Source organism: Caloenas nicobarica, chromosome 2 (genome assembly GCF_036013445.1).
Source record: "Caloenas nicobarica isolate bCalNic1 chromosome 2, bCalNic1.hap1, whole genome shotgun sequence".
Classification (NCBI taxonomy): Eukaryota; Metazoa; Chordata; class Aves; order Columbiformes; family Columbidae; genus Caloenas; species Caloenas nicobarica.
In genome coordinates this window covers 33,292,592-33,364,680 of record NC_088246.1, presented here as the reverse complement: position 1 = coordinate 33,364,680, position 72,089 = coordinate 33,292,592, and the positions used below count along the sequence as shown (strand labels likewise).

Genomic DNA, 72,089 nt, shown 5'->3' with positions numbered 1-72,089 from the left:
GGGGTGACCCTGCTCCAGCACGGAGAATCTCTTGCTCCTCTGGCCTTGTTCCTTTTATCTAATTTCTGAAATGTGTTTTCACTGAGTCACCACAAACTCCTCTGACAGATTCAGAGGCAGCACCAACTCCACTGTTGGGCTCAGCTGTGTCCTGCAGTGGGTCCATTGTGGAGGGGACTGGAACTGGCAGTGTCTGGCACAGGGTAGTCCCTGACCTTCCCACACAGAGACTGGTCATTAGCACCCCTCCCCTCAACCTTGCCATTTATTCCCACACATTAGCAACATCATTGCAGAACATGAATTCAGTTGCTATGAAGTCGTGCTTTTCTAAACCAATTTACCTCTTGTAAGAAGTGTCTGGCAGCAGTTGCCTGACTGATGTTCTCCTCATGAACAAAGTTCTACTTGCCAGAATGTGAGTTCTGCTGATTTGGTATCTAACAAAGCTTTATGCAGCATATGAATCTTCAGTATTGGCCCTGTAGTCCATGAGAGCCTGAACATAAGCAGAGGAGTTGGGTCTTAATGAAACTGGAAACACAAGATGCTATGCAGAGCTCAAGAGCTGGCTTGACTGCAAGACAGACGTGGTTAGCCTGACTGGCACCAGCAGTAGAGGGCATTTGTGGCCCTCTAGTACTAAGACAATGTACAGCAACGTTAAATCTGCCATTGATCTGAAGTTGCAAAATTCAGTGCCTAAGCTGTTGACGGAGCTTGAAGAGTGTTACTGACAGGAGAAACTGGTGTAACCAGTCCCATTAGAGTGTGAATATGCATATTTATACAAATGAAATACATTTTTATAGGTTATACTATTAAAACCACTCTGATACCAACTCACAAGCAGGTACTTATCAATGCTTGGCAGACACGACACCTCCCATTGAGAAAAATATGTCACAGTGCAAAAACTGCATACAAGACTAGTTTTTCCAAGAAGCTAAGAGACCAAGTCTCCGGAAGAGCAATTAGCAGCTGAAATAATTAGCAGTGTTAGCTCTTTTAGACCACAGTCAAATATTCATTCAAGCCTCAAGGATCCACTGAGTCAGGCAGAGCAGACTGTGTAATGAGCAGCTCATGGGGAGTTGAATCAGCTGCCTCTTACTCCTGTGCTCAAAAGGTTCAGGTGGAGAAATGGTGGGGAGCCTCTTGGTATGGATTCAGACCAGTGCGTGTGCCACCAAGAGACACCTTTGCAGCTCTATCTCACAAGTTGTTGCTGAAAAAGCGAAAAGGAAACTTCTTGGAAAATTAGCTTGGGAGCAGCTAAATTTAGGGAAATTAATTTCATGGAAGGAAGGAAACAGCTTGCTTTTTTTTTTTTTTTTTTTTTTATGAGTTGAGTTTCTTTCTCAAGTCCCAGCCACCCAATTTGTTGGAGGAGATGAGGTCTCCCCCTAACAGACGGTGTGTGGAACAGCAAAGTGCTGCTCAGTTCAGAGACTTCCACAAGCTGAAGGAGACTGGAATGACCTGTCTGCATCGCTGTGATGGAGAGTAGAATTGGCCTCTGCATATCCTTTCCTTTTCTGAAAGATGCTTATATTCTAAGAGATATCCTGATATCGAGCAATTTTGTGGTTGCACCAGAAAAAAAAAAAAAAAAAGGATGCGGAGTTAAGGGAATAGTGTCTGTGAAAGATTTTTCCTTCCAAACACTTCTTGAAAATAAGGAGTGAAAAGATGAATTCCATCAAAACACATTTTTTTAAGTAGCTGTTACTGGATCTATGTTTAGGAACTTAATTACTCTTCTGTGAAGCTTGAGGTCAAGGGGTTCTTCTGTACATTGCAGAATCAATATATAACATTTAAAAAAAGGAAGTGGCATGTTGATAAATGTATGTGAGTCAAATTCTGCACATACTTAACTTTTCTTAATAAACACTTTTCTACATAATGGAAATCTTTAGACAAAGATCAACCAGAAAGACCATGGAATAAAAATTAAGGATATTAGTCTAAAACATTTATTACAGTGAGGGAAAACATGGCTTAATATTTATAGGATCTAATACACTTTTATCTTGCCATTGAAAAGAATGAATTAAAAAAAATAATAATACTACTACATATGAGAAAGCAGAACTTGGTCCAGTTCTCCCCTGCCTGTTAGCTTGTTTTGTCCATGACACATATTCTTGAGGTGAGATGACTTCATTCCAATTTTGTGACATTTTAGAATCACTTCCTACTTTCTCTGAGCATGAGCTTGGTGGGTGCAAAGCAGAAAAGAATGAGCTCAAAGTTCTCTGCTGCCAGGCATGAGACTTTACAAGAGACACCAGACTTCGAAATGTCAGATGCCTGTCTAAATAATTGACAACTACAATGAAGTCAGGGCAAAAGTCATTCTCAACCAGGCTATATTTAAAACTGCTAACCTGAGCAGGCTTCATATTCTAGGAAATGTGTATGAGGATCATCTTAAAAACCTTGCTGTGTGTTTCCAAGTTCAGTCATCAGCTCCAGTACATTTTTAAATGAGAGATTTACTGAGCCAGTTACTGAACAAAACTAGCTATAGGAAAAGTTACATAGTACTGATGAAAACAAAATATCCTATGTTACATTACAGCAAAGCTAACTTACAAACCATCTGCTGTCACAAAATTTCTAGCTGGGCATATGCATTTAAAAGAATTAGTTTTATTTACGATCTGAGGTTGTGCTTTGCTCTCAGACCTACCAAGAGCTATATTAGCTGTGGATATGATGTTAAATTCCAGTCAATGCATAGGCTGAAGGGACAAGACCACTATCCAAAGGGTCTGGTGGTTGTGTGCCAAACCACTGAGTGGGCACAAAGCTCAGGGGCCAAATTCTTCACCACACGAGTATGCCCTGCTCCTGCCAAAGCAGCGTGCCTACATTGCAAGGCAGAGAGTTTGACAAAGAAACAAAGATATGTTTCTGCAGACAGATCTTTCTTGTGTTCTTATGAGGTTGGAGGTTTTTTTGGTGGTTTGTGGGGTTTTTTGTGTTTGTTTGGTTAGTTTGTTTTTTGGGGGGTTTTGGTTTTGTTTTCTGGTTAGTTGGTTGGTTTTTTTACAAGCCTGCAAAGCTATGGGATATTGAGAAAATAGATATTGGATGAAATCCCATTTCCACTAAAGTCATTGGGAAAATTCCTATTGACTTCCCCAGGGTCAGCTTCTATCTACAGTATGGTCCCTTGTGTATTCTTTCTTGGTGACATCCAAATAAAATGTGCTTTGCTTGCAAATCAAAACATGGGGATTTTTTTTAAGCTGCTAGCTCTTTCAGCTCAGCATGGTAGCTGAAATACAAGCTGTGCTCTTCTCTGCATCTCCTATTATTACCTGTCATAAAGAATCCACAATTAGGGTTTAGCTGGCAATTTTGTTGCTGATACATGAGGCAGATGAAAATCCAGATTGTTCTTCCAAAGCTGTTTTAGCCGTATGTTGCCAACATAATAGCTTTTTGTGGCAGTGCTGGAATAGTAAGCAGGTATGTACCTCCATCCACACTGCCAGATCAGAAGCCAAATGAAACCAGTGGGATGGACTCCCACCTAGTAGAAAATTAATATATTCCATAATGTTGCTATCATTTATTTTCTATGATCCTGTAGTTGGGTTTACCGCAGCAGCTATTCCAAAGTACCTGATCTCTGTAGGAGTTTTTTGATTGACTTCAGTGACAGCAGGATGAAGTCTGTGATACTTGACAGCAGTACCTGCAGACACATACAGGAAGAAGCTGATTAAAATATATTTTTTTTTAAATGTGACTTTAAATAACCCAAAGTAGGAAAGAAATATTAATAGATATGAGTATTTCTACAATACCACAGTAATCTGTTGAGAGACTTCTGTTTTACCTACTGAGGAGTGAGAAATGGAAGATGAGAGAGGATGAGTAGGGAACAACATAAGGTGTTCGGAATATGTAGAGGGACTATTTTTCTTTTGCAGGTTGACCAGTGGAGCAGGAAATGCCTTGTACCTGACTTAGGAGTTTAAGTCAGGTGATTTCTTTATACATGGAAAACATCAGTTGCATGCAGGGCAGACAAACTAGTTGGCCTGCATCTTAATCTCTGTAACTGTTGAGGACAACTCATACAATAACTTGTGCAGGGTGTTAGAAATCTTACATTCCTTTCTGTGATAAATATTCCTGACTTGATTTCTGTCCTATTGGAACAAAGTTAAGTTAAAATGTTTCCTTTTGCCACAGAATGTCAACATCAAGTTAATAGTTATTATTATATAGAGAATAATTTCACATCAATCCACAAAAAAATGGAAAACAAAATGACTAAGGGGAAATAAAGCAAATCTTTCACATTTTTTTCAATTAAAAATGTTATTGAAATCAAGTCATTCCCATGTAATTTAGATTTTCTCAAAAGAACTATTCTCTTCAAATTGTTTGACCCTATCTATTTATAGAAATTCTTTATACTGCTCTTCTTATTTATTTCTTTTTGCATTACTGCTTAAAAAATTTCAAATTGTGATTTATGCTTATATGGCAACACAAAGGACTGAATTCAGTGACATCTATTAAAATAGCCTGTGTCAGAGATTATGTTGTATTTACCTCATCCTGAGGCATTTTCCTGTGATCTCTTTGAATTAATTTATTTTGAAAAATGTTGTTCTGAAGCTAAAATACACTGAATAATATTTGGTTGTTTTGGAAACTGAATAACAAGAAATAACTTCAGCTCTTTTTGTCAAGCTACTAATAGTTTTGTTCATTTAAATTAAGAAAACTGTATGCCTATGGACGTGTTATGAATTCTCAAGATTATATAGCATTCTCTCTGCCCAGCAGCAAAGACTAAAAAAAAATCCCTGTAATGAATGCTTCTCCTCACATACTTTTGTAAATGGAGAACAAAAATATTTAAACCAAAAAGCACTCCTTTATTTCCAAATAAGGAAAGGCTGGTTTAGTGGCTCTTCAGTTAACTGGAAGCCTTTATCCCTCTTTAAATAAGAGTGGAAGTCAGGGACACAGCCTGTCCTCAAAAGCCAGAGTGGTTATCATGAACCATCTCACAAGAAAACCTTGCTTAGATCCAATAAACAGCTGGGGACCTTTGTTTTAATGAGGATGCTCTCTTGCTGACAGGGTCTGGGCTGAAGCACCATCATGGCTGTCCAAAACCACAGAACATTGTGCCTTGAGCTGGCATCTCAGCAAAACCCTACTGATTCAGACGTGGAGTGACAACACTTACTGCTTTCTTCTGCGTAAACAAACAGCATTGGAGTAGGCACAGTGCTGACGTGTAACAAGAACCAGCCTCTGAGAAGAGCATGCTCTAAATTGAATCAGACAAAAGGAAAGGGCAAGGATTATTTCTATTTTACAAATGGGAAATGCAGAAAGAAAAGAAGAGCCTTGTGAGAGGGCTCACATGGTCTCAGTGTGCAAAAATACCTGAAGAGAGGGTGCAAACAGGACAGAGTCATGCTCTTTTCAGTGGTGCCCAGTGGCAAGACAAGAGGCTGTGGACACAAACTGAAATATAGGAGGCTTTGCCTGAACATCAGGAAACACTTTTGCATGTTGAGGGTGACTGAGCACTGGCACAGGTTGCCCAGGGAAGTTGTAGACTCTCCATCCTTGGAGATATTCAAAAGCTGTTTGGACATGGTTCTGGGCAACACGCTCTAGATTTCCCTGCTAGAGCAAAGGGGTTGGACCAGTTGACCTCCAGAGGTCCCATCCAACCTCAGTCATCCTGTCATTTTGTGATTCTCTCTCTTCAGAAAATCCGGCAACTGACCCTGCCACTGCTCACCCTCAATCCAAGGGTGCAGGAACCCACTTACTATGTGCCTCTGAACTTACGCTATTTGTGGAAGTTTATTCACTCATTTTTATGTTATTTTGAGTGAACAATAGGTTCTTATTTAATAGAATATATGACTTAATGATAAGCAAATATCTTTATTCTTATATTTACTTGGATGTCTTTATGATGCTATGGAAATGCAGTAGTTATACAAGAGCATGTGGTATAGAAATGACTTACATTGTCACAGAAGTGTTTCTTCTCATTTTTACATCTGATGATGGCACACTAGTCTCAGTCACATGTTCCTGATTTATAGTGAGATAAGGGAATACAAAGTATATATGTATGTGGCTTTTTTATTTTTTTATTTAACTTTAAATGTGACACTGAATTTGGCTGAGTAAATTTGCAGTATATTTCACTAGCCTTGTAGATTCTATTCTGGTGAATGTTTTCTCTATTTTAAAATTTTTTTTAATTCAAGTTGTGATGCCCTGTTTTCTTCTTTATCAATATCATATAGAGAGGTCCATATACAAATAGCTTATCTGGCTTTGCATGCTAGGGAGATTTCAGAAAAGGCTTTGTTTAGATCCTAAACAAGTAAGAAAATATTTTGGTTGACATAGTTAAATTATTTGAACACTTAATCAGGGCAATAACATTCTTCTCTGAAAGTACAAATATTCCTTCTAAATCAGTAACCAGAAGAAGGAACATTAAATAATTTGAAGCAATGCTAAAACACATATAATATAAAAAGACAGTCTCCTGTAAATAACATGGGTTTTTTTTCTATATTCTTCAAATTCCATATCTTGGTTTGTAATCTATATCTACAGTGAGGGGGACCATAAATGAATTATGAATGACAAGACAGTCTTCCAGGTGTGATGGTTTTCCTGAAGTGCTACTGTTCTGAGAAATAGATGACAAATAAAAAGGTGTATGTGGTATGGTAGGAGGAGGCAAAGTTAAAACTCATAATTTTTCTGTAGTTAAATATGGGTGCAGCGTGCTTTTATTCATATTCATTCCCACAGGGTAGATTTTTATCAGGGTGATAATTCATTGGTTCATCTCCACCAGATTTAAAATATATTAATGCACTCAATGCTTAATTTTTAAGTGTAGTTCAGTCTGTAAATTACAGAAATTTATTTGTTTGATCTATGTTGAGTTGCATTTGACTACATTAGCTAGGAATCAATTAAAATATGCTTATTTCAATGATATTTTATCTTTTCCGTCCAATCCCCAAATATCACAGAAGAGTAAGCAGAAATCTATGCTGTTATTTCTACAGTGCTATTGAAGGGAGATGAGGTATCATGGTCAGAGGGAAAACGTGTTTTCTTTTTATTACGTTTAAGTGACTTTCTTTTTTTCTTCGAAATATTTTTTTCATAAAAGCATCTATTTCTGAACTGTCACCATTTTCATGTAGGCATCTTGCAGGCATGATGCAATTTACATCATATTTTAATTTCATTTTACAAATAAGTTTAATTTTTTTTTTTTAAATTGTATGTACATTTAGCATTTTATTTTCAAAAGGAAAACACTGGTTTGGGGGAATTTAATTTATAATAAAAGTTATTTTTTGAGAAAAATATATAAACTGCATTAAAAAAACATTCTTAATACACTTGGGAGAAAAGGCTCATATCAAATGTGCTAAAAGGGAAACATCCTGAAATGGCCGGTAGGTCATAAAAATAGATTCCACTTTTTTTTTTTCATGGCAGTGTTAAAGTAGTCAGAAGATGCAAAGCGTAATCAGTGACCTCTGTGAGTAAGGTTTAAACTGAGACAGTTTGGAAAAACAGTGAGGGGAAATCACACTTTCACAAGAGACAGTCTGTTCAGGCCCAGCGAAACAAAAAATGTAAAAAGCAGATGGGAATGAAGCCTCCTAGAGATGGCTGGGATGGCCTAAGGCAATGCTCTTCCTCCCCTTCCAAAGGTCTGATGGAAGTTCTCCCGCTTTCTCTCAGAGCAGCACAGTCTCAGTTCTGAAAGAAAACGTCAGTCCCATGAATAAAACCTGCTCTGTGCCATCACAGACTGTGGTGCTCACAGACACGTTTTAAGGAAGGCCTGAGAGAGTCTGTGAAGGTTTTTAAAATGCAGATTCCTTAGACTACTATTGTTTTATTTTAAGATGCTTTGATTTTTCTCTCTACGCATACACACAAAAAACAACCCTCAAAACTAATCGTGCAGTAATAAGCACTTTTTAAAGTAGTTTGGTGTAATTATCATACAGAGATATAACACAAAATGTCAAAAAATATATCAGGAACACATGTTGGGGAATGAGCTTTGAATCAGAAACCAGCTCTGTGATCACCTGTTCAAGATGGAAAACACTAAGCAGAAGTGAAAATACTATTGCAATGTGACTGTTAGAAATTATTACAAAATCAGTCTTTACTATCAGCTAGTACTCACTGTTCTGCTAGTTGGGAAGGTATGGGGTTTTTTTTGATTGCTCAAGTACAGTAATTGCTGCCAGATGGATGCAATTTTAAGATCATTATTTGTAATCCTTCCTGTGCCCTCAGTATTTTAACTTGAAACAATTGCAATTAAGATGTTTCTCAACAGTTTTTGCTGAGGTACATTATTTTCTTGCTCACCCAGGTTAAAACACTAGTAAATTAATCATTGTACAATTTAGCTACAGAATATAGCTTTGTTGATGCGCCGTTATTTTTAGCATTTAATTAGAAGGAGGACTGATTAGCAGTGCAGTATGATGGCACAGATCATTAAGACTTTGACACAAACCTCAGGGCACTATCTTATCTCACCACATGCAGGTGGCAATTACCCGAGTAAGCAGAGCTCTGCTGGCACAAAGCATGGTAGTACCTACGTGAGGGGAGATTTTGACGATGGGACCTGGTTTCTTTGTCAGATATGTGTGAACTTCTCTGACTGAAACCTATGGGAACCAAATGCACCAAGGGCAACCAGCAGTCCAGAGGACTCAAGGCGTGTCTCTAGGGATGTTTCTTTCAGATACACTTGCTTTTTAGCATCTCTAACTTATATTCATATAAAACCTAGATGGGTGCCTTTGGCCTCCTCCCGCTGTTAACACTGGCCATTTCTGCATGACATCCCTGATCTCATGACAGTGATGTGATTGGACAACCTTCCCAGACAGACAGCAGGTCTAGCTGCTGCTGCTAAACTGTCATCAATATACAGAAACTATTGAGCAAAAGTGGTCTGAGTTTTATAGATGAATGTAGTATGATCTTAGTCTAGAAATATATGCTGTGTTGTTTCAGCTGTAAAAACTATTTTTAAATGTTGACCAATGAATAGGTGTTATATATTGGCACCAAATTCAACTTACATTTCAACCAGTAGTAAGATTTTTCCCAACTAGACAAGGAATTGTATCAAACTACAGATCTTTTAAAAAATCACGTGTTACAGAAACTCACAATTTGCTGGGTATATTCCAAGAAAAACTATGATTTCTAGGCATGTTGAAAAATTACTCTTTCAACTCCGTACCCTGTGATCTTACCATTTTGGTCTCTTTTCTCACTTTCTCCAGACACTGTGTTTCTTATAAAATTATTATTACAGTTTGGCGGAGAAAAGCCGTTGATGGAGGCATGTACAGCTGAAGGAAACCTTATTTTTAACCATTAATTCTTATTTTTGCGTAACATTGAAAGAATGGGAATAATTAAACTTTAATCCCTAAATTATTTCATTTTTATTTTGGATTTTTATGATTTTTTTTTTCTGTACTTTACCTTGTGCACAAAAATTTAACCATTGTTTCACAAAAGTATAATGCAAAAAAAAATAAAACCTAGTTCCAAATTTTCTCAAATAACAGCCTAGATGCCCCATGCTGAAGGACTTTGCTCAGCACAATGCATCTCATCACTGGAAAAAATCACTCAGTGGGAGATAGATTCTGATCTAATTAAAAGAGCTGGCAAACGAGAAATAACCATATTCCTTATTCATCTGCAAAACTGTCCTAACAGGCTTCAGGTTAGGGCTCTTAACAGGGTTCGTCCCAGCTGTTATCTCTTTCATGACTCATCCAAAGAATATGAGCAGCAACAGCTGGAGCCTGGACCCTGCCTGTGTATTGGATGCCAAAACTGGGAGCAGACACTGGTCCTGAGGTTCTCCAGTGCTGCTTTCTGGGTTGGCACTGTTCCTAGTTACTACAGCAGCACCAGTCCCTGTCATGAGTGAGTTATATGGTCTGTCAGGCTGCTTACCATGTACAGGTTTGTTCTAGCCCTTGTTCAGGCCATGCTCCCATTTAGGCAAATGTGAGCTTTGTGAATGTACATGACGGAGGCTGTAATGACTCTGATTCAGCAAAGTCCTTTAGTGCATATTTAACTGTACAATTGTTAGGTTCATCATCATTCAAGAGAGTGTTATTCATAAGGTGAGTTTTGAACACTAACTTGAATGCTGTACTGTATCAGGGCTGATATTACTAAGACATCTTCTAACCTTTATTATTTGGATGTACTTCAGGATTCTAAAAAATGATGGCAGATCTATAATGTAATGAGGTTCTAGTTAGACACTCATTTCATAGCATTTAGGTTTGAGAATGCTTTATTACAGCCTGCATTGTAAGAAAATATTTTGTCTGCAATCAGATTGGATGGTTTAATTAAATCTCAATTTAATGGACTTTCTGTGCAATATGAAACTTACCGCACAAAGTGAAGGCCAGAGTCTGAGAGATGGCAGAATGTCAGACAGGTTATGTAAGTCATGCAATTCAAAGAGCACATTAATTTACTATCCTGCAGAGACTGTTTATACATTCTGTTTATATAGCAAGACAGTAATGATGTTATCTCACTTTTGCTTTGTTTTGAACATCCAAGGTTAATGTATTAAAACAAAAAAAAAGGTGATCAAGTCAGGATTTTTCCTGGGCATTGCATGGAATGAATTATTTGGAAAAAAATATGTTCTCTTTTTATTTCAGGTCAGTATGCTTGGTGTTCATCCCATCACCAGAGTAAATTGGCAAAGACTTCTTGCAGGCAGTGAAAACATGAATGTCATTTGAAAAGTACTCAGTTTATTGCAGAGGACAAAATGAAAATGAGATGTATTCAGAAGATGTCGGTGAGATCCTTGTGGCATAGCTGGTGCTAGTAACTGTATCTGGTAACTTGTGTATGCTTACACCTACTATGGCAGTGCATTACTTAAAATTGCAATAGCTTCAAGGTTGTCATCGGGTTTCAGAAATGGTCTGAACAAAATGCTCACTATCTCTGTAGATTTGATGATTACTGAGTAGAGTATAAGAAGGAAGTCCATGGCAATGGCTTTTTTTATTTGTGAAGTTGCTATACGCACGCTATATACCTCTATAACACCTCTCCAGAGCTTCACACCTTCTGAAGCGGAGCTGTGAGATGTACTATGGAGCTATGGAATAACTTCTCTAGCAGTTCAAAATAAAAACGAGAAATTCAAAGTGCCTCTAGCTACTCTCTTGCTTCAAATCATCTTCTAGGCAATCATCTAGGTTAAGGTTAACTTTCCCTCCAACTTAGATCCAGAGGTGGTATAAAAATCCTCCTCTTCCGTCACAATTTTTTTCAGAGCATTCTCTCCTACTAAGAAATCTTAAGAGACAATAAGATGTAAAGTGTAATACACACATCAGACAGAGAGAAGCTGGGGCATTTAACAAGGACTCACTCCTTCAGTTTAAGACCCTGTTCCTGCCTCAGTTTCTCATAAAAAACATCCTTAATAGCTTTAGTCATCAGGTTGCTGGAGGGAGCAGAGTATTCAATCAGATATACATCTGATGAAACAGGGACTTAATGAATCAACATGGATCTCTGTTCCTGCTAATGCTCAGGTTTAGAGTGTGCAAGGAAGTCTTTGCCCTAATACTTTTTATCTCACAACCCCTTGGCATCAAAATAAAAAGTCCTCAGCAAGGTTTTTCTGAGTTTTCTATTCCATGCTATTTCTTCTTTTCCCTTCTTATTGAAAGAATGGCATTATGGGGCCCTTCTCCTCCCCTTGCATATTCAAAATATTTATGCATAAGGGCTTGAGTTCATTGCAAGTCCATAAATACTTGTAAGGATAAGCAAGAGACAAGGAGACCCTGCATTACTTTCCAAACACTCTTACTTCCCATTTTCTTCTTGCCCCTACTGAACCGTCCTATCTTGTCTCTCATAGCCCCAGCCTATCAAAATAACCACCAATTGCTTGCCTACATTGTTAAGAAGACTGGTACTGGCTTTGCTTGCCTTCCCCATGGAAACAAACACAACAGGTTCCATTAAAATTTTCGCCCCTTCTGGCATAAAAGAGCGCCTCAGATCAGAATGTTAAGTTGCTGACCTCCAGTTTTCTCAGTCCCCAGCCCTCTTTGCTCCTGTCCCCCAAAAGCAGACAGCTCCAAGCCTTTCTTCTCCATGGTATGGAGAACTTCTTCTTCATTCTCCTTTAATCCTGAATCCCATGGAAATATCAAGTCATTTTTCCTTACATCTAGGCCTTACTCAGCAGAGTACAATCCTAGACAGACACTACCTCCAGCTACAGACTTTATGTACAATGTTAGGCAAGTCACTTTAAAGATTCTGTTACTCATATCTTAGTATGTAGCCTGGAGGTAAGCAATTTCACATGCACTCTTAATTAATGTTTTGATGAGTAGCAGAAGACTCCAAATTTGTGCACAGATTTCTGATTTCTTCTACTGAAGGAGAATCCTTCTTACATCTAATCAAGCTAGTAAAAGGTGTCTTGAGGGGAACACACTTTCTTTGAGTTGTAGACAGAGAGGTTAGTTAAGAATAAATCCGAGGAAAAGTAATTTATACTCACTTTTAACTTAGGCTACATAGAGTCCATCCAATTTTCACTACTCAACCAAAACCTGAAAACTTGTGAAATTTTCCACCCAACATCAATGACTGTCATAAGTCCTCTAACTTCTCTTGAATTAAAACATGTGCCAAGTTTTAGAATATGTCATCAGATTTTTTGTGTGTTATGAACCAATACCTTAATGACTTGACCAAGAAAAACAATTGTGACCTAACAACCTTAACAGCCACAGAAGTGCCACAGATCCTAGCTTTGCCGGGGCTGAGATACCCATTCAGCAGAAAGTTTGTCTGAGTATTGAATTTTAAACAGACAAAATCAATGACAGTCCCTTATCTTCTCCTGTAAAAGATTCTGATGGGTTTTGCTTCCTATTTTAGAACATCAGTTCATGCTGCTTTAGAGCATGAACAAACTAAGGAGTAAAATCTACTAAGAGGTGATTTTGCACAAAAAAGAGGGATTGTTCTAAGGGTTGTTTTGTACACATTTCTATGCAGTTGACACAATTGGTTTTAGAATGAAATCAATGGGCATCTCTTTGTAGAAGCTAAGGCACCATATCACTGCAAACACTTAAAAGCCATTTGTTAGAGTGCTGTTGTCCATTGCTTTTGCTCCAGTCAAACTTAATTGAAGGGATCCAGGTGACAAAACAGTGTAAAGAGATGGAATCTGCAAAGTAAAGTGAAAGCAGAAGGCGCCTGTGAAGACGATTTGCAAGCTGCCCTTGAGGCTTCATTTTTCCATTTCCTAAAGAATGTTCTGGTTGAAGTCATTTAGTCTATGTCATTTACTCCAAGGTAGCTCAACTGATATTCCTGGGAACTGGCTAGAAAATAAATCCATAAGGTAAAATAGTAATCCAGCTTCCAAGATCACCCAAACATCTGTTTATTTGCCCAAGACTGCTACCTTATACCTGCATATTAGCAACACCAAAGTTTACGGGGTGAGTACGTCCCCTCTTGGAACTGCACTGACTGATATCTCATCTTTTAAGCAGCCATTGGATGGCTGTGCAGTTTCTACTTTATCCGCAATTTACCTAGGCTGAATTGGATTCAATGGCCTGAACTCTGATTTAAAGCTATAGGACCAGTTCTTATTCACAACAAAGCTCTTTAAAGTACTGTTTTATAGATGCATGGAATTTGGGAATAAATAAATTCAACCACTTTAACAGGATGCATTCAGCTATGAATATGTGCTCAAAATGGAGAGGCTATAACCTTCTTAGTCTCTCTCCTTTTGGCCATTAGAGCCGTATAAAAGGGAGTTAGTATAAATTAATCTTTGTACTCTGATTTCTATTTCTTCATTGCCAGTACTATGTCATTCAATTATCCTTCATCCCACTGTGTGACTAGAATTTTTTTGTAATGAACCATTTTTAAAGTCCCCGATGATAAAAAAAAAAAAAAAGAAAAAAAATCCTTCAAAGAAGTCAAGAAGAATAAGATTGATGACTTTTGTTCATGAATCCAACAGTTTAAATTAAAAAATCCAAAGCCCTCATGACTGTAGTTAATTGTACTTTGGAGATGGAATTTCAGTATTTAACTTTGTGCAGTTATAATGAAAACTTACCAACACATTGAACGATTTTTTTTCCTAGTATTTCATCATAATCTTTTTGTTACAGGAATCAGAAATACAGGATATATTTCAAAACCAGCCAGTTGAGACAGTAAGCAGTTAAATAACTCAAGAAAAGAGTGCCTTAGTGCTGCAAAGATGTAAGTATGTGCTGTAATGTATACATGAACAGTCCCATGTGTAAAGTTAACTGCCTAGATCAGCAGATAATGATGATGCAGCACCATAGTACAAATAAACTAAAGTGATTACCTGGACAATGACTGTATCTTTTCATTTTAAAAAGATAATTATTAGAATATTACATTTCCTTCCTGCCTTTATTTGAAAGGGTGCAAAACAGTGATAACTCACACAGGTCCTCCTAGGCAATCTCGTAAACTCTGACTAAGTTCTTGCTTAGCTCTTCACCTCTCTACAGGCTGCAGATTAGAAAGCAGGCACCCAGAGCACTTCTTCTCCTGCCATTGAACTCCAGTTTCATACTCCTGTTTTGGTAACTGTTGCATGAAGTGATCTCCATCTAGGACATGCTTTTCACAAGGTCTCTTTCCCCCCATTTTTCTGACAGCTTATTATGACTGAAGTGGAAACGTTACATAAAACAAGCTGTTTATGGAAATCTTATTTCTGTCACATGACCTCTCTCCTGATATGACAGGCACTCTATCTGGCTGCAAGTATTAAATATATTAATTACATCTGTCATTATGAGATTCCCCTCTTACCACCACTGGCTTTTATAGTCCTGGTGAAATATACTCTGAGCAGTAAAATCATAGCACCTTAGCTCTCTTTAACGTTTATAACAATCTGACATAATAAGGATACTGTCGTTGCAGAAACACCTTCCTACACCCATGTGGGTACTTGAAAATCTGTGCTTTCTCCATCCTCCTACATAAGTATAGTAGCTTAGGAACTTCAATGCTGTGCCTTGATTTTTAATGATAAGAGATGTCAGGTACCATTTAAAACATAAGAGACGAAAAGGGGACAATTCAGCTTTAAATATAATGCAGCTTTCCTGTTCTGCTTCTCTGAACTGGGAAAAGTGTGTGAAAACATGAAACAGCTGAATTTTTGAACTAGAAAGCATTAAGGTCCTATCTTAGGACCCCTTTCCCTCACTCTCAAATACCTAAAGAACATAAACAGCTTAATGTAACAGACTTTGATGCCAGTCTAAACTCCACTCACAGCAATTAAATATTCAAGATTTCTACAAATGAGAACTAAACTCTGGCCTGTAATGGTGGATCTAGTCTTCTCAAGTGCACATGTAGAGCTTGTTCTCTTGCACTTTAGCATTCTGTCTCCCCCCATGCCAGTGGTTCAATGGTTGTCTTCTCAAAACACAAGAGACAGGTTTTGGAGCCCCCAAAATAATTTCAATCAGGATTTTGATAATCTTATGCTCTTGCCTCCAAATTGTATCATCAAATTATGGATAAGTCTAGACTACCCTTCTGGATTCTGATACTTGAGTGCAGGATTTCTATACAGGTTAATAATTCCATATTTTTGCATACAAGGAAAAATTCCATATATGTTATGTTTAGAATAAAAAATTAGAATAAATATATAGGAAATCAGCTAAATCCTGCAGGACAGTGATTTTTTTTTAAAACAATATAGACTTTGGGGATACAATTGTTGAAGGAGCACTTTTGCCCCATTCTTAAGGTAACTGCTCATAGGTTGGTGGCCCATATTTAGCAGACCTAAGGTGCTAGATTGTTTGCATGTTACGATGTTGTGCAGCACATCTGAATTGTAAAACTGCAGTCAGGGTGGCAAAGCATTCCCTGTATCCGAGCAGCAGAAATAAAGATTGGTACCAAGCAATCCAGTACAGCTCAAGTAGCAGCTCTGGGTCTCTTGTTATATTCTGCTTTGTTGCTCATTTGTTTTAGGACTGACACAGTTCTGGCCATTGTCAGAGTGACAAGCATGGCTACAGCAGTTGCCTATTATGGCAACAGTGTTTTGGAAGAGACCAGAGGGTGTTGCAGCAGTGAGACACGACTCCAGCCCTTTTACTAATACAAGAGGAAGACGGACTTCCTCCTGAATTTTGACAGCAGCACCTGGTAGGAGGGAAGCCTGTACACACCCCGTCAAGGGGGCTCAACTTTTACGCAAGCGTTGCGCGGCACCAGCCTGCAGCTGGCATTTGCCCCGGCTCTCTGCGTCCTGCTGCCAGCCCGATGAGGCGCGGGACGGAGGAGGTGTGCGAGCAGGGGTGCCTAGGGGAGGACCGCAGGAAGGTGCCGTGCTTTGTGGCCCTGGGGCGGGGCTGCCGTAGCGCCTCGCTTGTGCATTGGGTCTAGATTCATACATAAATATAGCCGGGGTGGGCTCGCCACACTCTTCTCGCCCCCACCTCCAACCCAGGAAGAGACAGAAGGGGGAGAGAGAAATAAGGAAAAAAAAAAAAATCCCAGTGAGGTCATTTCAATGAGAGCGCAGGAGGCGATCAGACAAGGTCGACTTTTCCGGAGGAGGCGCAGCCCCTGAGGAGCGTGGTGCTGCATACGGACCGCCGTGCTGCCCAGCCGGCCGGCCCCGGCGCCCCGTCCTCGCCGCCGGCCCGGCACCTTGGAGAGCTCCGCGGCGGCGGGGCTGCGCTCGCTGCCGGCGCGGCGCTGCGCGGCGCTGCGCGGGGCCCGGCGGAGCCGGAGCCGGAGCCGGGGCCGCCCCGCCGCCCCTCGGCAGCTCCCGCCGGCCACGGATGCACCGCTCCGCCCCGGCTGCCGGCGAAGGAAGAAAAGTTTGGGGTCGACTTAAGGAGGCGGGAGCGCCGCAGGAGAAGGAGGATGCGCGGTTTCCCCGGCTGATCGGGAAGGAAGGATGACCGAGGGAGGATGTGCACCAGCAGCCAGATCATCGGGAGCCTCCTGGTGCTCTCCGTGCTGGAGATAGGGTTAGGGGTGTCCAGCGTGGCCGTGGGGGCGGTCAGTTTCAGCCTGGTCCTCACAGAGCATAAACCTCAGCTGGGAGACTCTTCTCCGGTATGGAGCGGGGTGTGTGTACGTTAGCCATTTCACTCTCTCTTTAACTCTTTATGGTGATGATCAGACCGTGCGAAGGCATCCCCCTTCCCTCCCTTCTCTACCCTTCCGCGTGTGCATGCTGCGCCGAGAGCCTCGCCGGGTCCATTTCCGATGTGCATGGGGTACAGTCTGCATACTTGTGGGGAGAGGGGGGGAGACACGGGGTGGGGGGAGAGATGTATGTGTGTGTTGGGTGGGAGGAGACCCCTTCTTTCTCGGTCTTTTTCATTTTTTTAAATTTTGCTGTGAACAACTGAACTTTCTGTGAACCCATTCTCACATCTGGGAAAGCCCAATGCCTTGAGTGGAGCATGGGCCATAGCTTACAATCTTTAAATTGACTGTGACTTCTACTTTTAAAAAAATAATAACCCTGTCCTTTATGGCGAGACTGTCAAAAGGTGTTTTAAAATCATGTCAAGGGTATGTCAGCTGAGTTCTGAGCTTTTGGAGGAGAAGGAGAAAGAGGAAATGGGATGGAAAAGGAAAGATATGTTCTCATGATCTGGGCATCCCGAGCTTCTTGTAAAATGAACAGAAAAATCAAACTCCAATAATGGGTTAATAGAAGCAGCATGCTCATGTCACAGAGCATTTCTCACTTCCTAAAAACGTTTATTATTTTTTTCAGTTTGAGATGTACTTGTTTCTAGGAAGAATTCACATCAAAATGTTTATTTATATTTATAAAACAAAGAGTAGGAAATATTGAATATTGAGCCTAAACATGAATGGGCATTTTTTAACTCCAAAGCTGGTTTTGGCCAGCTTGGATTGTACAGCAGTATTTCTAAAATGATTGTTTGCTTTGCATGAGATAGGATGATAAATACAAAACACTCTTGGTTATTCATCAGTGTAATCTCTTGTAATTTATAGATTCATTCTGATAAAGTGCTTCATGTGATATTCTTACTGTTGGTAATCATTAATTATTGACAACAGTCATAAGTATTTTTGGCAGTATATAAACACACACATAATTCTGCACTGCAGAACAGGTAGGTGAGAAATGAGATTGAAGACCCGATAAGACAGTGGCCAACAGGCAATGATATTATCAAAATCACTTCAAAGAGGGAGTTTTTTGGTCATTGCTGATGAAGAAAAAAGATTACTCAAAAATATGTGTCTTTCTGAAGATTTAATGACAGAGGGCAATACCCTGGGTTTAACTGAAGTCAAAGAGTTTTGACCAGTCAGTGAGATCAGTATTTTATGCAGTGCTTTTATTTCATGACAATGCTATCACAGTTGATACCATTTCATGACAATGCACATTTTCTGCTCAACTGCCTCATTCATTTTTATGGTTACTGTTACCCCAGAGTTTGTACTAGCCATAGATTAAGATCCTGTTACAATAGATGTTGGCTCCAAGGACCTTATAATCAAAGCAAGAGACAGATGTAGGATGAAAGGATGTAACAGAGTATAAAGAAACAACAAACCAAAATTGATTTATATAACAGGTGGTTGCTTTAACACACCAGCAGTCTGGCTGATTTCAAGCTGCTTTTAGGCAGAGTTTTAGAGAGGAATAAGACAGAAGACAATGAAGTGATTTTGCAGATGTTTATAGGAAATTCTCCACATATGTGAGTGCAGAGGCATGGAAAGGAACCCAAAGAGACTTGTTTGAAAATGTAACAAGTGGATGAAGGATGACCACAATGAAAGCTAGCAGAGGCAGAGATCAGCTGCTGGGAACTGAGCAAACAACTGCAGGGTGAGTAGGCAGAGAGGCCACAAAGAAACTGTGACCTGGAAGCAAGCACCTTATGCTTCTTGTGGTAAAGAGAAATCACAGCCATATGCAGAGTGGCATTACATGGTTATAAAGGCTTACGTACTTTGCTTTGAACTAAAGATCTTTGGTCTGAATTGTCACCATTATGACACCCTCTTTGTACCACTCCAGCAGTTCAAATTGTCTGTTAGGTTATGTTCTTCTGACTAGAGGACTAGAAGGAGAGACAGAACAAGAAAGGAGCCAGAGATCTGCTATTCTCCAGGTATGCTTAGGGCCACGGGTATCTAGGTCCAAATTAGAAAAACTGGAGAAAGGTTTGTTTGCACAATCCTCAGAATTGTCCTGCTGCAGAAATGGCATAAACCACCTTTAAGCTCACTGGAGATCATGTTGCCTGTATTAAAGAATACGTCTTGCACAAACTATGTTACTTTTTTTCCAATTCACACTCTTCAGTAAAGGTTTTCCTTTGAGAAATGAACATTAAGGAAAAGAAAGGGACATTAAAGGGAAAAGGAATACTTTGACATGTTAGGATGCAAAACACTGGAGTTAAGTTGAACAGTGTCATGTCCTGTTGTAAATTACCTGGAAATATACTGAAAACTTTTGACCCTGTTCTATCCTTTTATGTGGGTGGAATTCAGCAGAGGCCGAGGTTCATAAGGAAGTAGATGATGATAGCATCACCATGGAAACCTTAACCTGAATTCCTAAAATTTGGGCATCTTAAAATCATGCACATTCTAACTCCTATACTTGCCTCCCTATTACGTATTTTTGCATTCAACACATATTATCTTTCTTCTTATAAGAGTTGTTCTCATTGTTCACTGTCTCCATTCAGTGGATAATTTACTAACGTAACTAACTTTAAGAATGTGAATCCCACCCATAAGATTAGAGAAACAAGTGAAGTTAAGCATGGGCTGAAGTGCTCTGATCATTGCATATCTTGCATTAAGTATAAGCAAGCCAGGGAAAGTGGAGTAGACAAGAATGAAGAAATGGAAAGCCTAGACAATGTCTACATTAAAAAAATGCATGGAAATGCATATTTCTGAAATCCACCATTCCAATTCAGTTATACTACGTACTGTAGAAATGATACGACTGATAAGCATGCTGAACCACTAACACTAACATAGCAGGAATGTCAGCATCCAGAGCAAAGGCTTTTGCACAAACAAACAAAATCAAAGATAATAATTCAAAAGGTATTCACAGATATAGATTTAGAACATAATGGTTGCATCACTCATCACTACCACTACGAGTAGTGACTATACACACACGCATATGTATATGGCTCTAATTCTCATTTATCCTGCAGTGGTGAATAAATTCCTGCTATAAATGAGATTGTCTCACAGAGAGAGAGAGAATGAGAGACAAAAGCCACATCTTTAGTCAAATATGCCATCTATCTTCATATGCAAGAAAAATACCTGATGATCCACTTATGGCTATGCCCCTCAAGAGTAGTAGTGTCTTCCCTTATAAAGACAAATATCTAAATGTATTTGAGAGAGATGCATTCTCTGGATGTTGGTCGGTCTGTCTGTCTGTAGGGGCAGAGTTATTGTTTCCATGATTTGTGATTTTAGCACAGTGAAAGTCTGCCTGCCCATTAAAAATCTGCATTTATAGTTTTGCTATAGTAAGTTGCTCCAAGTTGGCAACTGAAATATTTTATTTCAATGACTTTGTTTTATTCAAGATTTGGAGGAAAAGAAAAGGATCCAGTCAGTTTGAAGCTCTCCCAGAGCAAGAACATCATTTTAGACTGTTAAATCAATGTTGGTGGCCTAAAATTTTAAAACATTACATTTTGCATCTAGTTCTTACTGCTGCCAAATTTCATTTGGAAAAAAAGGCAAACTTTTTTCTTTTTTTTTTTCAAAAGAACACTAAAAATTTGCATTATTGTTTAGCATGCAGACAAAATGCAGATGTGATCTGACTTTGTTTTAACATGTGCATTGCATTTTCATCAAACTGATCATATTTCTTCCTGGCTCCTACTCCTGATGAAATAAATCATAGCACTGTCAGTGAGCTCAGTGGAAGCTGGAGAGAGTTCTGTACCTGTAGATGAGGGAAGATGTACCAAGCTTCTTGCCTTGCCTGGAACCAGGACAATTCACTCCAGCTGAGAAGTTTTTCAGTAGGTTTTCTTTATCATTCAGACACTCCAGAAGCATAAACCAATCTGGAAGACTGTCTGTCCAAGGAGACTTGTAGTTCCTGGGTTGCATTTAAGAAGATGTCTTTAATATAAACTAAGTTAAGCATATGCTTAGATGTTTTGCCGAGATAAGACTTCAGCTCAACTGCAGGGAATGATCTTTATTACTTTCTGAGATGAAAGTAGTCGTACTCTAAACTAAATATTTGATACAAAACAACAAAAGCATTATTTACTATTTGATAGGCCCTAAACAACTAAATAAACATTATTATTTTGTGCTGAGAATTTGAGTATTTTTCCAGGTGACCAGAGGTTTTTAGAATGACTGATGGCGGGTAGACTTTCAAGTTCAGAGACCCACTTTTAAATTTCGTTGAGAGTTTCTAAAAACCATTTTCAATTTTTAAAGCATCTCTGCAGGCTTAGAACCAGATGAATGGAAACACTAATCACAGTGACTGGGATAGAATTTAAACTGTTTTAATATGGCTTGTAACAGTGGGAATTGTAGCACCACCTGAGTTGATATGACCAAACAGCACACTACCAGGTCAACCTATTAGCTCAGATTAGATGTGTTTTAACACTATCTCACTCCAAATATTAATAGCAGAGTCCCCTCTCAGCATGATGGATTTTGTGGGACATGGGGCTGGGTTGTGGCAATGCTGTTGCTTCTGGTGCTGGGTCTGGATGACCTGTAGCCAGCTGGACATTCCTGTCCCCACAACCCCCTGCATGGGACATTAGAAATTTCCATCCCCCTTTTGCAAAGATTATTGTGTTTCTCTATGGAGGTAACAGGGAAACCAACTATCTAAGCTTGCTCTTTTTGCCTGTTGTCATTTTTCTCTAGTTTGATGCCTTTGTTTTCATGAGTGGATTCTGTGCTCTTTATGCCTGCACTAAGAAAACTGAATCCTTGTTCTGAAATACTGCTTTGAAGAGGTACATACTCTGCCTAGTTCATCCATTAAGGATTTCAGCTTTTTCTCATTTGGATGGAGTCAAAGCAATAAGATCATTAAATAGAATGGTCCTTTCTATACATTACTCATTTCGAATTCCTGGGTCTTCTCATGGCAGTCACATGTTTATACAGTGTTAGAGTAAAACGGAGATTTTCTGGTTTTCCGCCTGACAAGAGTAGATAGAAGCGAAGCTGATGATTCTGTCTTGATAGTTTATCCTTCTAAGTGGGGGATTATTTGAATAGGTATGATATGCTTACATTTTCACTGTGTTATATTCGAATATTCCTTTCTCTATTTCATCAGATACATACAGATGACCCAGAATGCTGGAGGGCTTTCCACAAAGTCTATGTACTTTGGGCCGCTTCTTTGTCATGAACAAGAAGTAGGGATGAAGCAGTGCTCATATTCAACAGGTTTTCTCCTCTATTTTCTTCAGCCTCTCTCCAGAAGATTTTCCTTAGACAGTTTGCATTTCCTCATGGGAATTACAGTCACCATCACTTCTGCCTCCTTGAAAGAAAGGTTTCTTAGCTTCAATGTATAAAATAAAAATAATTCCTTTATTTCTGCATGATGGAAAACAACAAATCTTTGACTCTATGCAGAGGTAACTAAAACTGAATCTTTTTTTTCACACTAACAGTAAGAAAGGCCCCTTTTTTCAGGAAAAAGTGAAAAAGCCCAGGTCTTTTGTTCCAGAAAATATGAACTAGGGATGGATCCAAACCACAGAACTTGAATCTAATTTGAGATTTCTGCGTCCTTACTGAAATCTCTGAGTGTTTAGATCTGAGGTTTTGTTTCAAGCCCACATTTAATATAAAGTAAATTAAAGCAGGCTCAAAATAAACATTGATGGTTCTTTTCTGGGAGGTCTTTGGTTCTTTATTCCAAAGTTCAACTGACCAACTGACCAAAAGAGATGATTTCTACCAATTCTCAGCAGTCCTGGCTAATAGCAGAGATCCCAGTTGGCTGGAGGTTAGCAAATGTGATGCCTATCTACAAGAAGGGCCAGAAGGAGGATCCCAGGAACTACAGGCCTGTCCGTTTGACCTCAGTGCCAGGGAAGGTTATCGAGCAGATCATCTTGAGTGCCATCACACGGCATGTACAGGACAACCAGCTGATCAGGCCCAGTCAGCATGGGTTTTTGAAAGGCAGGTCCTGCTTGACCAACCTGATCTCCTTCTATGACAATGTGACCCACTTAGTGGATGAGGGAAAGGCTGTAGATGTTGTCTACCTAGACTTTAGTAAAGCCTTTGACACCGTTTCCCACAGCATTTTCCTGGAGAAACTGGCTGCTCATGGCTTAGATGGTTCTACACTTCACTGGCCAAAATCTGGCTGGTTGGCCAGGCCCAAAGGGTTGTGGAGAATGGAGTTAAATCCAGTTGGTGGCTGGTCACAAGTGGTGTTTCCCAGGGCTTGGCACTGGGGCCAGTTCCATTTAATATCTTTATCAATGGATGAGGGGATTGGGTGCACTCTCAGTAAGTTTGCAGATGATACCATGTTGAGTGGGAGTGTTGATCTCCTTGAGGGTAGGAAGGCCCTACAGATGGATATGGATAGGCTAGATTGGTGGGCCAAGATTCAGCAAGACCAAGTGCCGGGTCCTGCACTTGGGTCACAACAAACCCATGCAGTGCTACAGGCTTGGGGAAGAGTGGCTGGAAAGCTGCTGGGTGGAGAAGGACCTGAGGGTATTGGTCAACAGGCAACAGAATATGAGCCAACAGTGTGCCCAGGTGGCCAAGAAGACCAACAGCATCCTGGCATGTATCAGAAACAGGGTGTTTCAAAAAGGTGGACCTAATTTGAAATCACTATATCTTTGAAATTGGATCCGTCTTTTGAAATACCCTGTAGTGTGGCCAGCAGGACTAAGGAAGTGATCATTCCCCTGTACTTGGCCCTGCTGAGGCCACACCTCAAATACTGTGTTCAGTTTTGGGCCCCTCACTACAAGAAAGACATTGAAGTGCTGAAGTGAGTTCAAAGAAGAGCAGCAAAGCTGGTGAAGGGTCTGGAGCACAAGTCTTATGAGGAGCAGCTCAGAGAGCTGGGGTTTGTTTAGCCTCCAGAAAAGGAGGCTGAGGGGAGACCTTATTGCTCTCTACAACTACCTGAAAGGAGGCTGTAGCAAGGTGAGTGTAGGTAATAAGCAACAGAACAAGAGAAAATGACCTCAAGTTGCATAAGGGGAAGTTTAGATTGGATATTAGGAAAAATTTCTTCACCAAAAATGCTGGCAAGCATTGGAACAGGCTGTCCAGGGAAGTGGTGAGTCACTACACTGGAAGTGTTTAAAAGACATGTAGATGTGATGCTTAGGGACATGGTTTAGTGGTGGACTTGGCAGTGCTGGGTTAACAGTTGGACTCAATGATCTTAAAGGTCCTTTCTAACCTAAACAATTCTATGATTCCATGATTTTCAAATATGCATACTGAATATAAACAGCCACATCTGCAGTGTTAATGGCAAAAACTCAACAGACAATTAGACACTCCCACATCACCTTGCAATCACATTAGTGCTATTAGAGGGACTCTGACTCTGCTGGGTCCCCAAGAAATCTCCACTGAAAGGGAAACTGAGCTACCCAGAGCCCACTGAGCCTTTAAGTATGTTTAGAGCTTTGCAGTGTCTTTGGATTTTTTACCCATCACTCAAGGGTTGTTCTGCCCGTATCTATTATTGTATAACCCTGCCTCCTCTGCTAATCTTGATACAAAATATCATGTATCATAAGAGGTATGAATATGTCTGCAACCAAATGTAACTCCAGAAATAATGTGAACTGGTTGCAAATAGTGGTCTATGTAGGTTTTTAAGTGAGATTTTGACTTTTCTGATGAAAAGTAATTAAAATTAAAGTCCAGCAGTGAAACATCTGCTTCCAGTCCCAGCTGAAGGTCCCTCTCTGGCTCTCAGGGCATTTTGGATGGCGAATTATAAATTTAGCTTATCCTTCATGAAATGTTATAACTTCATTCTTGGCATGAGTTGTGAACACTTCAACAATAGATCATTCTTTATAAGGAGCTTATCTTCAGTGTTATATTTCTTTTCCATTCCTGATTTACTTATTTTCAGTGTAAGTTGTTTGCCTTAACTTACTTCAGGTTTGACACGGTTAGAAAATGTAACTACATTTCAAGTGTCTAAGAAGTTAGTAAAAATTGACCGAAGATAATCAATTATCATGTAGAAAGGAGCAAGTCCTCACCATGACAGTATTAGTTAGGCATGGGTAAACTGTAGTCCAGAGTAGCTCAATAGTTACAAGTCAAGGTTAAATGGTATGACATTGGCATAAAGATTAAGTCCTTCAGGATAGCCAAGAACAGAGAGAGAGTGGCAAGACAGCAGAGCCTATGGTGGCTGTATTCCAGTTGGCAGTATTACAAAATAGAAGAGTTCAAAATTAAATGATGAACAGGAACAAACATAAGAAATTCCTTTTGAGTCTGATTTGTACTCACATTCTTCTTGGTACAAAGAGCTAGTGTAGTTTCTCCCATCTCCTTGTCACTATTGCTGATCACAACACTGAGACACCAAATATTTTACAGGGAATTACTATAGAATCAACAAAAAAAATCCCAAGTCCCTAGCTATTCTATCAAAAAGCAATTATCAGAGTCAGCCCCATAATGTCCCACTGATCTCCTAACCTTTCTAGAGGTCTCCACATTGCCTGGCTAAGGCAACTCTGCATGAGTAGTGTTCCTGAGCCTAGGATGTTGCTAATATTCTCTTTGTAAAGCAGGATTTCACTGTTTCCAGTGAATCAGAATCCTCTGCAGCCTAAGAAAGCAGTAAACTTGGCTCATCATTTTCAAAGCTTTGCATGAGGTTTAATTGTCTGACACTGTGGCTCAAATTTATCCATTGGTTTTAATAGCAAAATACCTGCTGTCATAAATAAATAACCATACTGCTTTTTCGGCAAGCCTTTTCTCTGTGAATGTAACACTCTGTCATCTAAAAAAAACCCAAATAGTATTAGCCTTTGCTACTGCCCAAGTGATTTTCTTCCAAGTTTTTTAACATGTTCAGGCACAATAGTGCATTCAGTTTCACAGCTTGCCTGTCTCATAGTCATATGGATCATAAAACTTTGGCATGACCTTCTCAAGGTCACACAGAAGAAAGTGGAAGAACCAGGAATACGCAACTGCATGGAATGCAATGGAATGCAATGGAATGCAATGGAATGCAATGGAATAGAATAGAATAGAATAGAATAGAATAGAATAGAATAGAATAGAATAGAATAGAATAGAATAGAATAGAATAATAACAGAATTTTTCAGTTTGTTGTCTCTTGAGTTCTTTAGCTATGGAACACATGATTCCTTGTGTATATGTATAAACATTGTAGATGCACAGAGAGAGAAAATACATACAGACCATACATACAGACCCTGAGACAATACAGTAGTATCATAGAATCATAAAATACCTCAAGTTGGAGGAGACTCATAAGGATCATTGAGTCAAACTCCCTGCTCTTTGCAAGACTACCTGAAACTAAACCATATGACTAAGACCATTGTCCAGATGTTCCTTGAACTCTGACAGGCTTGATGCCATGACCACTTCCCTGGGGAATCTGTTCCTAATGTCCAGTCTGAACCTCCCCTGATACAGCTTCATTCAATTTCCTTGTGTCCTATAACTGTTTACCAGAGAGGAGGTCAGCAGCTCCCTCTCTGCTGTCCCCTTGAGGAAGTTGTAGACTGTGATGAGGTCATCCCTCAGCCCTCTCCAGGCTGAACAAACCAAGTGACCTCAGCCACTCCTCGTAAGTCTTTCACCACCTTGGTTACCCTTCTACAGACACATCCTAATAGTTTGATATCCTTCTTATACTGAGACGCCCAAAACTGCACAGAGTACTCGAGGTCAGGACACACCAGTGCAGTGTAGAGCAGGACAATCACCTCTCTTGACCGGCTGTGCTGTGCTTGATGCACCCAGGACACAGTTGACTCTTTTGGCTGCCACGGCACACTGCTGACTTCTATTCAACTTGCCATCAACCCAGACCCTCATATCTCTTTCCACAGGGCTGCTCCCAGCCTCTTGTCATCCAGTTTGCATGTATAACCAGAATTACCCTGTCCCAGGTGCAGAATCCAGCACTTGCTCTTGTTTAATTTCATAAGGTTGTTGTTTTCTCAGCTCTCTAGTCTATCCAGATCTCTTTGTAAGGCCTCTCTACCATCAAGGGAGTCCACAGCTCCTTTTAATTTAGGATCATCAGCAAATTTACTTAATGTACATTCAACTCCTGCATCCAAATCATTAGTTCAGGTAGTCCTTCAGATAATTTAAAAGTTATGGAATACAGTAGTCACATCTTGGTTTTGAGAATAATCAGTATCTTAGGGCTTGCAGATTAGCTCATTCACTATTCTTTGGATTTCAACAGGGAAATACCTTAGGTAACATTTATGTATATGGTACTACATAAAAGTGGTTTGGAAGGTGTGCATCCTATCCTTCAAAAACAGTGAAAAATAGCAGAACCGCTGCAACTGGTGGGTTCTAATGCTGAGTGAATCTGTAATTTGCTTGTTGCTCCTTTGGCCATATGCAATGTCCATTACATTCCTTTCTGGCTAGCAAAGACTGTACAATGGAAACAGAAAGTATTCTCCAATTGAAATCAATGGTAAAAAATAAATTGACTCTAACAGAAGCAGAATTAGAGCATTCTTGAAAAGATGGGTGACCTATTCTTTCATCTTTGAAAGTAAATTACCAAAACCCATGCTTTTTAAACTAGTTAACATATACTTATTACAAGTTGAAACTAACTTTGATGATATCTTCCAGATTGTTTCTGTAAGCTTTCCGGAACTCATAAATGTTTCCTTACACAAAATTTTCCTTTTAATTCTATTCAATGACTACAGAGAGAAATGATATTATTAATCTGCTTTATCAAGTCTGACTGAACAGAAGTTAATTACAGTGATGTCTTGAATAAAAATATTTTTCGAAATTTCTGCATTGATGTTGAGAAATACAAAACACTACATGTGAAAATCTAAAGCATACCTTCAGCTGAAGGCAATCTGCAATGATAGGATTGAGAGTGCAACTCCAAAACATCATGGAGAGGTGGAGTGAAAACTCACAAGGCAGGTGTAATAGTTCTGAGCTGAAATGTCCTCTGCCTGAGATAAAGGATCAGAGGGAGCCCTACTCATTGGTTTTTTTGATTGTTACTCCAATTGGTGAGCTCTAGTAGCAACTACCAGTTGTATGGTACATCCTGAGCCATTCAGCAATCAGATTGTATAAAGTCCACATCCCAAGCTCAGTATAGAGGTAAATTATATAGCAAAAAAATTAACCTTATTAAATGTGGGGATCTGATTCAATAGGCCTAACTCAGAGTAAAAATACATCTCAAGGCTTATTATTAGCTATATGTATGAACTGCTTTAGTTGGAGGGAGATAAAATACTTCCTCAACTGAAATACTGAAGTTCCAGAATTTTGGAGGGTAAATCTCCATTTGAAGGGTAAATGTCCATATTACATGGACCCTGAATGCTATACAGAAACCGCTTAATTTTTTTCACTTCTATGTAACAGTCAGGTCAGCTCTGTGACTTAATCCTAAATCAAGGTCAAGCAGAGCCTTTGATAGAAATACCATTTCAGTGCAAAAAGGATGTGGAAAAATCCAGTTTTTAAACTATCAAATTACTTCCCAATAGGGGTGTAGGGTTAGCTTTACTGAAAATAAATAGCATAGATTTCTTAATAAAGGAGTTTACGAGGTATCAAAGAAATCTTTTGACAATATTACAAACACCTTATTGCTTTCATACAACTCCTGTAGTTCCTACTATGATTGCTCCCTCAGAGGCTGTTTGCTGTTCCTCTTGTTAAACCTTTTTGGAGGAGGAAAAAGATATCAGAGAATGTCATCGGTCTTTGACACAGGTCACTAAAAATCACTAACATCTATTCGTATCAGCTGGTAGGGGGTGTTTCAGTTTTTGTTAATTAGTTTTTGCCTAATGCTTGATGTGACAATTAGCAGACCAGTTTGTGAGAGAGAACTACATGAAAAAAATACAGATTCCTTCATGCTATCTCTTGCAAAGTGGGCTATCTAGAATCTGAAGCAGATTTCCCTGCATGTTCAGTGCAGCCACACTAACAGAATGTACTCGCATTTACACCTGCACCCACAGGAATGACTGAATTGAATTCTTGCCCAGAGTTCCACTGGCCTGAGGACAATCCATGTGTGATCCCTCAGTGGTTCACACTGTAGAATCAAGGCATTAAGTACCTCAGCTGTGCTTCGAAGTAGAGGATTTGGATCACTGTCTACTACCTTGCTAAATTTTTCTGAGAAAAAAAGAGTAAAAAGGCATCTTTTGCATGCAACATTTTTTTTTCATTTGTTTGTTTGGTTTGGTTTTGGTTTTTTTTTTGTGGTTTTGTTTTGCTTTGTTTTGTTCTGTTTTGTTTTGTTTGGGTTTTGTTGTTGTTGTTGTGTTTTGTTCTGTTTTTACCCAAGACACTTTAAAGTAGGATCTATTTTTTTAATGAGTAATCACCCTCAGTCTGACTTCTCATTCTAGTTTCTTCTTCTCAGATAAGTGTATTTATGGTTGAGTTATAACTTCCTGAAACATAAGGTTTGTGATAAAAATGTTGACAATTGTAACCATTGCCTAACCTACTGTTGTGGTAACCACTACAGCAACACAGCAGAATTTAAACTTAAGATCTTAAATGCTGAAATAATTGGTATTTTTTTTTCTTTCCAGTTCCTGCTTTGTGGCATATGTGGAATATTGTGCGCCAAAAAAAAATCTGGACTTGTTGTAAGTTTTTCCACTGCATATATAACACATTTGAAAGGCATACTTATCTAACCTGAACTCCTTACTAGGGGCTTTCTGTGTCCAAGTGTTTCTGATAAAAGTCAGTAAAAATTGTAAGTCAGCAGTCTGAAAAAACAATCAGAACTCTGGGTTAATCAAGCAAAACAAGGCAGGTTTGAATTCACCTATTTGCATTATGCCTATTTAAGCCACAGAATCCCATTTACCCCTGTCTGGATAAACATGGATGGAAAACCTGTTGACACGAATGTATGCCAAGTCAATAAAAAGTTCCCTAGTAACTTCACTGGATTGTACCTCTCTCCTTCAAAAACCCATTTTCTGTGAAGTGTGGCATGATTGCGCTACCACTCAATGAGGCTGCAGACCAAGTTTGGTTCTAGATTTCATAGCTGTTCACTGTTTTAATAAGTTATTTTTCCAATCAGAATCATGAATGAGCCAGTCTTAAAGTGATGGTGGATATTTTCTCATCTAAGAATCAGAAATATAGTAATTTTTCTGACTGCAGCAAAATGGTGTTATTACTACACAAGTCGCAGCAAAACTTAATGTTAAAGACGTGATCTTATTGTAGGTGTCAATGTCTGGCTTCATTTTCTGTCAGCTTGATTATTCTGCCATATACAGATGGAAGTCATGTAAAACCAGCGCAAGTGTGAAGGGAAGATCTCTCTCAGAGTATTTTTGAATATCAATGATTTATCCTAAACCTTGTTTCAATGACAGTCTCATTTCTTAAAGCATGTGGACCATAACCAGTTTCTAAAAGCTGTCTGTTCTGGTGGTCTCATGGAATAGTCACTTCCCAGCGTAGTGCAGCATACAGCCTGAATGTGACATTCCTGATGAAATTCTCATCCCAGTTTTGTGGTCTGTAAGGCTCCACAAATTGTTCCTACCAGAGAAGATAAGTAAATATACAAAGCCATATTGAATAACATAAAAGGCCACCTAGATCAACATCCGACAGGCCAGCAGTACCAAGGGAAGTGAATAAGACAATAATTTAGCAGTGTCCTCATAATAAGGTCTTTTGCCCTAGAGTCATTTGTGGCTCAAGGACATCCTGAATCAGGCTGGTACCTTTGTGTCTAAAGTGATAGGAGGTCTTTAAACACGTATCATTATTTGCAGCCTGTTTCACATCTTCTGAAGTTCCCAGAAACATTTTAACCAAGCTAAAAACAAACACCTAATCACCACACTGACCTGTAGAGCGGCATCACAAATTTCTTTGTCGCTTGTCTTCCTTCTTTGTCCGGCACGTTCACCTCGAACACTTTTGAAGTCCCCACAAAAGTTGTAGAAAGCCTCCAAACTGCTGTCTGACTGAACAAATTAGAATTGAACCAGAGGCAGAGTCAGAGGGCACACAAAGCAAGAACGAATATCTGAGGTGTTCACTCCTGAGGAGAGGCGAGAAACTGTGCAATAGAAAATTATGACACATTCTGTCATGTTACTATTTTGAATGAAATGCTGGAAATCAGAAGATTTGTGTCCTAAGACACCTTCCATTAACTAACTTTCAACCTGGCCAAGTCATTCTATGCAACTTTATTTTACATGCAACATTAATCTTAACTCATGTACACCGGAAGGTATAGTATTCCCTTGGAGCTCTGTGGGAGCTGAGGGAGCCAAAAATGAGCGTCTGTGCAGTGTTTTGCAGTCCATGATGCTATCAAAGCATTTGTTTTGTATATGAATGAATCTGTCTCCGAAAAATGTTTACTGTGACATAACCTCTCTTGTCTTTCCTGACAGATGATACTTTTTTCTGCCTGTTGCATCTGTGGACTCATCGGAGGAATCTTAAATTTTCAATTTCTTCGTGCTCTGACAAAGAAGTCGACTGCTCTCTATTCTTTGCATCTTGCCTCCATGTCTCTTGCATGCATTGGAATTGGTGGTTGCACCCTTTCTTCATGGCTCACTTGTCGGCTAGCCAGCTATGAACAAAGGCGAATGTTCTCAGAAAGAGAACATTCATTGCATCACTCCCATGAAATGGCAGAAAAAGTGAGTTGTGTGTCCTCCCTTATTTGTTCTGCTTCTCCTAAAATGCTACTGTATGTGTTAATGTTTACAATTGGCAAAAGATGTATCCAGTTTTTAGTTTTATATGAGAAACAGCTTCTGGGAAATGAAATGCTGTCATTCTGTGTAAGCTTTATTATGTTGCATTATATGGAGCTATTTTTAGGTCCTGTATATTTGCAGTACATCCATTTCAATAAAGTACATCCATTTTCAACATAATTCCATTGTATAGCTATTCAAGGGCTTAGCTGCTAAAGATAGCACTTCATAAATAACTGGAAGCCTTATTAATATGGATTATCATGTATTGTACTGTGAAAAAGCACAGAATGCTTTCTGTAACCACATCATTGCATGTTTCCAGGATTTAATCAATTTCTTCCTCTTCCAAGTACTCAGCTTATAAAGTAGGTTATTTGAACACAAAAGCCACAGTTCACAAACCTAGATGACTAAGTACCGAAGGGTATATTTAGATACCTAAATGAAACTGGTCAGATTTGCAGCACTGAACATTTACTGCCTTTCTGTGTGAAAAGGAAGCTTACCAAAGTGTCTAGGTCTATGTTTAGGTGCTTTTAAATTTAAGCTCCCAAAGTTGAGCACAGAGGATCAAAAGAATTAATTGAAAAGAATTTTGAAATCAGCTCCTTGGATTTACAGATCTGATTAACATTTGAGGAGCAAAATATTCACTAACATGCTGTGCTTTACATTTGGACTTTGTATCCAAATCCTTTCATTTGACAAATGGGTAGAGAAGGGAACAAAGGCCAAGTGGACTGCCCATCTAAACCTCCATGTGCAAGTTTGAGTTACAGTTAGTTCAACAGTCTGTATCGTATCTACTGAGACCTCTGAACAGCAGACCGAGGATTAATTCACTCAGACTGTAGAATATTTTCAGATTCCCTGACAAAACATTATACAGCAGTTAATTGTCCATTAAGTAAAAATTACTTGTCGCTATTCTTTGGTTTCATAAATGAAAGGAGACTCCAAGTAGAAATATAGAATGAATTCACCTTAGAAGATGTTTGAAACACGTTTTAAAGTTAAAAATTACAGGTTATAATAGGAGCAGGAAAGCAAGGTGATAAAATCAAAAGAAGAGATACATTTCTCCCTCTCATTTTAAAATGAAGTAGAATTCTGATGAGTCATGTAGGCAAATGCGACCATCGTCTTGCAGATGGTAGGGTAGATCTTGCCTTTCAAAAAGGCTGTTGCCTCAACAAGGACAAAGATGAAGCCCAGTTGAGAGAAAAAGAGAGGGAAAGAAAAAAAATAAATGTCCTGGGAAGAAATACCTTTCAAAATACAAACACCTGCCAGCCCTATCAATTTGGGCTGAAGATGACCACATATAGCAGTAGTTCACTCCCTCCTTTCCTGGCCTGTTGAACTACTGAGCTTTTAGACACTTAGCAGTGGGGACTGCCAGGTGCCCTCTTATCTCGGGTGAAGGGCCATGATGCATGTGCACAGCAACCCTCTTGCACATGCTCAGTGAATGTGGGATGCACCCCACCGATGGGGGATTCCCTGCATGTGTGTTCTAGAATCAAGTATGCATGCGTAGATGGTCTGATCTGGAACTTCTTAGACCGATAGCCTGTGGACTGCCTGCTGCTGGCAGGTTTAAGTACATTAGCTCAAGGCATGCCCCTAAAAAATAATGAAGGCTACTTAAAAACTTACCTTAAATTAGGCCCGATTTAGAAAATAGCTTTGAAGTGTTTGATATATAAGACTATCTTGTATATTTATACTGATATACAGTAATATAGACATGTACTGCATGCGCATTTGTTTGTGCTATATTTATTGTATAATTGTTATATTTATATTAGAGATTGAGGGGTATTGAAATAACCGACCTGCCCAGCTGCCCGGTGGTTCCCCCGACACCAGAGTTACCTCCAAGGTACGCTGAACACTAGGGAGCTACCATGTTGTTATGTCACTTCAGGAAGGGCCGCCTCTAAGAGGAAGTCATAGTTTCAGCTAATCAAAGTTGGCTGATGCTGTGGTGTCACTCTGAGTTGGGAATGGTGCTTCCAGGTAGTGACATAATTCTATGTGGTGAATGCTGCAATATGGAAGTAAGTCGAGTATTTAAACTATTCACCCTAGTTATAGACATCCGAATACTCCTATTTGGATGTTGCCACGATTGACTCACTCTGCTTCTAATCTGTGTGCTCTTTCATTTCTTGAATTCAGCAATATTTTTTAATTTATTAATACTTCTATTTTTGAACATGGAAATATCGGGGGAAAAAATGGTTTTCAATATTTTCTGAAATTATGATGATATTCTAATAGCTGAGGTCTGCAGAGGATTCAAGTGACAAAGCTGACAAAGGGAAATTTACACGTCATGAGCAGCCTTCTGACAGGTCATTGCTATCAACATGTGGCCAACTGATAGTTAATATTAAATGGCTTCGGGATTCTTGGTCCCTTTCCCAGCTAACTGATGCCTTCAGCATAGATCCAACAAAGGGTTTAGGTACCTAAAACTAGGCAAAGCGTAGTGCCTTGTTTCAGAGCAGGCAGCCCCCAAACTGGGATCCCCCAAACTGGGATCCAGATAGTGACACTGCAGGCTCACATGTTCCTCTTCAGTATATGAGGAGAATACGCACCATACAAAAACATCCAACACCATCACCTGCAAAACAGAGAGCTGGGTGGTAGAAAATGCTCAAAATTCAGTAAGTTTACACACTTTATTTTCTCTGAAGCTTATGCTTGATTCAGGAGTATAGATTTACTTTGTATAGAGGAATAGGGCACTCTTTCTTGGAAAAAAAAAGTGTGCAGGGAATAATTAAGTCTTGTGATCTATTTTAAGAAGTAGCTGGTAACATCTGAGAGGAGGCACCAGTGCTTCCACTTAATGTCAGACTACGATTCTAGTGTCTCCCTCCCTAACTGTTTGTAAATCAAATACTGTGGATTAAAAGAAGAAAGAGTCAGACTAGGAATAAAGACGAGGTCCCAGAAATTTCTTCTCTTTACCAACAGTCTCAGCTACCACGCTACAGAGTCAGACTATTTCTTTCTGTCTCCCTCTCTCTCTGCTTAGCCCAATGACTCTTGCTTTACTTCCTTCATAGAAACTTCCACAAGAAGGGGGACAAACAAACCCCTTTTCTACCACATTTTTTCCAAATGCACCTAAGAGGTAGAAGAGGTTAATTTAATCTTTCTATGCAGAGAAGGGCTTCTGGTTCTCATGCAAATATTTCAGAACTAGCCCAACAGTGGCACCTCTACCTCATCTGCCTGAATTTAATAATAATAGCCCAAACTGCATTTTTATGTATACCCATAGCTGGGTGTTGTCTAGAATCTGTCATTGGACATAAGTATCAGATCACTTAATTTCTGCATCTGGATTCAATTTAGTATGAAATAGGCCTAGGACTTTTCAGAATAAGGCAGTTCTGAACATAAATTCTATGTGGCTTTGAAGCCTTGAAGGTCAGAGAACTGTTTAATTAACGTAGCCATCTCCACACTTAGCTGCTAAATAGGTATTGTTTGGATTGCAATTTGAGAATTGGAAAATCTAACTCGAAACAAATCTTAATTTAGGTGCTTTAAGATTCTGACTCATGATCAGGTCAGCTTACTCCAGGATGACTCATCTGCCACTTGGGTAGCAATTGCTGAACTGCTAAAAACTGTAGTCTGGCTTATTAAGGGAAAACCAAAATCAGTCCCATACCAAGGCAAGTAGTCTTAGGTGCTGTTTGGATCTAGACCTATTTCCCAAATGTCTATCCCAACTAGCATCGAATGGCATCTGTTTGTAGCATGTCACCATAGAAAAAGGTCTGAATAGAAACAAAGACTTGATTACCATCTTGTTCCTTTGTAGATTACCACACAAGCTTGAGTTGATGCACTTTCAAAGGACAGTGTCACAAAATTTGGATGGATGCCATCAGTGCTGTATATGCAGTCTGAGAGTAGTATCCAACTCAATCAGTATCAATGAGTTTATCAGCTTTCAAATGTACTTAATTCATGTAGGAAGAAATGTGATTTTTTTTTTTTTTTACAGTGAGATTTATCATGCCAAATAAAAAATGTATAGTTTTTCTGACTGTTCGAAATTCAGAGTTTGTTATTTTTGTATTACAACCTCAGCTAACTGAATTCCAAACATCATAAAATAATTGTAATTTTAATCAGTTTTTTTCTATTCTTGTCCTAGGAAATTACAGACAACCTAAGCAATGGTGGCCCACATCTGATTTATAATGGAAGTGTATATTAAGAGATTTTTAAAAGTTCCATGGAAAGAAGCAGTTATAGAATTTTCTTCAGGAAAAAATAGACTCCAAGAAACTGAGAAAATTGAACTATCTAAGCTTTTATGGCTCAAAGATCACAACTGCAGAACAGCACAGTTGCATTTCCCTTTTAGAGACATGTTCAAAATTTGTCTCCTAAACATTTTGCAGATATACAATATCTATTCATGTCCTGGCTACTCTCTTTTGGATTTTTTGTCTGAATAGCTTTTCAGAATTGTGATAGTATTTGGAACAGTCTTCTCAAGACTCTTCTTCTCATGAAGACTCAAAACCAAGAAAAAAATAATTAAACTGGACCACATCTAGCCTGGTCACAGGATTCCTAAAGAGAAGAGGGCGCAGGAAAGGTGGCTCGGGGAACCTTTTTCTCCTCCCCACTTAGTAACATCTGGTGTAGTATGATGGCTTCAGATCATATGGCATGGTACCAGCAACGCATCTGCACAGTCCTGCTCCTCACAATGCGAATGCATCCAACCTCAGTTTTCCCAGTAGATCGTATCAAAAAAAGAGCGCAAATTATTCTCCAAAAGGCTTTCATTTCACATTCAGAGCGTAAATGAACAGTGTGCTGAAAACAACACCAATGTCTTTGTTTTGAAAGACAGAATGCTCTAAGAATGCCATAAATCAAAACCTCAACAATGCCTTGTTGTAAAAAAATTGTAAATATTTCCAGTTTGTGAATGAAGTATATTTCGTAATTTGTTCATAAAAGATGACAAATAAAATGAAATCTAAACCAGAGATTTTAGAGAGATCTTTTGGGGTTTTTTCTTGTTAAAAAGATCTTACAAAGCTGAACTGTCATGCTTGCAGTTTTGCACAACACATTGAAAGGTTCTAGAGTGGTGAAGCAACATCAGAAAGGAGAAAAATGAAGGCTGAACAGAGGCGATTCTGCACACCTACGATAGAGTTTGGGGTCTGTTAAAGCAGTGTGTATGTTAAGGCAGCAGCTTTAACTGACCCCAAACTCTGTTGTAGGACTTACTGGCTCATATAGCCATGACAAACAGAAGACGTAATCTGTAACAGAACAAATAGAGCACAATATTAATATAAAATATTCACATTAAAATACATATATGTCACATAGTGAGCCTATGGCTGTGCTCCAAAGCCCAGCACTTCAACACGAAATTGAGATTTGTTTGGCAACTCATATCCATGTTCCCAGACAAGTGTGAAGAGAATCTTATTATTAATCAAGACATGCCACAAAAACCTCTAGAAATTATATTAAATTGTTTTGTGAATCTATATGGTATAAAATAATCTTTAATTCAATTGTCTTAGGATTTTCTAAGTCTATAAGGAAGTTTCTCATCTAATTACAACATAGGAAAACATCTTCACTGTGATTTAAGGCTGTCATTTAAACTTATTTAGTTAGATGGCTACACTTGTGAGTCAAAAATTTGTCCACGTTATAAGGCTTCTCTTCACTTATCTACTGTGTAAAAAGGCATTATAATCTTCTCCAAGCCTCTGATATACTAATATATATTATATATATTAGTAATTGCCAATGAGACTGTTGAAATTCATAAAGAATATAGAAACTGTCATAGGAAAATAATTAGATGTTAAGGCATCTGTGTTCAAGGAAAGTGGTCCCTTTCTCAGGTGCTACCAGTCTTTAGACTGTCTCACCCACTATATTCCAGCTTGTTTGGGCTTTTAATAGGTGCCATTGCCTCTTCGGCTTGATGTTGCTCTTCCTCAGCACTGGGAAACACGGGATAAATCTGTCCTCAGCATCTGCCCTTTCTAGAAATCTGTCAGTGGCAGGACTAGTGCCTAAATGGGCTGCAGAGTTTCATGTGGGTTGAAGAAATCCATACTGGACATCATAGGGGCAGAGAAAAAGTTTCTGCAAGATACCCTTCCTCATTGAATCAGCACACAGTATAAAAGGGACTTATCAAAGAAAAGCAAGAATAAAATAAAAAGTGGCTCAAAAATCCACCTCAGAACTACCTGGCTGAGGTTCATCATTAGCTCTGTATGACAACTGTAAAATCATGATTCATACAGAGGTATCTTGTGACATTTACTTCAGGACTAGGAATGGTAGCTTTAGATCAGTTCAGAATCTGCTCACGAATGACATGATAGGGCACACCATAACACTACCCATTTCCTTATCACAAACACTTCATTTCCTGAGATGGTAGTAAGAGTATGGGACGGTGCAGGGCAATAGGTGATCCTTCTATATCCAACATCGCAGTCCAGCACAGTAGCCAGTTTCTCATGCTTTGGAAAGGAAAGGAGGATACCTTCTCCAAGCTCACAATGTTTGAAGCATTACTGTAACTTGCGAAATACAACCCCCCACTTCTGCTGCTTTTCAGGAAGTGCTAGAAGGAGAGAGAAGAGATCTGGGCTCCAGAGAACAAAAGATTCAATTGTTCTTTTGTTTGTTTGTTTGTTTTGCTGCCAAGCCTGTAGAATGCAGAAAAACTGGCTGGTCCCTGCATTAATAAAAGCCTTGAAAACACAAAGTTGGAATTTGAAAGACTTAGGAACAAATTTGATGAAGAATGCTCCTACCTGTGACATACAAAAAGGATCAAAATTCTGAATTTCAAAGTAAAGGACCATAATATATGGATGTGGTAGGGGAATTCCAGGAAATTTTTCACTTCATTTCATGAAGTTTTGTTTTATAACTGCATACAGAGCCCAACGGTAATGGAAATATTTTTTTGTATGTTTTCATTACTGATACAGTTGAAAGGATACTCATTCCATTTACCAGCTGTAGGAAAAACAAAACTTCTAGTTTCGCAAATATGAACAGCTGACATCTACATCAATAGTGTGAAGGCTGGGCACTGAAATCCATTTTAATCTAAATAAGATGAAGCATGTATTGTCCTTGATGCACTTATTTCTGATTCACACTGCTGTAAAAGCAGATGCTGGCTCAGATTCCCTCAGAGATATTCAGCTGTTTTTTGCTAGGTCAAGTAACACTCTTCCTGAAGGGGGTTACTTATTGTACTTTGTGTGTAGGACTTTGCTGTATTTTTTAATATTTTAGGCATGCTTGACATCTCATAGAACCTCAGCCTACAAGAAACACCAATGTTTAGAATTTACAACAAGCAACAGTTCTTATTGCAAACTGTGCAGAAAAGTGCAAACAATGTGTTTTAAATCTTTGTCTTGCACAATCTTCAAAGTATTTTTGTTGCATTAGGACAAATGACTTTCCCTTCAGATGGTCTGGGGAGGTATGAAGGACAGTGGAGCAGGTCAAATTCAACAGAAAATTTACGTCATAGAATCATAGAATGTCCTGAGTTGGAAGGGACCCAGAAGGATCATTGAGTCCAGCTCCTGTACCTGCATATGACTATGCACCTTTCACACCATGTGTCTGAGGGCGTTGTCCAGTCTCTTCTTGAACACTGTCAGGCTTAGGGCCGTGACTGCCTTCCTGAGGAGCCTGTTCCAGTGCTCCACCACTCTTTCAGTGAAGAACCTAATGTCCAAGCTCAATGTCCCTTGGCACATCTTCCTGTCATTCCCTTGAGTTCTAACATCGGTCACCAGAGAGAAGAGATCAGCACCTGCCCCTCCTCCTCCCCTGGTGAGGAAGCTGTAGCCACCATGAGGTTTCCCCTCAGTCACCTCTTCTCCAGGCTGAACAAACCAAGTGACTTTAGCCGCTACTCATACGGTACCTGCTTTTAAACCCTTCACCAACTTCATGGCCTCTTCTGGACACTCTCCAGTAGCTTCACATCTTTTTTATACTATTGCACCCAGAACTGCACCCAGTGCTCCAGAAGAGGCCGCACCAGCGCAGAGCAGAGCGGGACAATCACCTCCCTGCCCGGCTGGCAATGCTGTGCTGGGTGCACCCAGGACACAGTTGGCCCTCTTGGCTGCCAGGGCACACTGTTGGCTCATGTTCAACTTGCCGTCGACCAGAAATCCCAGATCGCTCTCTGTGGAGCTGCTCTCCAGCCTGTCATTCCCCAGTCTGTATGTACAGCCAGGGTTGCTGTGTCACAGGTGCAAAATCTGGCACTTGCCCTTGTTAAACTTCATGCGGTTGGTGATTGCCCAGTTCTCTGATTTTTCCAGGTCCCTCTGCAGGGCCTCTCTGCTCTCAAGAGCATCAACAGGTCCTCCCAATTTTGTGTCATCAGTGAACTTACTTAGTATTCCCATAAGTCCTGCATACAATTCACTTATGAAGACATTAAAGAGTGCTGGCCCTAAGATGGATCCCTATGGAACCCCACTAGTGACTGCTTGCCAGCCCGACATAACCCCCAGGTGAAGCAAGACTTTCCCCTCACGAACCTGTGCTGGCTGGGACAAATGACTACATTGTCTTTCAGATGTTTTTCAATAACTCCTAGAATAATCTTCTCCATAATTTTGCCAGGCACAGAAGTAGTAAGCCATAATTGCAAATAGTCATATTTATACCAAAATTTTCCTCGAGAGTGTGAAGTTGAACATAGAGGGGAAAGAGAGTAAAACAGTTTAAGTCATTTTTAATCCTTTCAGATCCCTGTCTCAGTCAGATTAAAGGGTAAAAGGAGCCTTTTTTCAGTTTAAAAGCTTAGAAATATCTGAAAACAGACTGGTATTAGACTACCATATCATTGTAGATATTACTGCACAATCTGCCTAAAATGATTCTAGCCAGCTTTTCTTTCCTGTATCAAAGTGATATCTTTAGCTCCACTATAAACTTCCAACAATTTCCATGAAGCTGTTCTACATGCATCTTGAGACAAATTTTGAAGAATATTTTCAGAACTTGTACAAGGGCTTGCCAGACAGACTCGCAGTCTGTAGGGGGAGTGGAGGGGGAAAAAAAAAAAAAGCAGCATGTTTTTGGTAAAACATAATTTGATTGGAATGAAGATGCTAAGATGCTAAACCCAACCTAGTTCAATATCATCAGCATGAGGAATACTGAGTGAACTTGGAAAGCCTGCTCAGGAAGGCCTTTTTTCCCCCTGAAGTTACGAAAACGAGATTCAGCGTGCTGAAGGAAAAGAGGGAACTGGATGAGATTAATCAGTAGCTGGAATTTCAGCAGAAAGTTGTGTACCTGGAGAGACTTGTTCTGCTGTGGAAGTGTTGTTTTGCTTCAGAAAGAACTAGCTTTGATTTGGAGCAAAAAGTCCAGAGGGCTGCACCAAGGTCTCTCTTGTCATCTCTACAAAGAAGTGAAAGAAACTTTGAAGACACAGGGCATACACATCTACTTCTGCCAGGGAACTAACAACAAGCTGTGCAAAGCAGCCTCGCAATTGCTCTGTGATTCCCTCAAACGAGTCCTGAGCACATATAAAATTGGCAGTTTGTTTGGTTTTTCCCCTTGAATTACATTTGATTTGCCGTAAGGTATCTTTTATGTCCTTTAACCACTGAGTCACAGCAGGTTGCTTTAATGATTTCCACATCAGTCTAATTTTGCTTTGTAATAAGCAGAAGTTTTTGGTGGTGGTGGTTTTCTTTTTTTTAATTTTTTTTTCCCAGTGATCCTTTCTGAATCACAGTTTTAATCCTGTCATAAGCTGCAACATGTGTCCCTCTAAAAATACAGGCTGCTATGGTATATTAAACAGACTGACCATGTACATTAATTAAAAATAACTCTGCATCCATAGAAATAGCTGTTTTAATGAACTCCACAATGTGCAATGGGAACACACTAGGAAGGTGGGCAGGAAGAAGGACCCCAAGCACAACTGAAAAATCCTTGAACTACAAAATGTCACTACAGATCTGCATATAATTCCACTGATATAAAGCAGGGATATGAGTCAGCACAACCTCTCTTTGTACCCCTAAGAAAGCAGATATAGATTTAAAAGGAGCTAGGAGACATTAGGATTTCCTGCTCTCTTTTTCACATACCATTACTAGCAGCGAGTATGAGACACATCCAGTGATGTAACTGGGACCACAAACTTGAGCAGCTCCTCTCCCACACCATTAGGTGAACCCTTTTTTCTCTCTCCCCCCCACTTCATGTCAGTTCAAGCTAGGAGGCCATGTCTTATATCTTCCCTTATCTCTTCTGTTAAAATACAGCTGCAGCCTTTAAAATGTTTAGTGCCAAAAATTTTCTTGCCTTCCCTGCCCAGAGAAAGCAAACATATATCATTGTCATCATTTTACAGAGAGACTGCAAAGGAGGCAAATCTAAATCTAAACCATGAAGTCCAAACATCCAGACTGACAGTATTAAATTCCTGTGGTTTTCTACACTTACTGATATCATTGCTGTCTTCTCCCCTAAATCCAAGTATAAACCCCAGGAATGCTGACAGCTAATATGTTTCTGAAGACAATTTATTAACTGTATAGCACCCTGAAAATATACATGTCAGAGCTCCTTCGGTAACCATTATACATAAAGGACAGCAGATTGATATTGATACCCACCCTGTGGAGGTGGCAGCAGAGATTTTGAAATGGCCCAAGATTTCTAGATCTGAACCCCACAAAAGACATGGGATTCTGTATGACTGTATTTATGCAAGAGATTGTTTTGTTTCTGTTTTGTTTCTGGTTTTACTTGCTAAAAATATTGTATATAACCATTAATAACACTGTTATGTTTATAAATTAAGACATTCAAATGTGAAGAAATACCTGAATAGAGTTTAAGACTAGAAAGCACCTTGTGACCAACTAGTTTTTCCTTCTGTATAGCACAGGACATGATACTTCACCTGACAATTCTTGTATCAGCCACATAACATCTGGGTAAGCAGCCTGTATCTTTAGAATGAAATCTGATCTTTACTTAAAGACTTCAAAAGATGTAATCGATCGCCTCCCTTATTCCAATGAGCAAAAACTTTCCCACTTTGAAGTGATTTGTTTCTATGCAGGATTTTTGGCTTTATTTCACAGACTTTGGCTCTGACGACACTATTGTCTGCTAAATTAAGAAGCCTTAGAGAAACTCAGATCAAGTCATGTCTTAACCTTCTTCTGGGTGAGCTTCTTCAATTTCCTCACCATGGGGCAGATTTCCAGACAGCAAATATGTATATATATTCTAGTTCTTTCCTAAACTCTTCCCAATTTTTCCAAATAAACTTACTCTTTCTTTCCTGTGCATAGGAATTATGTTCTCATCTCCTCTCCCTGATTGCTTTCAACTAATCTTTATACTATAAGGATTTTTAAATTGAATCAGATTTTATACTCTCTCAGCTTTCTTTCCCCAGTTTCTTCTCAGACAAATGGCCTATTTTACCCCTAGGAGTAGTGAGGGAAGACAAGGAATTCCTTATGTTTTATAATCTGTTTCCTTCCCTGATTTCTATCAACGGATAGACAGCCATTCTGTGTGCGTTTGTTTCAGGCTGGTAAGTTTACTTTAGCACTAACACCTAAACACCTAGGATCTTAAAATATTTACACCACACAATAAGGAATTCTGCAGAACCCTCATAATCCTCAGACACAGAACCAGTTATTGTACTAATGAGGCACTCCTAACATGGGCTAATTAGCCATGCTGAGAGGTAGGGTTGACAAACCCGAATGCAGAACCACACACATACGAAGATATTGCGCCTGCACATTACAGATCATGTGCAGTAACATGCTGCATGGTACAGGCACACCTATACTGCTTCAAACTCATGCCTGGGTCTGCACAGGGAGCTCTGCTCTCTACAGCTTTCAAAGCCAACTGTCAAACAAAGCTGCAAGACTACACGGAGATTACGTTTCCATCTGTCAAAAGAAAGATGTTTGCCTTATGTCAAATGGCTTGCTCAAGAGGGAATGACCTTTCTTCCCCCCACTTACGAGATATGTTAGCTTCTTCAGAGTCCATGCTATGGACTTCGGTCATAACAGCCTCTTAGCAAATAACGCAGCCAGAATAAGCATCCAAAAAAACAGCTTCAAGGATATATAAATACTATTTTTTTCTAATTTGTCATTCAAGAAAGTATTGCAACATTCTCAACTCTGCGGTAATTCTACAGCTGCAGTGATGAGCTTGTGTAGGCACAAAGGGACCAATTGCATCCCTGTTGCAAGACTGGAAAATTTGGAAAAAAAGCCTAATATTGAGAAAAAGGGTTTAATGAGGTATTGGCATGTCATAATCTAATGGCAGGGGAAAAAAAATAAAAAGGAAAAACAAGGTTGGTTTGTTCATTGTATCTTTAAATTCCTCGTTTTTATTTAAATTTTTTTGTGTGTTCAATTTATTCTTTTATGTCATATGTTTGGGACTCCTCTATGCTGTAGAGTATTATATTCAATATTTGGTTTGAAAATCCCACACACACTTAAAAAAATGAGAAATATTTAAAATTAATTGTTCACGCTTTATGAACAAAGGGTAGTATGTACACGTATCTTGGGGCCAACTTCTAAAATACTAAATCAATATTACTTTTGAGGACTATTTATAAATATGTCCCTAAGGAACTACTTCCACTGAGAGCAATGGGACTAAGACTTATATTTAAAGTTAAACCTGGAAAACTGTCTCAGAAAAAGTGTATTTTGTGAATGACAGCCTAACATTGAGATGAGTCCAATGACTACTTTTAGTTTGCAGTGGTGCCAATGTGGCCCTTAATCTGCATCACCCTGACCTCTGCAAAAATAATAACTGGATATGCAGACTAAAGGCACAGAAGTGATCAATCAGAATAAATGAATTTTGTAAGTACACACTTACTGGAGGAAAAAAAGGAAAGGGACAAAAAAAGGGATTTCTACTGTCTTCTTCCCACTTTTCCCTTAGCACCTAATAGTGAAAAATGTCCATTTCTATCAGTCAATGCAACCACAGTTGCCTTGCCTGCACAGTCCCTCAAGGTAGACTGCACCATCCTTCATCCTTCACGGCATCTACATTTACAGTCCGCAACTCTTGCAAGTCTTTAGGATGACCCTTTTTAATGGTTCCACCAAATGCACTGCTCTTAACCTCCAAAAAGATTCATGCTTGAACTCTGAAGGTTTGTTTGGAAGGATTTACTTCTGATTTCAAACAAATGCATAGTCTGGGGACTTCCAGGACATTCATTGGCTCTGTCAAGGAATGGAAACCTAACAGATGCCCACCAGCTTCCTGGCAAAGAGAAGAGTTTCTGTCAAAACAGCATATTTATTTGGAATTAAGAATCTAATTTTAAATCTCTTTCTTTGGTGACACTCATATCTTTGGTATTTACATTTCCAATGTTTATACTACTGTCTTAAGAACACTTAAGTAGAATCTTTATTTCCAAATAAAGTTTCATAACTTGGCAGGCTCATGCTCACTTTATAAATATAAGAACTTTAAATCCTTTTCCATATAAACATGTGTAATATTTCCTACCAAAAGTGTGTGACAGCCAAGAAATTTGATTATTCTCAATCCATAAATCTGTGCAAGGCAGCTCATGCAAAATAAAGCATCGGCTCAGGCATAATTACAAATATACATGTCCAGCAAAGGTAAATAAATAAATACCATTTATTTATAGCAGCGACTTGCCAGGAAAATTATACTGTATGTTAGAATATCCCATAGGTTCATAGGAGTACAGTTGTGGAGAAAACTGACAGAAGACTTTTTCTTCCTAAGAGTGTCCACAGCTAAGCTGGAAATTAGCAAAAGGTGAGGAAGAGAAAGACATCCCAAGTCGTTCTCTCACCGGTGTGCCTGCAGCCCTGCAGGGAGGAGGCTGCCAGGGAGAGCCATTCAGTTCCTTTCATCAGCAGCATCTGTGGAGGTGGTCCAAAGATGCACAACACTGATGTAGGCACATTGCCTTCTGCTCTGAGACACAGAATGAAAACAGAATGAAAAAAGAAAAAAAAGTGTATTTTTCCAACCGACACCCTCAATACACAGTGCCACAGGAGCAGTCCCACTGATTGCACAGGGGGTGATTGCAGACGCAGGCACTACTCACTGAGAATGAGCACTGTGCTGGTTTAGCACAGATTACTTAAATTTTTGGATAGGTCAGCAGCAAGTGATTAGGAGCAGGCTTGAGCATGGGTTTAAGTGTGCTGAACCCTGTGGCCTTTGCAGCTCCCATGAGCTTCCAGCCTGGCTGCTGCAGGCACGTTGCTTTGCAAGAACTGGCCCTCAGCTGCTTGTGAGTGAAGTGGGCTGCACACACATAAGCCCTTACTCATCTGGAGCTGGGAGCACATCAAAGCACAAAATGTCCTCACACCACTCTTCTCCAGAGTTTGGTTTCAGCCTGGTTGTGCTGGTGAACTCCAGTTTGACAACAGGTCTGCATTTTCTTAGAAAGCCTCCTATGGAAATAGTGTAACATGGACTCAAACTGAGGCTAAGAATAATTTAAGACCACGTCAAGTTAAATCCCACGGATGAGTCTAGTACAGCACTAAAAGGCATTAGATTCTGACAAACATCATGGGTAGCTGCAAGCTAGGCCTTGCAAGCTTGATATCTTATGTGCCTTGCTCTCAAAGTCAGAAATCCAAAGTTTCTTTAGACTTGGCTAGTCAGGGAGAAGGGTGAGCTTCGCCCCTGGAAGGAAATATTTCCTGCTCTCAGGATGCAGAGCTCTGAATCTTTACCTTAAATCAGGAACCTGTGAAGGAACTGGGCACCTAAAACTCAGGCTGCCTTGAGAGGACTTCATGGTTCTACCTCTGAAATCACATCTCAGCAACAAGAGCCCATTTTGCTCAGCCTGCATGCATTCAAGCCCCTATCCTAATTTCCCAGTTCACCAAATGTCTTGCCAAAAGTTAAGCTGGGAGGCCCTCTTCTGTCAGAATGCAGCATGCATGATGTACTGCACAGAAGAGCACACGAAGCAGGGCAGGGCTGCGAACTGCTGATTAGGACACACAGCTACAAGCCCTGAATTTTGCTGTCAGCTCGTCACAGAGTTTCTTTCAGGGTTGAGTGTTAGGAGTGGTGGTTGAAGTGATTCTTTCCTCCAAGAGTGCCTAAGCAAACCTGAAAGCAGAAGGGGACTACTGAAAAAAAATTAGCATTACCCAATGCCACCTCCCTCTCCAGCAGCTGCAGGACAGCCCAGTTTTAACACCACTTGCTTTTCCTGTCCTCTCTCAGCCATACAGCTGGGTTGTTAAAGCACTCCCTGACACTGCAAGTTTGCATCTCTTCCAGCTGGGAAGGGAATCAAAGCCACTTCCCTGCTCAGTCTTCTAGCCACTGTATAAAATAAGGGCTTATCATCCACCTGCATTTGGAAAAACAAGAACAACAACAAAAACAAACAAACAAAAACAACAACAACAAAAAACCAACAAAACCCCACAAAAACCAACCAAACAAACAAACACAAAGAAAAAACAAAACAAACCTTCAAATATGTGTGTGCAGGGAGGAGGAGGAGACAGTTGACACTATCCATATATTTTATGAGTATCCTCATCGCATCACAGATTAGGCCCCCTGGGACATGTTCTGCTTAGAGGTTGGCTCCTGGCAAGGTTTAGGATGGAGCTCGAGGAGTTTTTTGAAGTTGGGCAAGTCAGGCCAGTGCACCCAGCTGAGCTTCAGGCAGCACAGAACAACTCATACTGAGTTTTGTTCCAGGATTAAAATGGAATTTCTGAATTGTCACCTAAAATACATCTCAGCCCTGTTTCAGTTGTTTAAGTCTTTCATAGGATCTGATTCTTTTTGTACAAGAAACACAATGTAGCCTGACAACATTTCCTGCACTGGTATATCCAGGCATGAATCTGTAGAATAGCACTGATCCTTTGTGCTTGCCATCATTAATGCAGGAAAAAGAAAAAAAAAAGGCAACATGCCTTATAGACGTGTATACACGTCAACATAAACACAAAGTCAGGCTTAGAAAAATGGTATAGGAAACCATCAATTACATGAGCATAATTTTAAAAGAAAAATTTGTTGTATTTCCAGAGTGTTGGGTGTCTGAGAAACTCTTTCACAGCAATAACAGAAAGAAGTGTTTTAGCAACAGTAATATATGGCTTCTTATCACTACCAGTAAGAACTTTCAGCATGCTTTGCCTCACCAGTTCAACAGGGCTATTTATTAACCTAACCAGTAGTGACCAAAAAAAAGGAAATCACACACCATGAGCCTCTTACTAATCTCAAATAATACCATAATAATAGCAGCCAGTTCCCAAGAGGAATGCTTTTTATTTTTCTTTCACAGACAGAATACTCAAGCAGCTAAGCGGCATGTTTAACTGATGTATTTCAGGAAATCAGATCATGTTCTTTCAGGATATTTGAGTCCTTTTATTGATGGGAGCTCTCAGCAGTATCACAAATAGCTGGAGATATTGACAAGAAATTAATTTAATTAAAGAAAACAAAAGCAAATATTTTTAAAGCCATGCAAAACATTCTAGTATAGATGTTTACAGAGTATAAATCATAGCTAATGTCTGTGTGGTAAGTGTAAATTATTCTAATCACACAATTTAATCAAGCTGTCTGCAGGTTCAAATTCCTCCTCAAAACATATATGTATTCTTTAAATTCTTTCACTATTCTTTCACTTAGCTCCAAATATAAACTTATATAAATAAATACACTTAGCATTTCAGCTCCCACTCATGACTCTCATCCTTCACATATATCTAATATGCACAGTCTTTATCATTACAAAAAATGCATGTGATGACGAAATACACTGCAGGAAGGTACATTTCAATACAAGTTCTTATTTACATGTCTTACAAGGCTTATAGGAACATATAAGGGGAACACACAGTCTGTATATAGACTATATGCAAGGTCAGCATTAAGCACAAGTGGTTTAAATGACTGCTGCCCTGGGCTACACTCCTGTCCTCCCCACACGCCCCACAGTGACTGTGCTGTGGAGGCACTGCAGAGTGGTGGGTGGGCCCAGGAGATGGGTTCACTGGTAAGAGAATTATTTAAACTCCTAATTCAAAATCTTGCTGGATTGCCCTCTTTGTCAAAGGCCAGCTAGCCTGAGCAGCTACACTGCTTGTGGAAATACCTAAAACCCCAGCCCTTGCCAACCCTTTGACATGTGCTTATCTGTTAGCATGAGCAGTTTCATTGACGTCTATTCTGACAAAGCAATCTGTGTGCCTGAGTGTTGAAGCTCAGATTTAAAATGTTGTGCAACCAGAGGCTGGCAGTGTGACGTTTCCGAATTTCCTTCAGCACCTGATCATTAGAAAATATCAGCAATGTCACAATACTGAGCAGTGCTGAGAGTTGCAATTGGCAGGTCACATTATTTTTGGAGCAGAGTGCTTTGAAAAAGCCTATTTCACTTTGCAAAGTATGCTGATGCAATACACTGCCGTTGTGCTGAGTAAAGATGTTGGCTTTGCTTTGCCTCATCTGCTATATACTACACAATCTGAAGTATCTGCTGAGCAGCAGTACAGCAAACATCACTAAAATGTCAGTGAACCAACAGTAACCACATAATGGCATCCAGGACATTTATTTCGTGATTTAAGTTGAAAGGAACACTGCAGAACTCAGCAACCACAGTGTCATAATTTTTGGTGAAAGGTATTTACTATTTTATGGATAACAACCACAGTGGCACTGCTGTTCAACATCTATTTAACTGAACAGTGGCATCCCATTTAACATCATTAATGATCTGGATGATAGGGCACAGTGTAATCTCAGCAAGTTTGCAGATAACACAAGAGAAGAAGGAGTGGCTGATGTGCCAGAGGGTTGTGCTGCCATCCAGAGGCACCTTGACAGCCTGAAGAAATGAGCTGACAGGAACCTCAAGGAGTTCAACAAGAAGTGCTAAGTCCTGCATTTGTGGAGAAACACTCTCATGAACCAGTATAGGCTGAGGGCCACCCAGCTGAAAAGAAGCTTGGAAGAAAATGACCTGGTAGTCCTGGTGAACACCAAGTTGAACATGAGCCAGCAACGTGTCCTTGCTGCAAAGTAGGCAAATGGTATCTTCAGCTGCATTAGACTATGTCTTGCCAGCAGGCTGAGGAGGTGATCCTGCCCTTCTACTCACCACTAGTGAGGCCACACCTGGAGTACAGCTAACAACCACCAGGGTCTCTGGAGAAGTCTCTGTCCATGACGAATTGACACAATGAAGTCATGGCTTCTATCTGAAGCAGGAGAAGTATAGTGATATGTATCTCATACTATCTCATCTGCAACTAGAGAGTACTTTGTAAGCACTCCCTAAGGTATTTAGAATGCTTCTGCTGATGGCTACCATGGAGACATATAAATAAAGAGTTTATCAGAACACAGGGCAGATTGAGGGCTGCTGTGGGGTACAGTCATATTTGTTCTGCTTTCCACAGCTTTTACAAGTATGAATTCTGATTTAAAAGACTGCCATGGCCCTGTTTACATCACTGTCAAATATTTATTTTTCTGCAATGAAGCTGTCACATAATCTAGAATCATAGATGTCAGATGGGATCTTTGGAGGCCACCTGGTCTAAAGTGTTTTTTTAGTGTCTCAAAGAACAGAGATGCCACAGCTTCTCCAGACAGCCTGTTCTGGTGTTTGACCACCCTAAATGTAAAGAATCCTTTCCTTGCATCTAGTAAGAATTTCCCCTGCTACAACTTGCACCCATTGTCTCTCTTTCTTTCCCTGTGCATTTCCAGGAAGACTATGGGTTCATCTTTTCCATAGCTAATCATTAGGTTGTTGAAGACAGCAAATTAATTCCCCTGCTGGCCTTCTTTTCTCCAGACAGAACAAGCTCAACTGTCTCCGTCTCTCCATTATTGACTCACCGTGCTATTGTTTCCCTGTGTTAAATATTGCACAGCAGTGTATGTCCTTTACTCGTTGAAGATATTAGTAATATTTCATTAACCATATTTATTAATGATGCAAACCTGGCTAAGTGGGACTCAACTGTCTGTGTCTTTACTAGCCAGAGCACTCAGCAATTGCTGCCATCTCAATCCTGTATAGTAGAGGCAGAAATCACTTATAAAGGCCTAATCCAGAATGTACTGAAATCAAAGTAAAAACTCAGTCTTGGCTTCAAGTCAATACACTCAATTTTTCAGACCCTTTACATCTCATTTCACAGTGAAACAGAAAAAGGTGAGTTCTCCTCACTCGGATTCAACTTGGCATTTTTCAATAGGTCAAACAAACACTTGAAAAGAGTTCCAATGCATTATGCACAAATGAGAATTAGAAACAAAGTAGGTTATTCCTCATATACAGAACAGATGTACTTTCACAATGTATTATTAAGTCTTCAGATCCCTCTATAGATTTCTAAGGCCCAAACAGAAGCAGATCCACTGCATTATAATATTTTCTTCTGCTACATGATGCCACTAACTACATGAATTTTCCTAGTTGCCACTGTTTCATGAAGATGTCACTCATATTTCTTGTCTTTTATGTGTTTTAAAATGACAGCAATAATCACTGACTATATGCATTAATATAGGTCAGCTCATGAGGTCCACCTCTAGAGCACATGGCAGCGTGGCAGGCATTACACCCTCCCTCCATCACACACAAGGGACTTCCCCTCCAGCTACTTGGTGCATAAGCAACATCCTATCCTGTGTGCAAGCCACTGCTGGCACAGCTGGCAGGATACTATCTGTTGGACTGAGGTGGAAACACAGAGCTCTACATTGTCTAGATGGCAACCAAAGGTTACAGTTCTATCAGACACCTTTGCCTTGCAGAATGGGTGTAATGTTGAGGGCCACACTTGGGTGCCTCTCTGATGGAGCAAGCATGTCATCCTGGTCACTACTGAGGCAAATTCATAGAATCACAGAATGTCCTGAGTTGGAAGGGACCCACAAGGATCATCGAGTCCAATTCCTATCCCTGCATCTGACAACCTCACAGTTCACACCATGCGTCTGAGGGCATTGTCCAGTCTCTTGAACACTGCCAGGCTTGGGGCCGTGACACCTCCCTGGGGAGCCTGTTCCAGTGCCCCACCACCCTCTGGGTGAAGAACCTTTTCCTAATGTCCAACCTAAACCTCCCCTGGCACTTCTTCCTGCCATTCCCTCAGGTTCTGTCACTGGTCACCAGTGAGAAGAGCTCAGCATCTGCCCCTCCTCCTCCCCTTGCGAGGAAGCTGTAGCTGCCACGAGGTCTCCCCTCAAATTTGCTTGAGTGAAGACTAAAAAAATGTCTTGAGATTTGACTATTGCATCTCTCTTGCTTCCAGGGAGATGATGATGGTGAAAATAATGATGAGAACCTGGTGATTAATGTCACATTTAAATTTACATAAAGGACAATGCTGCACTTCAGAAATTTCTCATGCTCTTAAGGGATTTGGGTACGTGAAAAGAGAATCTGAAATGAGAACAGGATTTTGTTCACACTACATTTACTTTTTTACTACTTTCTCCAGTCTAGGAAACATTAAAATTGTGCTTTTGTCATGAGTCTCACAGAAGAGTCCTCAATTCTCATATTTTGTTTTGCTTTGGTTGTTGGTTGTTTTTTGGGTTTTTTGTTTTGATTTTTTTTTACTATAACCATGACTTTTGTTATCTTGGGATTTTTGCACGTGGGTGGATGGATGTGCTGGTAAATAGTTGAACCAGTTCAATGAGAACCCTGTGAACTGCCAAACTAAACCATGAACTCAGCAGGAAGTTAAGCGAGAACAGAAAATTTGCTCTTTAAACTAGGACAACCTAGCAATTGCCTAAAAATTATGTCAATGTCTGTTCTTACATCCTATCATTCAGAGATATCATTCAGGCATCAAGCCATGAATCACTCAGAGGTGAGTGACACAAACACTTTTCAAGATAAGAGCTACTATAGTGCCTGTAGTACACTGGAGATTTCCTGAACAACTGCAGGTGCATTTTCTTTAGCACCTGGAGCTGCAGTGCTCAAATGCATATGGTGAAACTGAGCTCTTCAGCATCCACTCAGAATAATCGACTACTACCCTTTATTTGCCTGAAGGTAGATAATGCCTCTATTGATACTCAAAGGCTCAGCTCTTCTAAGAAAATCAATGACATTAAAGAGTTTCTGAAGTAGTATACACTGCCTGAGAAGGGCAGCAGAAAAATAATAAATCTGGAATTGTTTTACACTGATGATATACTTTTTAATGCTCACCTTCAAGCAGAGATTGAGGAAAAATTTCTTCATTGTTTAGGCAGATCTTTAAATATCATATACTGATTCAAAATAATTATCTTTCAGTTAGCAAAGGATTTTCCTGGAAAAGGAATGCCAGTATTTTTGGAGATTTTGCTCAGAATAAACAGCCAAATGTTATGGTGTTTACTCAACCTCTTTGGTTTACTATATAAGAACAGAATTCCCACCAGATTTGAGGTATTTTTTTTCATTCTAGTAGGTTGGAAATATAATGAGAACAACTTCTTTGATGATATCCAAACAAGTCCATATATGATCCAAAACAAAACCATATAGTCAAAAGACAAAAACAAATTACACTTTTGAACCTCAAAAATTAAATAGCTTTTATTTCCATTAGGGGTAAAAACCGCAGCCTTTCAATAGAAAAGCAGATATCTTTAACTGCATCAGAAAACACAGACAAAAGAAAACAGACTAATTTGTTACCATAAATACAGGTGATACTCAATCTACCCGTTAAAGTCTTTAGGTGAAAAGAAAAAAAAAAACAACACATAACTGCATTCCTCATCCTTCTTTTTAATACTTCTCAAGTGTCAACCTTCCTGTAACTCACTTGCAAAAATCAGATTGCAGAACTGAGGCTTTAGTTTGAAAGCAGTCTAGCAGATGTAATCAAATATCTTTCATTCAAATATGTGGTTGCTTTGGATCTCTCTCAAATGGCAAACACCTCAGATTAGGGACCTGCTCTCCAGTCCGGAAGGATTAACAGTTTTCCATTTTTTTTTTAAAAAAAAAGGTCTGAATGTCTGAATGTTCTTTATTTCATTATAAATATGTCTTCATAATTGTTTAAGTGATTTAACAGGATAAGAAGGTTAAAAAGACAGAGAATGAGAGAATGAGTAGAATCAGATTATTTTGTCTTCTGTACTATCTTCAAGAAGTACAGGAGTCATAAAGCAGGATGACAAAAAGACACTTTCTACTCTTAAAATTAGTAGCAGCTGGCTTTTCTGGAGGGAATTCTCTGTGGATCCTTAATTCCCATCTTTCCTGACAATTTGTAAAAAGCTGGAGTATAAAGGTTGCTTGAAGTTTCTCAGAGTATGAACTGCAAAATAACACAGCTGGATTGTTAGGAGACACCTAATTTATCCCATTTACAACCTGTGCATCCATCTCATTTGTTAGCACAATTTATCAGAAGCATTTACAATGCTGTAGAAAAGTCCTACTGTTCTTTACGTAGGCTTAGGCTGCTTCCTTCCCTTGTTTCTGTGGCAACATCACCTCTTGTATACATGGAAAAGTCGCGTTCTCAAATTATTTGCCATACTTTCAGCCAGTATCTGAACACACTTCACTCCCTGCCTGGAAACGTGGAGGAGAAACTCAGCATCAGATCAACAGCCAGATCTCCACGGGTCATGGTGTCTCTACCATTAAAACTACACCTTCAAACACCAGCAAAGCTGGAGAGGGGCACCACAGCCAACACCAGCCATCCTATGGCAGGTTCTCTCATTTCCACAGATGTAAGGCCAGGGAACTACTTGGACACAGTTCTTTCAGTAATATATTTATACGTGAGATATTTTACCTCCAGAAGAGTGATTCACAGTGTAGCAGTACTGATGGCCAGCCGTATCAGTCATTTCCTGGCAGGCAACAACCTACTAGGAAAAGCAAGGGCCAAAGGCAAATCTAGCCAGTCCCCAGCTGTTAGGAGATGTCCATCCCAGACATCATAAATGTCACTACAAATCAAGACAAATTATTAGCTGAAAAAGATTAACATAATTTCTGTCTTATCCCATTTATTTCCCTTAATGTTTTTCTAAGTAATTTCCTAGCTATTAAAGACTGACTGAGTAATCGCTGACAAAACAAAGCACAGTCTGCGTACTGTAATACAATTTTCAGTCTGCCATGCAGTTACTGTTGTTCTCCTGGATGAGAGCACTTCTCAGTACCAAGGCTTTAGTGTGCCATCTGGTGGACTTTCAGCGTTCGGTACATTTTACGTACAAACCCAGTGATACAGAGATGCCTGATATACTGACAGGAGTATTTACTTTTTTTGGCCAATGTCCTTGTTAGAGAAAAAAACAATACTGTTGGTGTTGTTATTCTGCTTCTCGCTGAATTATATTTTTGCCCAAGGGTAATAACTTAATGCCTTTCACATTTCCAGTCAAATGAATTTTTAATGCTGGAACTACTTTAGCTAATCCCTTACACTGATCGATTTTATATGTAGTTGAATGTTGTCCCTCTCAAAAACAGCTTCCACAAAACTAGCCTAAGAAAATTACATATTTAGGACCATAAGCTGAGACCCTCAATGACACTTAGATGCTTAATTCTCACTGACTAAACATGCTAGGATTAGTCTCTTTGGGATGAGGGTCAAACATATTGAAACAAACCTATGGCCATACAACTTCAAACAAAACTGAGAGTTTGAGTACTGATTCTTCATTCTAAGTACCACAGCAATAACTATCATTAAAAATACTGTAGGTTTTTATGATATCACATGAAAATTTTGAAGCCAGCTCAAATATTTGACAAAAAATTCTGAGCACGAGTTTTCTACTGTATGCACCCTTTCTTTGTAACTATGAGGTGTTTCTTTATTTCTTTGTCTCTCTCTTTTTTTTTTTTTTTTAATAGGAGATGAGTTGTGTAATGAGGAGTCCTTTAAGCACACAGCCCTAAGAGGGAATGCATCTTCTACTCCAGCACAGTGCCACAGTGCCACTCTTCCACTCTGCACAAGATGCAGCATATTCTATTGCAGCTAAGGCTTCCAGGATTTTAATGCTAGATGGAAGCTGCCCTCTGAATGAATGAGCTGCAGCTGCCACAAGACAGCATGAATGGGCAGTTGGACGAGGCTTCTACCCAACATATGATGTCAATTCAGAAACCTAGACTGAAGATGGCAATGACTGTATGGGAATAAAAGACCAGCTGAGAGGTGCTGGATATGTGGCTGCTAATGAATTGCCTTACTGGAGCCTGGCCTTCTTCCATAAAGAGAAAACAAGACAAACACAGATAAAACTGAAAGGAAAAGAATGGCAGTGATTGAAAAAGCAGCTTTTGGGTTTGGTCCTGATTGTTACTGGCAACCTGACCTCTAGAGAAAAACAGGCTCAGAACAGTTTTATCAGCCACTGTGAGACTTGGCAAACATACCAACGCTGTGCTGGTTTAGCCATTGATTTTAGCTGCCTTTTTGGACACAGGCTCACTAAAGTGCTGCTAAAAGGTCAGTTGACCCAGACTGTTTTTAAACTGAAAGCTAACATCAAGAAGTCAAAAGAAGATACACAACTAGGGAAGAAAAAGAAGAGAAGAAATTAAGGTGGGGCTATCAAGATTTAAGTGTCATGGTCTAGCTCAGGGGTGTCAAACTCATTTTCACCAGGGGCCACATCAGCCTCGCAGTTGCCTTCAAAGGGCCAAATGTGACCTTAGGACTGTATAAATTTAACTACTCCTATATTTATACAGTCCTAAAATCACATTCATCCCTTTGAAGGCAACTGCGAGGCTGATGTGGCACCCAGTAAAAATGAGTTTGACACTCCTGATCTAGGTGGTTTTAAGAACTGAACTGTGACTAGGGGTGGTGGCAGTTAGACTGAGATTCCTCTGTTTCATCAGGACATCTTTTACAATCAGCTAATGAAATCCCAAATCATGTGATGGGTCTGAAGTCTCTAGGAGACTGCAAGAGAATGTTGCTTTTGGTCCAGATAGGCTATGTTGCATCAGCAAGCAGTGTGACCTGACAGGTATGGACTCGCAGAGAAAAACAGCTGGTGCTGGGATCAGGTACCTAGACTAAAAGAGTTTCAAGGAGACTATTTTGAATTAGCTCTGGCCTGACCCCATAGACTCAATGACCATTAGGATTTAAAGTTCACTCTCCAGATGACTTTAGCCTGAAAGGAAATCTGGCAGTCCCAAGAGCACTTTGCAATGAAAACCAAAGCACAGTAGCAGGGATAAATGGAGATTCAATTAGAAAGTGATCTCAACTAAAATACCTACACAACGCCACAGCACCATTTGCCTTGGGGAGCAATTCTTGGCTACCAGGCCAAGTGATAGCATGGCTGCTAAAACAGAACTCTCTTTAAAGACTGGCCTTGTCCACGTAGTATAGGATTTAGCCCAGCACTCTGTCGGCCACATACAGTATCTGTAGGCTTCAAGATGTTATTATTTAGCTGTAGGTTTTTAGTTTAGAGTGCCTGATACAAACGAAGAAAAAATTGCAGCCTGTCAGAGTGAGACTTTCTGTAGGCTGAGCATGGTACGCAGGAGTGAGGAGTTTTCTGGGGACAGAAGTCTGTGGGGATAACTTCAGATTGCTGCAGGAGCAGGGGAGGGAGCCCTTCTGGCACCATCTTGTCCAGCCTGCCTACAGGGAGAAAGACAAAAGTCCACATTTTTGTTCCTACTGCCTTTCCATCTTATTCTGAGATTTTATTTAAGAAGCAGAGTTGGGTTTTTATTATCCTGGATAAAGTTGACTGTAGCCCTTAGTGCATTATATATTCTCACGGCAAACTAAATCCACTCATAAATAAGAGTTATAAAACATATATTTCATTTAGGAATAGAAGTGGATGCAGGTATTGTATAAGGTCCTTAACAGAGATTGAAAGCACATTTCAAGGATTAAATATGACCTGAATAGATGAAATAAAAAATACAGATATTTCTTCCAGAATGCTGAGAGCACATAGCATACAATTAATTTCAACAGACATTAAATACCTTGGAGGATTAAAGCCACAAGAGAATACAGATTTAAGTATTTCATTTTCTCTTTCAATTTTGCAAGTTCAGTCTGACAGCTGAAAGCCATTTTTATGTCAGTTCTTTCACACTAATCCAACTTAACTTGCAGTAAAGTACTGCAAATTATACTGTTTGTTTTACCTGTGAAAACTAACAGTGTGCTGTCTTCACAGAATGTTCAGTCAAAGAAACCTTCTGGTGACATAGTATTTGAGTAGTTTCAAAGGCTTTTGCATCACTTAACCTTTTATAGGGAGTTCAAGGATTTCTGTTATCTGATGGAAGGCGTGTTTTTATAGAACAACAGTGTTTCTGAGGCCTCTACAACATAAAGAAATGTTAACGCCTTTAATAAAATTGATATATCAAAAATTTATTTTTATAACTCCCCAGGTGGATTCAATCAGTTTGAAAGTGTGCCTTTACTAAAACAAGTTAAGCTGGTATAAATGAGGTTTAAATCAAAGAAAGATTATATTTTCAATGTTTCGCATCAGTCCAGTTAAAACAGGTTAAAATTAAATCTTAAGGCAACACTGAGCAACTTTGTACTTATACAAAGTCTGACAGAATTTTCTGGGCAACATCTTCACTGATCAGCCACAAGTTCCATTGGTTACAATAGGACAAAAAGGTTGGGGGTTTTCGTTTTGTTTTGGTTTTGTTTGTTTGGGGTTTTTTTGTTTTGGTTTGGTTTTTGGTTTTGGTTTGGTTGGGGTTTTGGTTTTTTTGTTGTTGTTTTTTGTATTGTTTGGGTTGTTTTGGGTTTTTTTGCTAGGTCATGGCAGTGTACAGTGCACTTGCATCCCTTTTTATGACTTTCATAAGTTTTATCTTTCTTCTCTGCTGCCATTCAGCAAGACCTGGGCAGACTGGAGAACTGGGCAGAGAAGAACCTGATGAAGTTTAACAAGGTCAAGTGTAGGGTCCTGCACCTGGGGAGGAACAACCCCAGGCACCCGTACAGGTTAGGGGTGGACCTGCTGGAAAGCAGCACTGCAGAGAAGGACTTGGGAGTTCTGGTCAGCAACAGGTTGACCATGAGTCAACAATGTGCCCTTGTGGCCAAGAAGGCCAATGGTATCCTGGGGTGCATTAAGAAATGTGTGACCAGCAGGTCGAGGGAGGTTCTCCTCCCCCTCTACTCTGCCCTGGTGAGGCCACATCTGGAGTGCTGTGTGCAGTTCTGGGCTCCCCAGTTTAAGAAGGACAAGGAACTACTGGAGAGAGTCCAGTGGCGGGCTACGAGGATGATTAGGGGCCTAGAGCACCTTTCTTGTGAGGAGAGACTGAGAGAGCTGGGTATGTTCAGCCTGGAGAAGAGAAGGTTGAGAGGGGATCTCATCAATGTTTGTAAATATTTCAAGGATGGATGTCAAGAGGATGGGACCAGACTCCTTTCAGTGGTGCCCAACGACAGGACGAGGGACAACAGACACAGACTGAAGCACAGGAGGTTCCATCTGAATATGAGGAGAAACTTCTTTACTCTGAGGGTGCCAGAGCACTGGAACAGGCTGCCCAGAGAGGCTGTGGACTCTTCTCTCTGGAGACATTCAAGACGTGCCTGGACACATTCCTGTGCAATTTACTCCAGGTGAACCTGCTTCAGCAGGTGGGTTGGACTAGATGATCTCCAGAGGTCCCTTACAACCCCAACCATTCTGTGATTCTGTCTTTTAGTACGTGGTTAATAAGTGTTATGAACTTCCTCATTAGAAGCGCAAATTAGACACGGGCTCTAGCAACAGAAAACAAATTCTGTATTCTTAGAACTGCCATATATGAAGAACAACATTTAAAGTTAATTTAACATAATGTCTTTTGTTCAAATCACCAAATGTTCTATTTGAATTCAAAATGACATTGTAAACCAGACCTCTGTTTAAACTGCCAAGTGTTTGGTTTAGGTTCACGAGGCAATTGGATGCGAGAGGGTGAACATCAGATGCAAAACCAGTTGAAAAGCGAAAATAAACGATGCTGATGATTGAGGTGTAACCTGAACAGGCATTAAATGGCGTGACTGAGGCCGTACGGATGAATCAGGGAGATAAACCCGTGCTTCTGGGTGCCACCACCGACCACCCCACAGGGATGGGAGAAACCCAGAGCCGGCCGGCAGGAACGGCGGAGCCGCCGCCCCACACGGGCTCTCGGTGCTGACACGGGCACGGCGGCTGCTCCCCTCCGCCCAGCCCCGCGCCGCCGGCACTCGGAACTGCGTCACTCCCCACGGCCGGGCCGCCGCCATCGCGCCGTGCGTGACGCCATCGCGGCGCGCCGCGGCGTGCGCCGCCCGCGCGTCCCCGCCGCCGCCCGCCCGCAGCATGGCCGTGCAGGGGCAGCCGCCGCCGCCGCCGCCGCCGGCCCCGGCGCTGCCCGCTGCCGCGATCCCCTCGTTCGCCGTGGCCCGCGGCCTGCTGGGCCGCCGCTACTCGTGCCTGGTGGTGGCGCCGCACCGCAGGCACGTGGCGCTGGCGCCGCGCTACCTGGGCCGCAAGCGCAGCGGCATCCGCGCCCAGCTGGACGCCGAGCTCCTGCGCTACTCGGAGAGGTGCGGCCGGGCGGCGGGCTGGGCGCGGGGGGCAGGGCTCAGCCCGCCCGGGGGCTGGCCCCGGTCTCGCAGCTCACGGTGCCCCCGCTTCTCCTTCCAGCTTCCAGGGCGTGCCGGTGGCCTACGACAACATCAAGGTGGTGGGCGAGCTCGGGGACATTTACGACGACCAAGGGTTCGTCCACCTGGACATCGAGGCGGACTTCGTCATCTTCAGCCCCAAGAAAGGGAAGAAACTGGTGGTATGTAAACGCCGTGACGGCTCAAGGGGCGGTTTTTTTATTAAGCAATCAAAGCTTGGCTTATCTTCATCCTCAGCAGAGGCCTGGGGCTTCGGCAGAAGTATATTTTGGTTTATATTAGTACTTTATTAGAATAGTTTATAGTAGTCTATTAGCAGTTCGTAGTAATACTTTTTATTTTCATGTATCTCTACTGTTTGTCCCTATGTTTGTTAAATTCATATATAACATTATAATATTTTATGATTACGAATCATTAAATATTACATCATAGTTCTGTATATCATTTACATCGATGCTTCTTTCTGAAGAGCAGATAATACTCAAACAGGCGTGTTTGTTCTTATTTAATACCGTCAGGAATGTTTAGGATGTGCTCATGAGTTTCTTTCCTTCAAGTCCAAGAGCGGTACGTCACGTTGATGCCTGCCTTTTGGTAAAAGGAAATGTGCGGCTTGCAGAGCAGCTTCGAGCTTGTTAATACCTCTGCATCAGTTCTTGTGGAAAAAAATAAGTTGAGAGTTGGCTTACATTCATTGTTGTGCTGTACGTTTTGCAGCATAACTTGTGTCTTTCTAAATTTGATTAAGAAATTAATGTGTCCTCTTGCTAGGAATGGAAAAACTCTCAGTGTTTTTCATTCATCCTTGGGGAAGACAAAGGTGAATAATGTTTGACATGCAAATGTGTCAGAAACCCACCCAATAGTGTACTTAAAGTTTATTAATGTATCGTCTATATCTTTAGCTGCTAATTAGCACTGTGCCAGAATGAAGGCTGGTTTAGGCAAGTAAATCAGACTTTAAATGGCTTTAAGGAAAGTTGATGGCTGTAGTGTGAGGAAAGACCTGTTTTATTCATATGCTGACTGTGGCTGAATCCCATGTTTTGACTTTCTGTTGCAGATACAGGTTCAGGTGTATTTTGGGAGGAAGTGTATTAAGAGTATATAGGAATAGTTTTTATTTTAGTGAAGAAGAGTTAATGTATTTGATAGATAACTGGCTTTGTAACTTGGACATAAACTCTTGTTGAAAAGTGTCCATATAGGAAACTAAATATATATCAAGTGCGTTTAAAGGAATGATCTTTACTATAGCTTCATAGGACATTCTTTTTCTTTTCTAGGGTGTAATTAATAAAGTGGCCCCTAGTCATATTGGCTGCCTGATACATGGATGCTTCAATGCTTCTATCCCTAAACCTGAACAAATGTCAATTATACAGTGGCAAGAGCTGGGGCTGAAAATAGGGGATGAACTGAAATTTCGAGTATTGCATTTAGAATCTGATGCTGCTGGAGTGTTCTTCATTCGAGGAGAACTCACTAAAAGCAGGTATTGTGCCCTAATAGAGAATATTTTAAACTGTTTTAATGGATTTGGTACAAGCTAAATGATTTGAATTAACATCGTAATCTTAAAGCTTTCTTATTTTTACACAAACCTGTGTCTAAATATAGCCCATGTTAGTGATTTTAAACTAAACTTTCTAGTGTTAAAGGATCTGCATGGAAGCTTTCTCTGGAAAAATAAAAGGAGGGGGGTTTTGAGCTTTTTACAATCTGAGTGTGCTGACCAATGAACTGTTGATTGCATAAATAATACATGTTCAAAATAGCACCCCCAAATGTCTGGAGTAGCTGTGTTTGTGGATGTACATAGACTTTTTGAGTGAAAACACTCCAGTTCCTGAACACAATGTTTACAGTAGTGTTTATGCACACACAGGTGTGCGCATACATTACATAACCACAAATAGTTATATGAGGATGACTAAAATGCTTGCTGAAACATAGGAATATCAAAGATGATACAAGAAAATGCATCACCTTATGGCCCTGTGAATTTTTAGAGCACTTTGCTAAAAATCTCAGTAGTGATATCTTTAAAAGAGTTGATTCAGATTTTTTTTTTTAAACAGTCATTTGCTGAGCAATTTTTTTCTACCAGTGTGGTTATGTATTTAATTATATGTACTATATGACTACTACTGGCAAAATCATAGCATTTTTTGTTTGTTTTTTCTTTTTTAATCTGGAAGGGTGCTCTGGATTGTTTCAGTGAATTTATGATGAAACTTAATGATTTTGTTCTCAGTGCTTCTGGGGACATCGCCTCTGTGGTTTTTAACCTCATTCTTTCAATATTTGTCTTCTTAGACATTTTCTCCAGTGCTCTCAGTTGCAAGATACTTGCTGAGTTGCTTTTTTTAAAATTTTGTCTGGGGGTTCTTTTTTTTTTTTTTTACTTTTCTGGCAACACCTCTGTTTTCGCTGTATAGACTTCAGCAAAGTAGTTGCTTGGTGAAACCAGCCGTTTGTCTCATGTATGATTTAACAGGCCGTTGGCTGTCGATGTTTGTGAATAACTTAAAAAAAAAGCTTTACTACACAATGAGTAATTATGAACTAGTGGATGAAGGAGTACAAGAAAAGAGGAAATATCAAAATGGTCTGTACAGCATTTTATAGAAGAAATTTAGGCTAAAATTTGGAACATAACATTGATTCTGTGGTAAGAAGGAAGCTAGGTGGGTAATAGAAATTACCATAAGTATTAAACTGGCTTTATGATTTTCTGTAACTCGAGTATTATGTTCTTCCTTTGCTGTTTTTAGGAAATGCTGATCTTTTATCTACTTGGTATAAATATTGTGTTTTAGCAAATTTTGACATGTCACTGTGAGGTACATTTAGATGTCTCTACTTCAGCTTATTTTGTATATTGTTTTACAGCATGCGGCCCAAACAAACTGAGACCATCACTGACAGTACAAATGCAGATGGAATTCAAAAGCTTGACCACCAGGAAAATGGGCCGAATGACTCTCAGGAAGATAATGTCACAGAGGAGCCTCTAGCTGAGATGGATAACACTGGGAGGGAAAATGCAGAAGAGCAAAGTGTTGATACTGCGAATGGATTATGTGATGTTAAGAAAAAGAAAAAAAAGAAAAAGCATAAGCAAGAAGAACAGGGACACGTATTGCCTACCAGTGACTCCAGTGGTTACCAAAGTGACCATAAAAAGTCAAAGAAAAAGAAAAGAAAGCAATGCAATGAAGTTGAAGAAAGTGAATTATCTCAGCTGTCACAAGAACCTAGAGCTAAAAAGAAAAGGACTGAAGTCTGAAGTGCCTTTCCTGAATAAGATTTCAGACATTTTTTGATAAGCTTCCAATAAAATCCTGTTTTCAAAATGCAAATATGTATTTCTTTACTAAACAATTTGCTCTGCTAGTTGGGAGGATGTTTGTGTGCATATATGCACTGGCAGCTTTAAATGCAGGAGCTTTTAAAGAAGTGAGAGAAAAAATGGGTTAGAAGCAGCATTTGCCTATTTTGTTTTCTGGAAAATAAGGCACAGCAGAACAGTGGAGCATAATTACAGGAACACGTGCATCACCTCTGTAACATAATTACAGGAACACACGCCTCACTTCTGTATCAGCTTCCCAGTTCCACACATGAACCAGTAGCTAAGTATGATATTTGCTACTCTATTTCCATCTTTGCTGCTCAGTGTCTTGATTTTGTAAGAGTAGATTAGGCTTACCTTTGGGGTTCTGGGAAATACACCTGAATTCCCAAAGGCTGAGAAGATTTTTTTTTTTTTTTTTTTTTTTTTTTAAAATTATAGTAAGGGGCCATGAATGCCTGTGAATGAAATTCTGCAGCCTTCCTTAAAGGTTAAGCGAAGTTGAGTGTCTTGGATCTTTCAAAACACCTTCTGTGGTACTTTGGGAAAACCAGTATGATAAGATGATTCAGAGCAAGCAGGGAACAGAGAAGATTAATGTAATCTATTGTAATGAACTACCACTTGTGGGTTAGAACCGCTGAAACAGAGGCTGATAAAGCAGTTGGTAATGGGTCGTTCCTTGATGAAGTTGATTTTTCTGCATCAAGCTCATCGACTTCACGGTTTTGTTTTGTTTTAAAAAGCTGAAGTGCAACTCCCAGCTTTCTGTGCTAATTGTAACTTTCAAACACTGCTCTCTAGAATAGAGGGTACCTACTGCTAGTACTTTTCAAGCTGTGGGAATTAATGTTAGTGGAAAGTTCTGACAATGGGACAATGATAGTCAAACGTTAACAAATGTGCCTTTATTAAGAACTAATTTTCCTGATGTACATGTATGATATTTTTTTGAATATCAGTGTTTTTGTTTGCAGCAGTGTTCTATTGCGAGGAGTTCTGGGAAGAGCTGTGGTGTGATGTGGTGTAGGCTAAGTCTTCAGCCAAGATAGTAGGCAGTGACTACTTTGGTATTGATTTACCTGTTACAAGAAGATATAAACAACTCTTTGGGCACCTTGTAAGTAAACAGCATGTATGTGGAAACTTGGTGTTCATCTACCTGTTCTTAGGTGACAAAACATCTTGCTCTAGTGATTATGCTGATGCTACTAGCTCACTTTACTAGATTTATGTGCAGTCCCTAATGACATATCCGTACACATTGAACATGTGCTGAACTAAAAGTGTTGCAATACTTGTTTTAGGGCTCACTTTGTGCTATACCGATGTCTTTTATGTATCCTTAAAGCTCCAAACTTAACAGGACAAATCTAAGTTTCTGTCTTGCGGGCTTGATGGTACGGCAGTACATCACAGGCATTTTAAAGTTACTATAACACCATAAAAAACCAAGTGTCTGAAGACCTATGATGTGAGCTTAAATAGGTGTTCAACGGCAGCAAAAACCTCAGTATATCTGGTTTTTTTGCTCTTCAGTGTACTTGATCTAGAAACCAGTTTTTGGACAGTCCCGAAATGAATTGTCCCTGTTGTGTTTCTACATGTGACAATGCTGGCACTTGAACTACATGAAATTTCATGGATGCTGTCTTTATCCGCTTTACTGTGACAAAACCTGAGAACTCAGGCGATGTTTTTAATCCATTTGTTACAGCACGGCACAAGGTCAACTGAGGGCAGTATTCTGGTGTGTTAAGTGTTGCAGAGAGTAACACAGAAAGTCCCACCCAAATGTGCTTAAATTTAAATACACAAGACAAGCTGAAGGTTGGGACATAATTTACAATCAGAAATTATCTGTTAGCTCCATTTTTTTTAAAAGTTGTTTTTAATGGATTGATGTAGAGGGAAGAAAATAAGTTAGATGGGTAGGTATGGAGGATATATCAGAGAGGAGGATGGCAAGTGCAGGTATGTTTTGTTGATGCCTATGGGAAGAGCAGGATGGAGGCAGCTGCTATTTCAGATGAACCAAAGGCTCGCAGAGTCGTATGACTTCATCTGTTAGTCCTTAAAAATTATTGTAGCTCACTTTCCCTTATAGTGGAGGGAAACACATCTCCAGCACACCCGCTGTTGGTGACAGTGGCATGAGCCAAGCCCCACCAGTTCATAGAACCAGCCTGTAGCACCAAGAGTTTGTCTCGCTCTCTTCCAGGTTTTCATCAGCATGGGAGACGTTTAGGAGGGAAGAACTGATGTTGCAACTAATGAATCTAGTAACGTACATAGTATAAATGCTTTCAGCACTTTCAGTGTTCTTTTGCTGTTTTATTATTCTCTTACTGAAAGAGAATTTCCTACTGTAATTTAACAAACTATGCAAACAGGCTTTTTGAGAGTATTAAGCAACTTTTCTGAAAGCCTAATGTAATCCATCTCAGATTTGGGCCTTATTTAAAGGCAGGATGTTTTTGGCACAGAAGTGTGGTCGGCACCCTCTTAGATAATTTTTTTGATTACTTTCTTGGCTTACAACAGAAGAGAGCAATTGAAAAATAAATTAAATGCAGGAGCTGGCAATTCAGGATTGCTGAACAAGTTGTTGCTCCAACGTTGCAAATACTATAACATGCTACATTAAATTATTGCTAGTTTAATATGCAAATAGCAATTGTACTACAAAATAGTAGATTCCTTTGCCTGACAATTGTACAAAGCACTTGACTGTTTTCTGCTATTTTGTGTCTTTGGAAAGGGGAAAAGTGAAGAACAAACTAAAAAAAAAAAAGTGCTTTTCACAGTTGAAGCCATATTGGCAGCCTCACAGCTGCCCTGTTGATGTTGCTGTAGACACTGTTTCAGCATTAGCTAAATATGGCAAGAAAACTTGGATTTTCAAAAGTGAATTGTCACTCTATTCATGACTTTAAATCGCTTCTCTTTGGTTTTTTTTTTCCCCTTTAAAAAATAGAATGATTTTTCTGACACTTGAAATTAAAAATGGAAAGAAGCCGAACTTGACATTTTCCATAAAAGTTTCTATGAAGTTTGATCATTACAAATGTTTACCTTTCTGTGTTCCCCTGGACTCCAAATGAAGATTTGTACTGAATTTCGAGTTGAGCTGAGATTTTTGACTATAGAGAACAAATGTTTGTAAAGCTTCCAGTGAGGCCAGGTGACTGTATTTGTTTGTATGGCCTTTCTGTTCCTTTTTTGCAGAGTGCATTCTAGTACAACTCACTTATGTCTCATAGCAAAGAGAAGGTTAGAAGGTAAAATTCTATTTTGTCCTATTGATAGTTACACCATGGTAACTATCAAGTGATCTAGAGAAACAATGTGGCTATTTTTCCTGTTTTAACATTAACTAAGTTGGAAACAAAGCCAATATTCACTTCTGTCTGTGGTTGATAATCCTTTGTCTGTATTATGAAAAATGCAGTTCCAACTTAACCAGCTATAATAAGTTGCTAAAGCAGGGACTGTTTCTTCATAGTATTATAAATATTTTGATTCTGCAAACATGTTTCTCAGTGTATTGCATGCCTTTGGCAGAAGAGCAAGCACTCTTAGAAACAGTATTTTTAGCTCTCTTTAAAGCAATTGTTTTGTACTCTCTGAAGCTTGCAATGATCTGCAGTGTTAACTTTTTGTCTCTTCCTTGCTTTTTTTAAGAACAAATTATGTACTTTTGACTTGAGAGTTTTCTGCTGCTTAAAATATGCAGCCCAAACAGCCCAGTGGATGAGCTCTGGGGAAAGGATTTTTAAAAGGGGCTAAGTAAGCTAGCTGCCTTTTGGAAAATGTGAGCCTTGATCAAATTTGCCTCCGAATAAACAGTTTGTCTTTGGAAGCTTCCCAGCATTTGATAGCCCTCAGACAGTACAGACCTTTGCTGTAAAAGGCAGGGGGTAGTTATGTACCCAAACTGCTGGAGTTGTATTTTTTCCCCATATGCCTATGAAGAGGTTATGTGAACTGATGCTCTCAGGGTTATTAGGGTTGGCTATGAAAGGACTGAAATAGTTTCATTCTAATAAGGCATATATTTTTCTTACCATAATGCTGAATCTTTCCTGCTATTTAGCTTGCAGAAATTCTGTAATTTCTATAAAACCTGAAGAACTTCACTATCCAGTAGACTTAGTCTGTTGATAGGGAGAAGATACTTTATCTTCTGGATTCACACGAACAAAAATAAGACTAAAAATCAAGCTTCGCGCTTCTCCAACACTGCCAGTAGATAAGTTTTTTACAGACATAGATCATGATTTTTGTGTTCTTTATCATAACTTTACACATAAGTTCGAGCTGGGTTATATTCAGATGGAAGTCTTGTAGCAAACCACTCAAATGACATGATGTTAAGCAGTTAGGAGCAATTGCAGCTTGGCAATGGCTTCAAGTTCCCCTGAAGCCAGCTGTCCCAGGCAAAGAGTAGAGATTGATAAAAAGGAATGAACTTCGGTTTTCCCACTTTAAGGATGCCTGTTTCAAGACGTTGAATACATAGATGATCTCCTCCTCTCTCCCAAACTGACGTGCCCCAAGTCCTTCTCCTCAGAGCTGCTCTCAATCCATTTTCCACCCAGCCTGTACTTGTGCTTGGGATTGTCCTGACCCATATGCAAGACCTTGCCCTTGGCCTTGTTGAACTTCATGAGGTTTGCATGGACCCACCTGTCAAGCCTGTCAGGGTCCCTCTAGATGACACCCTCCAGTGTGTTGACTGCACCACGCAGTTTGGTGGTGTTGACAAAATTGCCGAGGGTGCACGCAATACCACTGTCCATGTTGCCGACGAAGATGTTAAACAGCACCAGTGCCAATACCGACTCCCGAGGAACACCCCTCGTCACTGGTCTCCACTTGGATGTCAAGCCATTGACCACGAGTCTTTGGGGGTGACCATCCAGCCAATTCTTATCCATTGAGTGGTCCAGCTGTCAAATCCATGTCTCTCCTTCCTCTTCTATAGATTATTTTAGTGTATTTTGTATGACTAGAAGGTTGAGGTGGAACCTTTTGTCTCTGAAGCTATACGATACTTATTAAGAATGCAGGTACCAAGATATGACTGGCATATTGCTATTCAAAGCTTCCTTGCTCCTTAGCCCCTGTGCTCTTTCTTCTTTTATTCTTTCTCTCCCTGCTACCTTTGGTGTGTGGGAACTTCTCTAAGAATATGATGTCCCATTCAAGAGCAGGATTTCATTGTGCTGCACAAATGGATTGAGGAGAACGGTGTGTTTAAGAAGCTCATGTAAGAGCCAGTCTGCCAGTACTGTGCTGCTTAAAAGATCACATTAGGTATTGTTGATCTACTGGAAGTTTGGAAAGCAGCCGATACTTGTCAAATACCTTGACTTGAATGGCAATTAAGGTTGCACTCAGAAATAATATTGTGGTTCTGTCTGCAAAGCCATGATCAGGGGGCAAGACCTCATTGCAACATGTACATGTGCAGCACACACAGCTTCTGCTGAAGACTCGGGAGTGCAGCAGTTAGTGGAATGCAGCCTGTGCAAGTACAGTCCCAGATTTCATTGAAAGCATTTTGTGGAAACTAGTGTGGAATAACTCCCACTCATTCATGAAGCTGGCTGAAGCAAGAGTCATCTTGTTTTCAAGGAGAGTTGGACTAGGCTACAGTTGGCCTGGATAAAGTTGACTATTTAGGCTTGTCTGTCACAGTGTATGAAAACACGGTCTGTGCTTTTGTTTTCTCAATGAAAGTGTGAGTGTATGGATAAGCTAAAAATTCTGTATGCATCCATCAAACCAACATTTAAAAGCTGGACTAAAAAGAAAGGCAAAATTATGCTGCATCAGTAATCATTAATCTTAACATCAGGAGAAATAAGATGTAGGTTTGGAGCACTACTAAATTTTTGCATCAGCTCCTTTTTTGTTTCAGATAACAAACCAGTGACACCTGACCTTCTTTCAAGACAATGCCAGTTTATTATCGTTGTGCTTGAAGACTCGTTTTGTCTCCAGAGATTTGGTTGGCTCTCCATGGACTCAAAGATGACCAATGTTTTGAAGCACTTTCCTAGCAGGGCAGCTATTTGCTACCCTGCTGAAAAAAAACCTAACCAAAACCCCAACAACAAAAGTGCACAGATGGTGTAGGTATTTGTAGTTTCTTCATGGAGCCTGTCAGCATTAGCTTATGGCTTTGTGAAGAGGGGCACACCTTTGCTTGTGGTGTATCTACATTCTACACAGAGAAGCAGTTAAGGACCTCTGCCTTCTAAATAAATTCCTTATATGAGACTAAAATAAATACATGGAACAGTCTGCACTGATGAATGAGAGATGCTGATAACTTGTTTTGGTATTATTTTCTTGATGTTAAACTGAACTTAGTATAAGCAACCTATTTTATGTCTGTTATTACTGAATCCCATGTTTTCCTAATTTTCTCAGAGGAGAATTCCTATTTCATATGTATAATTCCAAAATTCATCTTTTCATTTAGGATAGACATTAGTTAAATTTGAGCTCTTATTTTCTTCAGGCCAAGTGAATGATATTATGAATAGTTGTAAGATTTCTGAAGTAGCAAAAAGTTTGCATGTATTATAAAGTGCATTTGCAAACTCGTATTTTTACCTGAGTAGTCTTTTTATAAAGTACTTACCAAAATAGGGAGATGCTTATAGATTAGTTTTGTACTAATTTGTATTGTAGCTATTTCCATCTCACTTAATGCCTGGTTTGCAAAAGCATTGTCAGAAATGATCCCAGAATAGAGCCTAGCATCATCTTATTCATTTCTGATTTGTATTTATCCTGTAAATCTGTGGTTGTGCAACATTATGATGATGAATATGAGGACAAGCTGTTGCAAATAATGTTATATCTTCCTATTAAGTGCAGAAAATGTCTTTTCCCAGGCCAAACAAATTCCCTAAAGGCTATTTTCTCATTTTATGAACAAGTCTTAAAACTAGAGAAGTAATTACTGTATTTGTGAGACAGGCATTCAAGTTTCTAAATTACATTTGAAAGAAAACATAGTTGAAAGATGTTGACAAACTGGATTGAATTCAAATACCAACAACAGCAATAAGAGAGAGCTCTGTTCCATGAAGGAAGGAAAAAACCATTGCCAGCTTTCAGCCAAACAGTAGCTGTGGATGTGAAGTGAAGAACTAAACTTAATATCTCTGCCATATCTTGCTCTGGGATTTCTCACAGGGCTTGAGGTAGGATACAGTCTTAAACACATTCAGGCTGCAATGCAGCAAGGTGCTTAAACATCACCAGCATGGGACTGTGGATATGAGCAGTGCTTCTTCATATCATAAAGATTATGTGAAAACTTGTTGAAGGATTATTTCTCCCGGCATTTTTATGTTGAATGCTTCTAATTATATAATGAGAAATGTAATAAGGGAAAAAAAATATGTCATTTCATTTTTTTACCATTTTTTGTTTGGTGGTGGTGGTGTTTTTTTCTTACTTCCGAGCAAAAACTATTCTTTAAATGGTATTTCAAGTGGTTAGGAAAACTTGAGTTCAGAGAGTTCGGATACTTCAGGTTTTGTTTAGGTTTTTATTATTATTGCAATTATTTATGGTTAGACTTCTTTTGTTTCTTTACTGGACCACACTTTGGAAAATGGTCTAAGAAAATTCAATGAATTTTATGG

General features: G+C 39.7%; 2 protein-coding genes across 2 annotated transcripts; both read left to right on the top strand.

Moving 5' to 3' along the window:
• Positions 1–17,139: 17,139 nt before the first annotated feature.
• Positions 17,140–36,440, top strand: TMEM196 (transmembrane protein 196). Its single transcript, XM_065629820.1, has 5 exons — positions 17,140–17,304; positions 30,067–30,123; positions 31,915–32,169; positions 34,044–34,117; positions 36,422–36,440. The coding sequence occupies exons 1-5, from the start codon at positions 17,140–17,142 to the stop codon at positions 36,438–36,440; spliced, it is 570 nt and encodes a 189-aa protein (XP_065485892.1).
• Positions 36,441–60,750: 24,310 nt separating this feature from the next.
• POLR1F (RNA polymerase I subunit F) lies at positions 60,751–64,417 on the top strand. The gene is made up of 4 exons (XM_065629645.1): positions 60,751–60,977; positions 61,078–61,219; positions 62,348–62,556; positions 63,957–64,417. The coding sequence occupies exons 1-4, from the start codon at positions 60,751–60,753 to the stop codon at positions 64,351–64,353; spliced, it is 975 nt and encodes a 324-aa protein (XP_065485717.1). The 3' UTR covers positions 64,354–64,417.
• Positions 64,418–72,089: the final 7,672 nt, after the last annotated feature.

Coding starts and splice junctions, on each gene's coding strand:
- TMEM196 (XM_065629820.1), top strand. CDS start 17,140: ATGTGCACCAGCAGCCAGATCATCGGGAGCCTCCTGGTGCTCTCCGTG. Junction 17,305..30,066: donor CGGTATGGAGCGGGGTGTGT/GTACGTTAGCCA, acceptor TTTTCTTTCCAG/TTCCTGCTTTGTGGCATATG. Junction 30,124..31,914: donor AAAAAAAATCTGGACTTGTT/GTAAGTTTTTCC, acceptor CTTTCCTGACAG/ATGATACTTTTTTCTGCCTG.
- POLR1F (XM_065629645.1), top strand. CDS start 60,751: ATGGCCGTGCAGGGGCAGCCGCCGCCGCCGCCGCCGCCGGCCCCGGCG. Junction 61,220..62,347: donor AGAAAGGGAAGAAACTGGTG/GTATGTAAACGC, acceptor TTTCTTTTCTAG/GGTGTAATTAATAAAGTGGC. Junction 62,557..63,956: donor GGAGAACTCACTAAAAGCAG/GTATTGTGCCCT, acceptor ATTGTTTTACAG/CATGCGGCCCAAACAAACTG.